Here is a 72,089-nt window from a genome sequence, read left to right as displayed (position 1 = left end):
ATGTTGTCTAAATTGCTTTTCATTACCTACAACTTCTGAATATTTCAAGCTATCATTTTTTATTCGTTGCTAAAAGCTGATGTTACTTTGGCAAAACCCTGCCTATTTTAAAACTTTGAAAATGAAAAGTTGATTCAATTCCCTACTTGTTCTTTAAATATAAACTTATCTATCATGATTTTAATTACTGAACCCGAGATTTCGTTAAATTTTATCCAATTTCTGTTAACTTTGAGCTATTTATGATGTTTTTGTCAAAATTTGATGTTATCTTTTCACAACTTGACTCCTTTTTTAGTTTAAAAGTGAAACTTTTATTCCTATTTTGGCTTTTGGCAAAAGAAAAATTGAGTAAATTACCTTTCTCTTTTGATTTTAACGTTGATCGGATGTTAGAACTCGTTATTAGAGACGTTTAATAACTTGTTCTACGCTTGTCGGCGAATCAATTTTGTTTTAAATCTGTCTTTGACTTGGATAGTTAGCGTTCTTGTGTGCACGACAAGAGCAATTTCGTTCCATGAATGAGACTTACACTTTTGAAAACTCTCCGTTAACGTTTTTGAAAGTGTTTTGATTTTGATTTATACCAATGATTTGCCTTTCGGCTTAGTTCTGTCGGAAAATTTTAGTTGAAACTTTTGAAAGAATTTTAATTCTTACGATAAGTAACCTTTAAAATGTTTTGGTTACCGATTCCAATTCCAGTTTTATTTTAAATAACCTTTCATTTCTACTTTCAAGTTTCGAGGACGAAACTTTTTAAAAGATGGGGTGATTGTAACACCCGCGAATTTCCCATTTTGACATTTAAAATTTATTTAGCCGTTCAATTACCTTATTTTATATTTTTAAATTATTTAATTTAATTAATTCCTTTCAAGCACGATTTTAATGAAAAGAATATTTTTAAAGTACGTATTATTAAATTATATTTCGAGACATAATTTATATGAGAATAAATGTATACGTATTTTTGGTCGGATAATAATAGTGACGGTAATAATAATAATTTCCATCTCAATTTCCGTCTAGCTATAGACCGTCACATTTCACTTTGTATATGCTTTAATCCGGACCAACCAGAATTCGACAACACATCACACCCACCTAACATCCTACACTCTACTTTTAAAATATCTCTATTATTATTAATACTATTATATATTATTACTATTATTGTTACTATATATATATATATATATATATATATATATATATATATATATATATATATATATATATATATATATATATATATATTTATTATTATTAATAGTGTGTGGTTATTCTTGTGGTCTTACGCACAAACCCCACCTCCCCTTATCTCTTCTTCCTCTCTTTCACGCAACAACAACAGTATGTAGCAGCAGCAACAACAAACCCGTACTACTCCATTTCCGACCATTCAAACCAAGATCCCAACCCCATTTCTCAACCAAACTTTACCATTTTTATACCATTAGCTTCCCCTCCTCATTCTCCTCCTTCCTATATAAAAAAGAGCCAAGCTTTCACCCGGTTTCATTTCGGCCGTCTCTCAAGGATGCGGTTTTTGGAGCTAATCTCTTCCATTTTGGGTTTAGGGTCATCCTTGAGCGGTTCCTTGGACGTTTAAGAGCTCATAAACAGGTAACGGTGATAGGTTACTCGACAATGAGTCGATGTTTTCGTCCTTTTACTCGGTTTTCATCCTTTTGGTCGTAAAGATTGAGCCTTTATGTTCTTTTGCCTGTGTATAGTGGATTACATGAGTTTAGGAAGCAATTTACATGTTAATTTGTTGTTTTACACGGTAAATTCGAGTGTTGTTGGGGTAATTGCAATGACTGTTAACCATGTATTTAACGTGCTCCACTTCCGTCTCAACCCTGTTTTTATTTTCGTATAAATTTGAGTTGAAAGGACCGTTTTGGGACTCTGTTTTGTGGTCGCGAAAGCGCTGTTTTGGCACAGTGACTCGCACTGTCATTCCTCCGCTTTTGGAGACGGGTTTGTACAACTTTCAGGACTGCATTTGAGGTAATTTTGTAGGTTCGTGGGAACCATTTTGGTGCCCCGGTAGTACGGTCTTGTATGGCCTTTTGGGACTGCTTTGGGACAGTGATGGTGGAGGTTGTAGGGACGGTCTTTGAACGGTATATGTTCTATTTTGGGGCTGAGTGCGGCTTTTTTAAATCGTATTGTCTTTATAAATTTCCATCTCGGTTATACTTGGAACTTCTAGTATCGCTTACTTGAATGAGTGCTTTTGGTGAGGAATCGTGTCGTGTGTGGGGCTACTTTTGGAGGATTGGTCACAGTGGGGCTAACCGAGGTGGCAGGCCGTGAGCGGCAGCAGGGCCACGGCCTGGCCGTGCTAGGGTGGGCACGGGTGAGTAGTGGGTAACTACCTTATTTCCCTTTCTTTCACTACTTAGTGAGTTATTGGTTTGGGAATTGGGCTCATTGTTATTTTACACTATTGGACCACTCTTATTGCAATTTGTTAGGTTGCATTATTTTAGTTTGGGCCACATTGGGTTATATTTGTGGTGTGGTGCTTGGGACTGGTTCACACTTTAGGTTATTGGGCCGGATTCATAGGATATGGTGGCCTTGTAAATGACCGTTTGCGTTTACTTATAATTTAGTTCGGGTTAGCCCGGCGCGATTATACACCATGTTGTTTGATCTTGTTACAAAGGAAAGGAGAGTTGATTCTAGTGGACCGAGTAGTGTTAGCCCGGCGCGATTATACACCATATTGTCGCGGTTAGACACGCAAGTCGACCATGCTCAAAAGGTGGCCGTGCGCACACACTCCGAATCTACTCGTATGAGGGAAGGAATGGATAGTTTGGTCAAGTATGGGGATGAGCTATTGCAATCAGGAAAGGAAATGAGGTCTGAGATGCATATAATATATGAAGCGGTCAAAGCTATGACTTTAAAGATTATTAATTTTGTGCTCGCTTAGCCGCTCAAGCCGCGGTCCTTGACCACTGTTACGCTCGACTTGAGGACTTGGAATATCGGACCCGTCTGATGCCTCGTCCACCGAGTCCACATAGCCCGTGATTACCTTGCCCTAAACCCGCCATAATTTCCAACCTAGCCTTAATTTTCTATTTCCTTTGCTCACAGTAAAAGTCCACACTTATGGACATTAGCTTTTTCAATTCCGCATTTTATTTCTTGTATGATTGCAGGTTTTGGATATTGTTATGCTAATTAAGAGCTAGATTGCGTTTAATATAATATGTTTTTCATGATTATCTCTTGTCTCGTGATATATTATTCTAGTTGTTTTATGTCTGTTCTCGTCTTTTCAATGATGCCAAGAGCGGGAATTGTTTTTAGTATTTGCGACCGTCTCAAGTTGATTCTCAAGGTGTTCAATAGTTATTAATTATTTATCATATATTTTGAAAAAGTAGGGTTAGATTTTTAATACTCAACTCACCCCCCCCTGTGGGGTAATATCCGTATAAAACCCATAATTTGAAGGATTATAACGCAAAATTAATACGTGATTTATAGTCATAAACGAAAACAACAATGAAACGATAAAGATAAGAATTAACCTTCGGTCCTAGTGCAAATTGGCAATGAGAGATCAAAGTAGATCTCCTCCTAAATGATGCACCCAAGATTGTCCGAGAAATGCCCTTGTGCTAGAATGAATCCTCTAATTGCCTTGCAATATTGAGAGGATTGTTTTGTGAGTTTTCGTTGGATGAGAGATCCGAATTTTGAGAGGCAATTTTCTCAAAACCCTAAAATTTTGTGAGAAATGAATTAGGTTACAAAAGAGAGGAGAACCTCTCTTTTGTTCTCTCTCAACCGGCCGGCCATGGGCTCTCTTGGGAAGTGGGCTTCCACTTCCTTTTAGTTTTAGCTCATGGTCTGGTTCGCAAATCGCTAAAATGTATATGACGCGGTTATGTTATAAATCGTCATCGGTTATCGGTTATTAAAGCATCAACTAATAATACGGATTAGTTGAAACATTAATACATGCCCGACAAAGACGATATTGTATAATTATATTCAATATACATTTAATTAAATATAAAACGCTTATATTCAATTTACGAATTAACTGCTTAATTCGCCTTAGCCATTATTATTTAATCCGTATTAAATAAAATATCTCAACATCACATTTTGACTAATTATTAGTCAAATAACTCGAACTAACTGGTTAGTCAAATTTGGCATCTACATGACTGTATTTTCATACCGTCACATCTCTCAAACGTATCCTATAGGTGTGACTTTTAGGGACCAGTTGATCACCGCCATCTGTATGACAATAACGTCAAACTTATCTAGCAAGCCAACCGTTATTGATAAACGTGGACCAACTGATTATGATACAAAAGTATACCCTTTGATCCTTTTAGAGATTTATAAGTCCTTGCACTAATCGTAAAGGACACCAAATTTAACAAGATCCCACTTGTCCGTACAAGTGTATGTGCAATGACGTTATCCGCACTAACTGGAGGACACAGCTCCAACAAACTCCCACTTGTCCGTACAAGTGTATGTGCGATAACCGATTCTCATATTCATTTAAAATTTCTCCCACTCAATGTAAAACAATTTGCATATTCGGATCCGCAAAGGTCGTATTTTACAATCGATCTGTATCTAGAGTGGTTTCCCCGACTAGAGAGTAACTTAACTGATAAAACGAATACGTATTCGAGCATGGCCATGCATTTCAGTTACAGCTCCTCGAGTGGCCCTGAGAAATATCGAGTACCTGATAAGGGCTGAATATTTCCTTCAACTCGAACTCCTTCCGATCTAAGCACAACATGAAATGACCCAGAAACAATCTACTTGGCCCCCTGTTACGGATGACCGTGAGAAAGAAACCAAAGTCACCCAAAATCTGCCTTAGTCTCAAGAGACAGTCGATAGTCAAAAGAATCGACTCTTAGGATCACCATGGAAGTCCTATCCACGACCGGGCACCGAATGTTATAAAACATTTAGGACTCCACGTCGATGTCACAATTGTGTCCTACGAGATATCCGTATAACTCGCCTCTGTGATTGGTTAGTCAACCGGTTGACTTATGGCTCGTTGAACCCACCATCAACCAACGTCACAAAATAATTACCTTGAGTTATCAGCTCACGTGGGCAACTAAGGACCAAAAATATAATGTTTGTTCAGTTTACTTTGTGGTGTTCAAAATTTGTCGTACAAATCCACATGAAAAACAAAATATATATAAATATCAAAACGATGATGTCGTATAGAGTACAAAAGAGAATGAATCTAATCCATAAAAGAGTACTACAACTTAGGAACACGTTTAATTCCCATGGAATTAACGTGCCCTTCATGCTTATCTTGTCGTAATGGTTTAGTGAGAGGATCTGCTATGTTGTCATCTGTAGCAATCTTTTCTATCACTACTTCCTTTTGCTCCACGTAATCCCGGATTAGATGAGCTTTCCGTTGTACATGTCTAGATTTGTTGCTAGACTTTGGCTCCTTAGCTTGGAAGATGGCACCACTATTGTCGCAATAGATGGTTATCGGGTCATTCGAACTAGGCACTACGGATAGTCCATGTAAGAATTGACGCATCCATATCGCTTCCTTTGTAGCTTCAGACGCGGCATAGTACTCGGACTCGGTCGTAGAATCTGCTTTGTAACAGTTTGTTTGGAACTCTTCCACTTATCGCAGCGCCATTAAGAGTAAAAACGAATCCAGACCGAGATTTCGAGTCATCACGATCCGTTTGGAAGCGGCATCTGCGAACCGGTTGCGCATAGCTTTTGAGGGCCTCCATAAGTCAATGCCCAATCTTTAGTCCTCCGTAGGTACTTAAGAATGTTCTTGACAAACAGCCCAATGTGATTCACCGGATGCTTTGTTGGAATCGACTTGTCATACTCAATGCATATGCCACGTCGGGACGTGTGCATATCATGGCATATATGATTGATCCTATAGCCGAGGCATAAGGAATCCGTGTCATGCGCTCTTTCTCTTCCGGTGTCTTTGGTGCCTGAGACTTGCTCAAATGCACCCCTGGAGCCATAGGAAGAAACCCCTTCTTGGAGTTAGTCATGCTGAATCTCTCTAGGACTTTGTCTATGTAAGACTCCTGACTGAGAGATAACATCCGTCGTGATCTATCTCGATAGATACGGATGCCCAGAATTCGTTGTGCCTCACCTAGATCTTTCATCTGGAAATGGTTTTTCAACCATACTTTCACCGAAGTTAAGAGAGGTATGTCATTCCCAATCAGGAGTATGTCGTCAACATACAATATTAGGAAGACAATCTTGCTCCCACTCGACTTGATATATAGACATGGTTCCTCGACCGATCGAGTGAATCCATTTTCTTTTATCACTTGGTCGAAGCGATGATTCCAACTCCTTGATGCTTGCTTAAGTCCATAAATGGAACGCTTAAGCTTGCACACTTTCTTAGGATGTTCTGGATCGATGAAACCTTCGGGTTGTACCATGTACAACTCTTCCTCCAAAAAGCCGTTTAAGAAGGCGGTTTTCACGTCCATTTGCCAAATTTCATAGTCATGAAAAGCGGCAATCGCTAAGATAATCCGAATGGAACGCAGCATGACTACGGGTGCAAAAATTTCATCGTAGTGCAAACCTGGCACTTGGGTGAAACCCTTAGCAACTAGTCGTGCTTTGTAGATATCTTGTTGACCTTCCACAGAATGCTTTATCTTGTAAAGCCATTTGCATTGAAGGGGACGAACCTTAGCAGGTAAGTCAACAAGATCCCATACGTTGTTCTCATACATAGAGTCCATCTCGGATTGCATGGCCTCAAGCCATAGCTTTGAGTCGGAACTAGTCATGGCACCTTTATAGGTTGCGGGTTCACTACTCGTTAAGAGTAGAACGTCATCTATGTCATGTTCCTCGACCATACCAATGTATCTGTCTGGTGGAATAGAGACTCTTCCCGACCTCCTAGGTTCCTCAGGAACATTAACCGCAGCCGGGATTGAAGGAATTGGTTCCTCCAATGGTTGCTCGGTATTTGGTTCTGGAATCTCCGACAGGTCGAAGGTTCTATCACTCTTTGCATTCTCGAGAAATTCCTTCTCTAAGAATGTCGCACTAGCCACAACAAAAACACGTTGTTCGGTTGGCGAGTAAAACTAATGACCAAGTGTTCCTTTAGGATAACCTATAAAGTATGTCTTGACCGATCGCGGGCCAAGCTTATCCTCGTGTCTCCACTTGACATAAGCTTCGCAGCCCCAAACCCGTATAAAGGACAAGTTAGGGACCGTTCCCTTCCATAGTTCATATGGAGTCTTGTCAACAGCTTTAGACGGACTTCGGTTAAGTATTAGAGCAGCTGACAGAAGAGCATAACCCCACAATGAGTCAGGCAACACGGTGTGACTCATCATGGATCGAACCATATCAAGTAGTGTTCGATTTCTCCGTTCGGACACACCATTCAACTGAGGTGTTCCAGGTGGAGTTAATTGTAAGGCAATCCCACAGTCTTTAAGGTGTTGATCAAACTCGTGAGAAAGATACTCGCCACCACGATCTGAACGTAGTGTTTTAATCTTTCTACCCAATAGGTTCTGTACCCTATTCTGGTATTCTTTGAATTTCTCAAAGGATTCACTTTTGTGCTTCATTAAGTAGACATAGCCATATCTACTTAAATCGTCTGTGAAAGTGATGAAATACCTATAGTCTTCTCGTGCGGTGATTGACATAAGTCCACATACATCCGTGTGTATGAGTCCTAATAGGTCAGCAGCGCGTATTCCAACACCTTTGAAGGAAATACGAGTCATCTTACCGATGAGACATGATTCACACGTGCCAAATGATTGAAAATCAAAGGCCGAGATAGCTCCATTCTTGATGAGCTGTTTTACGCGTTTCTCATTAATGTGTCCCATACGGCAGTGCCATAGATACGTTTGATCTTTGTCACCAACCTTTAACCTTTTATTCATTACGTGTAATATTTCAAGGTCCGATCTAAAACATAAATTCCGTTCATGGAGACTGCCTTGCCATAAATCATATCGTGTAATGAGAAAATGCAAGTATTATTCTCTATTACAAATGAAAATCCAAGTTTGTCAAGTGTAGAAACTGAAATAATGTTTTTGGAAAGACTGGGTACATAATAGCAGTTATATAAAAATAACTCAAATCCGCTAGGAAGCTGGATCACATATGTTCCCCTTGAGACGGCAGCCACTCGTGCTCCATTCCCAACACGCAGGTCCACCTCACCCTTTACGAGGGGTTCGATGTTTCGGAGCCCCTGCACATGATTACACAGATGAGAACCACAACCAGTATCTAGTACCCAAGTTCCGTAACTTGCGTGGTTAATCTCAATCATATGAATAAAAGTAGAAGAAGAAGACATACCAACAGGTTTAACGCGACCTGCCTTTAAGTCCTCATGATAAACAGGACATGTACGCCTCCAATGCCCATCTTTGTGGCAATGATGGCATTCCATGTTTTCATTCTTGCTCTTTGTCGCGCCTGATGAGGTGCTCGACTCACCAGGCCCACTCTTACCTGGACCCGACTTCTTGAACTTCGGTTTACCTCTTTTGCTAGGTTTGCCTGAGCTTTGCCCTTACCCTTTCCCTTGTTTGTCACAACGAGAACATCCTGTTTCAAGCTCCCACTGAACTTCATGTCCTTCTCGGTCTGTACGAGAAGGGAGTGCAGTTCATGGGGAGTTTTCTTCAAATCATTCATATAGTAATTCGCTCTAAAGAGCGCAAAACCATCGTGGAGTGAATGAAGCATGCGGTCGATCACAATGTTCTCGCTGATCTTACAATCAAAGGTCTCCAGCTTCTCGACATTCTCAATCATGCTGAGAATGTGTGGGCTAACTGGTTGGCCCTTCTGGAGTCTCGCATCAAAGAAGCGAGTGGTATGCTCATAGGTCACGATTCTCGGTGCTTTCGAGAATTCCTTAGTGAGCGTGGTGAAAATCTTGTTTGCACCATGGGCTATGAAGCGTTTCTGCAAATTGGGTTCCATTGCAAAAATGAGTACGTTTTTAATCGCACCCGCTTCCATACAGAAATCGTTAAACTTGGCGATTTCATTAGCTCTAGCCGTGGGACCTGGGTTTGCCGGGATGGGCTCTAATAGATATTTGAGCTTCCCGTCAGCAGCGGCAGCATTCCGTAATGCCGCCTCCCAATCCGCGAAGTTTGATCCATCATTCTTCAGTCGAGTAGACTGATTCATCTGATTCATGAAGATCCGAAGCCAGGACTCACGGTCCAATGTGGCACTTGGCATTGGGTCGTTAGTAGGACCAGCCATTTGTTATAGCAGTTAAATAGATCGTGTTCTACACTGAAAAAGAAAAAACAAAAACGAAATAAGCAACTCATCGAGGTGATTTAAGTCTATTTAAAATTCATTTTAACGTGTAGACTTATGGCACTTGCATAACTGATCTCCCTCAAGAATAATACAAGTGATCCCAAGACTCAATTTCTGTAAATTGATAAGCCAACTGTTTAGCTAATTTTTCCGTAAGAATTCTTGGTCGATAGATTTCCGTAAATTCTATCTATAGTCCACCATGATCACAGGATCGTACGAGTGACCATAGCGTTGAGATAAAATAGGTCAATCGGTTCCAACTTACCCGACGTAGAAGGGGTCATATTATGCCTACCGACGAAGAAGGGACTCATTGGAGTTTGACCTATAAAGACCGTTCTCAATTTTTGTTTATACGAGGAAGATCCCATCATCTCAGTTTTAATTCATTTTAAGTGAACGAATAACTAGCGTCTGCGTGAATGAATTAATTTGGGTGATGGCTTAAAATCATGTGACATAAGAATGTCAAAGAAAACTAACTCGTGACCTCTATATGTGTCAGTTTTCATGCAATAATTAGGTGGTTTGGTTTTTAGGCGGAATATGATGCATATTATCGTTACGAAAAATAAATAAAAGAATGCAATACGTAAATAAAAATCCTAGTGTGGCCTATCCTAATAAAAAGAACATAAAACAACTTTGGAATCCACCGTTGGACCCGAGAAGCTTGTCTTGATGTTCCCTCTTGATCCAAGTAGCGGGAGTGAGCATCCGGTCTCCATCTTTGGTCTTCTCAATAATTACAATTTAAAATTTACAAAATGTAAACCTATTTACATTCTAAATAAAAACTGTAATTAAAAGAAATAAAAAGAGAGATACGAGATCTCAAAATACAACCAAGACCGTGTTCCATCATTACGGTAACACGTTCTACTAAGGCCACACTAAGTTACAACCGTTTGCAAAAATAAATAAATACGTAATTAAAAGCATTCAAAATAATCAAAAACGATAAATAAAATGCATCAACTAAAATTAAATTTATTCATGACATAATTCCGTAATTATGTTAAATTATCCAAACCACCTTTTAACAATTAAAATTATGTGACAAAACCGCTTCATCAACTTAATTTTAATTCATGATAATCCGTTACTTTAAATCGTTTTAAAGCAACTAAATTGTTCGTGGGTGAACCGTTTCACTATCAAGCGAATGCATAATTCCGTATTATGCATAAAATTGGCCGAAAAAAAAATAAAACTCAAATTTTTTTTTTTTTTCTTCACGTCAGGCGTGAACAGTACCAGTAAATTTTTTTTTTTTTTTTTTTTTTAAAATTGCTGCTGTTTGCCGTGAGCAACAAAGGAATCAAAAAAAAAATTTCGGCTCAAAAACGTGAGCAACAAAGATCAAAACAAAACCGATTTGTTAAAACCCAATTGCAATTTAATCTAATCCGTATAGAAATGAAACTACAATTGACATGGTCTCAACATATTGTTATCATTATCGTTTATAATAACAATATGCAAAGAACAAAAACGAAAACAAAACAAAAGATCGTCACAAGGCACAATTTCCAATGCACACAAAAAAATTCAGCCGTGTTAAAAAAAAACTACCGTGACCAAAAAAAAAAAAATTTTTATGTGTCGCACGAAATTTTATGCAAACAAAAGATAGATCTTTAACATATTGTAATGAATATCGATTACAAAAACAATATGCAAAGATCAAATCGTAAACAAGACGAACAACAACCAATACCGTGTATACTTGACACAGTTCCCAAGGCAACAAAAAACGCAGCAAACGCAGCGAAAAAAAATGCCGAGAGGAAAAAATTGGCAGCCGAAATGAAAAATAGACAAAAATCCATCGATTCAAAATTCGTTTTATGAAAATCACATAGAAAAATTTACGTGGCCTCGCTCTGATACCACTTGTGGGGTAATATCCGTATAAAACCCATAATTTGAAGGATTATAACGCAAAATTAATACGTGATTTATAGTCATAAACGAAAACAACAATGAAACGATAAAGATAAGAATTAACCTTCGGTCCTAGTGCAAATTGGCAATGAGAGATCAAAGTAGATCTCCTCCTAAATGATGCACCCAAGATTGTCCGAGAAATGCCCTTGTGCTAGAATGAATCCTCTAATTGCCTTGCAATATTGAGAGGATTGTTTTGTGAGTTTTCGTTGGATGAGAGATCCGAATTTTGAGAGGCAATTTTCTCAAAACCCTAAAATTTTGTGAGAAATGAATTAGGTTACAAAAGAGAGGAGAACCTCTCTTTTGTTCTCTCTCAACCGGCCGGCCATGGGCTCTCTTGGGAAGTGGGCTTCCACTTCCTTTTAGTTTTAGCTCATGGTCTGGTTCGCAAATCGCTAAAATGTATATGACGCGGTTATGTTATAAATCATCATCGGTTATCGGTTATTAAAGCATCAACTAATAATACGGATTAGTTGAAACATTAATACATGCCCGACAAAGACGATATTGTATAATTATATTCAATATACATTTAATTAAATATAAAACGCTTATATTCAATTTACGAATTAACTGCTTAATTCGCCTTAGCCATTATTATTTAATCCGTATTAAATAAAATATCTCAACATCACATTTTGACTAATTATTAGTCAAATAACTCAGACTAACTGGTTAGTCAAATTTGGCATCTACATGACTGTATTTTCATACCGTCACATCTCTCAAACGTATCCTATAGGTGTGACTTTTAGGGACCAGTTGATCACCGCCATCTGTATGACAATAACGTCAAACTTATCTAGCAAGCCAACCGTTATTGATAAATGTGGACCAACTGATTATGATACAAAAGTATACCCTTTGATCCTTTTAGAGATTTATAAGTCCTTGCACTAACTGTAAAGGACACCAGCCCCAACACCCCCCCTCTTTCGTATTCGATCAATAGACTCCACAAAATGAGTTTACAATTATTAAAAAATTCAAAATCAAATTGAATGAGGACGAAATGTAATGGTCTCCACCAGCATGGATTGGTTTATTTATTAGAAAAGAAAAGTGTAAACTACTGACGGGGACAAAGAGAGTACTCAGAGTAGTATGATTTGGAATTCTAAGCTATAGAGGTCGCAATCATGTCATTCGGATCGGGTTCAGCCTGGTCAGGTCATGTTGGGTTTGGGGCATATCGGTCCAGCCTGATCTTTCGAGTCAGGGCATTCGGATTGGGTTGGGTCATTATTGGGTTCAATTACTTTATCGCATTAATTCAATTTTTCACTAATAGGAAACACGGGATTTGTGACGGCGGAAAAACCGACACGTTTTTCATAAATATGATAGGTTTTCCAACGGTTTGCGATGGGTTATCTGTCACAAATGAACTTTTAGTGGCCATTCACAGTGACAGAAAAATCTGACAGGTTACCCGTCACAATTCCGAATTTGTGACGGATTCAGCTGTTATAAATCTCGTTTTTCTTTGTAGTGTTTGACCGTTAATTTTAGTTTTCAACCATTATTTAATTTGGTTTAGTTATCCATTAAGTCAAATGTATCAAATTAAACACTAGTTCACATTCATTTTTTATTAATACTAAGCTTAATAAAAGCCGAGTCATCAATTTAATCAGGCAATATCAAGTCGACTTCATATCAGATCAGGTCGGGTTCTGTAACACCCCCTCATACCAAGGTACCTTACCAAGGACTACCCAAGTATGAAAGGATGTTACCATCTCGATTGCCCGAGGTAAATATATATCAAAAGTAACAATCCACAAACACATCTATTAAAGTATAAAGAGTTAGCGAATACATTATCTCAGACCAACTCAAACTAAAAGTGTAAGGACTTCAATACAACTGAAATCAAAGACGGCTAAACTCGTAATGGCGGAAACTAGACTCGAAGTGATGACTCCTCATGACTGTCCCATAACTAAACATCTGCATTACCTGTCATATCTGCTCACCTTCCCCGAATGGATCAACGCAGGTTTTACAAAACAACAACACGGGGTCAGTTACTGCATAATCAAGATAAGACAAACAATTAATGTAACCAGCTGATCATCCTCCATCCCCGGTCTCCCGATCTCACACAGTAACCGACTACACACCGAAGTGTGTAGCCCTGCCAGATTACCCATCGCAACAGGTAATCCTCGCCGCCAGTGGGTGACCGCAGCCCATCCCCACCTAGTCCAGCTCATCAACGAGCGACTAACAATCCCTGTCTTTCAATGTGCACATCCTCTCCCTTGACGGGTTCCACAGAGGGCGAACTAGGGTATGAAGTCACTCCCGCAAGTGACTCCACCACAATCACACACACACAACATCACAACTGTCACAACACCACAACCGTCATAACACAACCACATCAACACCGTCACCACAACACCCATCCTCCGATGATCAGCATATAACTGTTGGAATATGTGTCCTCCGACAATAATGCGATCACAACTGTTGATCATGATGATCACATGTTTAAGTCTCATTTTAAAAGAATACAATTGGGAAGTATATTTTACTGTCAACTGGTCCACACATATTTGTAATGATTGGCTGACTAGAGTTTGACATTATTGTCGCGCGACGGTGATGATCAGTTGATCCCCTAGGTCATACCTAAAGGATAGTACTCTTAATTGATCATTTAATTGATCATATAATGTTACGAATTAATTAAATTACTTGAAAATTGACGGACGATTTTGGAAGTAAAATTTACGTATCTCATTATAATCTGATTAAATAAGATACGGTCTAAGTGATCGAATTGTTTTATTACTTGAATCAAATTATTGTTTAAGGAAACAATTGAAATTGAATGAATTATTATAAATACAAGATGTTGTGATTTATAAATTGGTAAATTATTTTGGTACAAGTAATTGTGAATTACTAAGTTAATTTTGTATATGACGTATTTTTATTAATACGTTGATTTTTAATATGTTAAAAATACATAACATTTTTACATGACATGTAACATGTGACAAATTGACAAATTGACAAAGATAAAATGAAATCCATTTTATCCCAATTTGGACTGAAATATTCGGAGGAATTAACATATATATTATGTTGATTAAGTTAATGGAAAGCATAATGATGTTAGCCTAATACTAGCCATGCATACCTACACAATCTTGTAAAGAACACATTGTGCATGCATTGACCACTCTTTCCCACCCCACCCGGTTTTGGACAAAAGAGGAGCCAAGGATTTTCTCTTATTTCTCCAATATACACTACATGCAATATCTAGTGTAAAATCAATTCATTCTAACATCACAATAATATTTTTAGAGAGATAAAAATATTTTCTTCCTTCTTCATCCTCCTCTTGACCGAAATCCAAGAGGACCAAAAATATTTTGGGTCTTTTTATTTAAATTAATGTTATTCTAGTATTGATAATATTAATTTTATTAAGAGTATATCTTGGGTATCATTCCTTGGGAGGGATTCTACATTTGAGTCATTTGTTCATCCATTTAGGGAGAGCTCAAGAACAAGAGAGTAGGAGAACTATCTTGTGCCCTTAAGATCCGAAAATACCAATGTAAGATAAAGATTTCTTCTTTATTTTGATTTTAGTTTGCATGCATAAGATCACCAATTAATTTTATGATTAAATTAGCATAGAACATATATGAATATGTTAGTATATAGATCTACTTTTCTTACAATTGGTATCAGAGCCATGGTTGTTTGCATGCAAATCGGTTAAAAGTTTTTCCGAGTTATACGATTAACATATAAAACTTGTTTAATTTGTGTTATTATGATATATCACGAAAATCATTATGCATGTTAAAGTTTCTGGTCCTAAAATGTTTTAGGATATTTTGGTTAATTTATGGATTTTTATTGTTCATTTTATATAATAATGGCATTAAAATATGATTTTATGAATAAAATGTCATTTTCGGACTAAAATTAGCTAAACTTTGAATTATCCAGTGATTTTTGGATATGTTATCACATATATTATTTTGAGATGATCTGTAAATTTTCATAATTTTTGGACTTCTTATGCTCGAAATATGGATTTTTCATTATTAAAATCGGATTTAGATGAAAAATAGGTTAATATGAGATAAATTTCGAATCTGGTCATAGAAATTTAGTATGTTGTCACATGCAATTTTACAAGATGTGTGTAAAATAATAGGATATATTTAAGTTTTTATGCATGATTTATGATTTTTTGAAGAAAAATAGCATAAATAGTGACTTAATTAGTGAAATATTTATAAAACATACTCTATGATTATGGAAAAACGTCACATGTTGCATTTTATTATCTTTTTCAGATCTAAAATTGAAAAGTTGATGAATATAATTTTTCTCATGTTTTTATGACTATTTTATTAAAACCGATAAATCGCAACATTGTTTTTCCGGATAAATTTCGAAATTTTTAACCTATGTTTTTTGAACATTATGAGTGCCATGGTATTTTTTCAGAATGTTCATGAGTTTAAATTTCAAATTTTGAATTTATTTGAAATTTTGTGATTTATTTGAAGTTTATAGTTTTTTATTATAATTTTAAGTCCATTAATGAACAAATTTTAGAAATATGAGTTAATTATGGTCAAATTATTAGTGAATACTAAATTTTGAGTCCTAAGAGGTTAGGGTAATTAACTTATGCATAAATATGAATTTATGTAATTTTTGTGATTATAAAATGTTGAAATCACGCAAATCCGTAAAAACCGAGTAATATACGATATTGGCTACTTAAAGGCGATTTAGCATAAAATTGGGCATGTTCATACATATTATAATGCTGCATTTTATTTATGATTGTCATAATTTTATTTTATGTAATTTTTGAATTATGTAATTTTTACTTAGTCTGGCCTTAGTTTTTAATTGGTATTACCCGAAATGTATGGGAATATCGATTCGGTTGTAATTTATTGTGATCTCGTATCACCGTTTTGTAATTTAATAGATTTATTTTATTTTAGTTACAAATGTATAATAGGATATTATGTAATTTGTTATGTAATTCTATTTATTTCGGAGTTCCCAAAGACGGATTTCTTCAAGATGGCGATACATAAAGACGGTGTTACCTCGAGATGCGTGCCACAACCGATGTTCAAGGGACCAATGGAGCTGGTTTCCGAATATGTAATAGTTAATTAGATTTTCTATTTTTGGAAGGCCATACTAGGATTTACTTTTATGCTTTGCATTTTATTTATATGTCGCATGCATCGCTAAATCGCCATAACTAAAACATGCATCATCTTTCATCGAGTTTATCGACCGTGTCAATTACAATTATCGTAGTTCACCGCTTTAGTTCACTTAAAACGTGATAGATAATAAATTGACATGACCTCTCGCTAAAAATAAATAATTGAAACATAGCCTTACCAAATAGTAGAAACCATGAAAACCTATTTCGCGAGGGAGTGCACTCGGCCATCCCGGGGTACAAACCTTGTTACGTAGGGGAAGTGGGTGATAAATTTCTATCCGCTGAATTCGTGTTGATGAGGGTTTCATCGGTCATCCCGTGCCCAAATTAATGTGAATTTGGATCATGGACACATTTATTCGAAATTTGGATTGACCTCAACGGAAGTATTCGTGACCGTAGTCGCATGTGTTCCGGGCTATAGATAAACATTAGAGTAATTTTATCGACCAAGAATTCTAAAAGTAGAATCGATTAAATGTTAATCCACCGAGTTATATTAATAAGGGTTTCATCGGCTATCCCGTGCTTAAGTTGATATGAATTTGGGTCTTGGAATCATTTATAATAGTTGGGTAGAGGTCACTATGTAAATGCTCATATCTTGTTAATTTATTTACAAGTATGATTTAAAAGACAAATGTTAATATTTCCTTTCCTCCATACTTGTAGTTCATTACAATGAATCCATCAAACGCTACCGCACCGATAACTATTGAGTCATACCACAATGTTTTTGACGACGTTTGCTCCAACAATGATTTCGACACTACTAGAGAACTTCATTTTGGGATAGGTTCGGATGGAAACCTTAACTTCATCACCTCTTCTAAACCACCTACTACTACTAGATCTCGTGTGAGCCCGTCTTAGGAAGACTACCTCATACAATCTATAGGGTCTTTGTCTCTGGAAGATAAAGATGCCAAAACTAGTGGGAGCTCAAGCAATCAAGTTCTTGCTTCCAAGGGCAAAAGGTTCAAGAAGAAGGGAAAGAAAGTCAAAAACTTCAAGCAAGTTAATGATGAATGCCATTATTGCTATGGCATGGGACATTGGCTTAGGAATTGTCCCGTATATTTGCGAAATATAAGGGAAGGAATCATCACTCCAAAAGGTAAAATTCCTAAGGAAATTTATGTTATTGATATAAATTATACTTCCACTACGACATGGGTACTGGATACCGGTTGTGGTTCTCACCTTTGTAATCATTTACAGGGTTTAAGAGATGTGAAGAGGCTTAGCAAAGGAGATGTGGATCTACGCCTTGGAAATGGAGCTCGAGTAGCGACCGAATCCAAAGGAACTTATGTTTTAGCTTTGCCTAATGGATTTGAGTTGTATTTACATAATTGTTTTTATGTGCCTACACTCTCTAAAAACATTATTTCAATCGCCATGCTAGACATGGACGGTTTTTGTTTTGTCATTAAGAACAATCGTTGTACTATTTCTAAGAATGAATTGGTTATAGGCCAAGCTTCTTCCATAAATGGCATTTACATTTTAGAGACCTCAAATCCGACTAATGATATCTATAACATTCAATCAAAGAAACTCAAATTAAGTGACCCAAGTGAAGCGTTCATTTGGCATTGTCGATTAGGTCACATAAACGAGAATCGCATCAAAAGATTAATTTCGACTAATGTGATTACACCATTTGATTATCAGTCATATGGTACATGAGAATATTGCCTACTTGGCGAAATGACTCGTAATCCTTTTAGTGGTAAAGGGACACGAGCTAGTGAACTATTGGGACTCATACACACCGATGTATGTGGACCAATGAGTATCACCGCTCGTGGAAATTATGACTACTTTATAACCTTCACCGACAACTTGAGTAGACAAGGGTATGTCTATTTAATGAAACATAAGAGTGAAGCGTTTGAGAAATTCAAGGAATTTCAAAACAAAGTAGAGAACCAATTAGACAAAAAGATAAAAGCACTACGTTCCGATCGTGGTGGAGAATATCTTAGCCTTGAATTCGATTCACACTTGAAAGGTTGTGGTATTATATCACAACTTTCTCCACCCGGAACACCACAACTCAATGGTGTTGCCGAAAGGAGAAATCGAACCCTACTTGATATGGTTCGATCAATGATGAGTCAAACCGAGTTACCAAACTCGTTTTGGGGATTTGCAATCCAAACTACAATTATATCTTTGAATAATAGTCCCACTAAGGCCACCGGAAAAACTCCATTTGAGATATGGAAAGGAAGGGTTCCTAATCTATCCTACATGAAAATTTGGGGATGTGATGCTTACGTCAAGACTAAGAATGACAATAAGCTTACCCCAAGATCCGAAAAATGCACCTTTGTAGGTTACCCCTCGAATTCTCGAGGATACTACTTCTACAAACCTCAAGATAACAAAGTGTTTGTGTCTTGCGAGGCTGTCTTCTTAGAAAGAGACTTTATTTCTAAGAGACGGAGTGGGAGAAATTTTGAACTTGACGAAGTTCAAGAGCCACAAACCGAGGTAGAGACGCAAGAAGATATTCCTTCGTCGTCTAACGCGGCTGTACCTCCTCCACTAAGAAGGACGGGTCGAGTAATTCGCCATCCCGATCAATATGTGGGACTTATCGAGGAAGATGGAACACTCGATGTGTTGCTTATAAAAAGTGACGAGCCCGCCACCTACAAGGCCGCAATCTCTAGTCCAAATTCCTTCTTATGGCTTGAAGCCATGAAGTCCGAAATGAATTCTATGCATGAAAACCAAGTTTGGGACTTGGTAGATTTGCCTAAAGTGGCAAGACCTCTTCAATGCAAATAGATATTCAAAATAAAAAATGGCATAGAAGGACATGATGATGTCTACAAAGCTAGGCTAGTGGCAAAAAGGATTTGCCCAAGTCCAAGGTCTCCATTATGATGAGACCTTCGCACCCGTAGCCATGCTAAGATCCATGCGGATTTTGTTAGCGATCGCCGCATTTCATGATTATGAAATATGGCAAATGGATGTCAAAACCGCTTTTCTAAATGGGCATTTAGAAGAGGAGATGTACATGATACAACCCGAAGGTTTTGTTGATTCTAAAAATACTAACAAAGTGTGCAAGCTTAAGAGATCCATTTATGGTCTTAAGCAAGCATCTAGAAGTTGGAATCATCGATTTAATCATGTGATAAAAGAGAATGGTTTCACTCGAAGTGTTGAGGAACCATGTTTATACATGAAATTTAGTGGGAGCAATGTTATGTTCCTAATCTTGTATGTCGATGACATACTACTCATTGGAAATGATATTCCGATGTTCTCTTCTGTTAAGAAGTGGTTAGGTAACCACTTCCAAATGAAGGATTTAGGAGAAGCACAATGCATATTGGGTATCCGGATCCATAGAGATAGATCCAAGAGGATATTGGCACTAAGTCAAGAGTCTTATGTTGATAAGATTCTTCGACGGTTCAGCATGGACAAATCCAAAAGGGGATTGGTACCTATGGTAACCGGGACAATATTGAGCAAGACTCAATCTCTCTCTGAACCCCATGACGTTGAACGCATGAAGACGATCCCTTATGCTTCCGCTGTTGGATCAATCATGTACGCCATGATATGCACACGTCCTGATGTCTCGTATGCTTTAAGCATGACGAGTAGATATCAAGGAAATCCAGGTGAGAGTCACTGGATTGCCGTCAAGAACATCCTTAAGTACTTGAGAAGGACTAAGGATTCTATCTTAGTGTTTGGAAGAGACACCGAACTCCGTGTTAATGGTTACACGGACTCAAGTTTTCAAACAGATAGAGATGACATGAAATCACAAGCTGGTTTCGTTTTCATGCTCAATGGTGGTGCCGTAAGCTGGAAAAGCTTCAAGGAAGCTGTAACCGCAGATTCTACAACGGAGGCTGAGTACATTGCAACATCAGAAGCTGCTAAGGAAGCTGTTTGGATCAGGCAATTCACAGAAGGTCTAAGAGTAGTACCTACCGCCAATGATCCCATCACTCTCTATTGTGATAATAGTGGGACGATCTTCCAAGCTAAGGAGCCAAAGTCTAGTAATAGATCTAGACATGTACTTCGAAAATATCATGTAATAAGAGATTTCATTGAAAGAAAGGAAATTGCGATTTGTAAGGTTGAGACGGATGACAACATAGCCGATCCGCTCACCAAGCCTTTATCGCAGGCTAAACATGATGGACATATGGCGTCCATGGGACTTAAACGTGTACCAAGTCTATGTTAGATTTTGAAATGAAATGAAAGTGTTTTTTTTTGTTCATGTTCATAATCACATTTGTCTTTTATCCTTAATTTATACATTGTTACATCCAAACGGGTTGTAGTGACAATTGAACCCCGTTAAAGTGAACACGGATTAACATAGTATTTGCCCATAGTCACTTGTATGAGGTGACGTCTCGAAGTGACTAGAGTGTGATGCGATTGATGGCAAGTTCAAGTGCCATAGAGTCATGTGAGATGACTAGTCGATCACAAAGGCAGACTGTTAGGAACATTTTGTCGGGCCTAATGACCGCTTATAGAGTTCTGGCAAATTTATATAGCCTGGTCGTGGCGAGAGCTGCTATAGTATTCAAATGAGTCGATTCTTTTGACTAAAGACTATTCGCCTAAGATGGCACAGTTTCAGATTAACTTTGATCTGTGTTACTACGACCTTCGTAAATGGGGTTAAATGGGCATATTTTGGGTTATGATGGCTGTGGCTAGTCGAAGGGAATGAGTGCGATAGGAATTGTCCACCCCTAGTCAGGGTTATAAAAATATCTCAGGGCCACTTGAGGAGTAATGAACTGGAAATGCGTGGCCACGCTCGGACTGTATCCATGGTGGATTAATTCGGTCAATCAGTTATTCTCCAGAACAAGGAAACCACTCTCGATATGATCACTTGCAAGTACGACCTGAAAGACACCTTGCATTGAGTGGGAGATAGTAATAGGACAAGAGAATTGGTGACGCACACTTGTCGAGGACAAGTGGGAGATTGTTGGAATATGTATCCTCCGACAATAATGCGATCACAACTGTTGATCATGATGATCACATGTTTAAGTCTCATTTTAAAAGAATACAATTGGGAAGTATATTTTACTGTCAACTGGTCCACACATATCGGTAATGATTGGCTGACTTGAGTTTGACATTACTGTCGTGCGACGGTGGTGATCAGTTGATCCCCTAGGTCATACCTAAAGGATATTACTCTTAATTGATCATTTAATTGATCGTATAACGTTACGAATTAATTAAATTACTTGAAAATTGACGGACGATTTTGGAACTAAAATTTACGTATCTCATTATAATCTGATTAAATAAGATACGATCTAAGTGATCGAATTGTTTTATTACTTGGATGAAATTATTGTTTAAGGAAACAATTGAAATTGAATGAATTATTATAAATACAAGATGTTGTGATTTATAAATTGGTAAATTATTTTGGTACAAGTAATTGTGAATTACTAAGTCAATTTTGTATATGACGTATTTTTATTAATACGTTGATTTTTAATATGTTAAAAATACATAACATTTTTACATGACATGTAACATGTGACAAGTTGACAAATTGACAAAGATAAAATGGAATCCATTTTATCCCAATTTGGACCGAAATATTGGGAGGAATTAACATATATATTATGTTGATTAAGTTAATGGAAAGCATAATGATGTTAGCCTAATACTAGCCATGCATACCTACACAATCTTGTAAAGAACACATTGTGCATGCATTGGCCACTCTTCCCCACCCCACCCGGTTTTGGACAAAAGCGGAGCCAAGGGTTTTCTCTTATTTCTCCAATATACACTACATGCAATATCTAGTGTAAAATCAATTCATTCTAACATCACAATAATATTTTTAGAGAGATAAAAATATTTTCTTCCTTCTTCATCCTCCTCTTGACCGAAATCCAAGAGGACCAAAAATATCTTGGGTCTTTTTATTTAAATTAATGTTATTCTAGTATTGATAATATTAATTTTATTAAGAGTATATCTTGGGTATCATTCCTTGGGAGGGATTCTACATTTGAGTCCTTTGTTCATCCATTTAGGGAGAGCTCAAGAACAAGAGAGTAGGAGAACTCTCTTGTGCCCTTAAGATCCGAAAATACCAATGTAAGATAAAGATTTCTTCTTTATTTTGATTTTAGTTTGCATGCATAAGATCACCAATTAATTTTATGATTAAATTAACATAGAACATATATGAATATGTTAGTATATAGATCTACTTTTCTTACAATAACAACAATTATAAAACATATGCAATCTCAATCAATTAACAGTACTGAGTAGAGAAAAACCCTACCTTTTCGCAATCCGCTTACGCTGCAATCAACCATATAAATGCATAACAATTACCACATCATCACCTACAACAACAATCATATAATTCCAATCACTAACAACAAAACCCCATTTCCCCCAATTCATGAATAAAAACAAACCCTAGAATTAATCATCAACAACACAGGGATAAAGACTTACCGGCGAAAGAATGAAAGATTGAATGCGATAGCTACGATGTCCACACACACAGAGGAGAGATTTAGGAGTGATTAGAGTGTCGTAGGCTTGATTAGGTTTGCAAATGACGTTTTAGAAACTGATTATCGAATATATAATCCCTAATTACTCCCGAATCAAACCGCTGAAATATTATTCGCCAGACCGGATACTCGACCGAGTATAGAGTATACTCGGCCGAGTATCCTCTACTAGGTCGAGTATTTATCATACTCGGCCGAGTATTCCTCGGCAGTAGCCAACCAGGCTACACAACCTACACTACTCGGCCGAGTAGGCTCTACTCGGTCGAGTACAAGCCTAAGAAATCCGTAGTATTACAGTCTTCCCTCCTTAAAAAGAACTTCGTCCCCGAAGTTCCAACCAAACCTATAAAACATGGACCCCTAACACTAACTCCACCAACCACTCTTCTTTCCACAACATGACTCACGATATCGTTTCAACTATAGCATAGCCTCCCAATACTAACTCCTTAATACTATTGGATACCCACAACCTAAATGTTGCCAACTCTATCTTAGTTCATAACGCTCACTAACATCCTCAATTACCGAGACAATCCACCGGACAAGATCAACCATCAAAACGGAATGTTACATTCTACCACCCTTAAAACGAACTTCGTCCTCGAAGTTTACTCACACACATAAACATCCTCACACAATCCATTACTCTCACTCATAAACATCATACTACTACGAGCACTGCCATTACCTGTAATAAAATCGGCAATCACACAAATCCATCCTTATTCTGCACCAACATTCAAACTTCCAATTCAACCTGTATGACCATCAAACTCTCTTGTCGTATCCTACTCCTCTTAAGATAAATGTTACGTCCTCGTAACTCACTAATACTAGGTCCTTTGCTATACCTCCCATAATCCTCATTACTACTGCATGACAACGATAACCCACTATAACCTCAACACCTACAACCATTCCTATATCCAGGACTCTCTTTCTTTAACGGTTCTCGTGCCTCCAATTATTCTGCATTCCCATAACATATATCATAAAATCCTCAGTATAACCACTACTCCATCTCTTCTACATTACCACAACACGACATACTTCTATATACATATACACTCATCTCCACAATCTTATCTCACCATCCTCAAGTGTTACACATACTTACATTAGCTTCTCAAGTTCATCTTCTTTATTACCACTACTCCCTTAAATTGACATGATACTAAGTCCCAAAACTCTGTACTCACTGTCCCAATAAAAGGTGCTAAACCACATGTAGTTCCAGTTCAATACCACACATGCTCCACAACTCTTGCTACAACTATGTCCACCAATGCCTCATCTAAAATAATATCAAAAGTACTCCAACAACCTCTTACTACTGAGTTCCATTAACATAATATTACTATATCATGACAACAACAAAACCATACCCAACTCTCTTTCATATCCTACTTTACCTCCAATCCGAAGCCGAAACTGATAAGAAACATTAACAAACAAAACAACACTCGATATGCCAACACCGACACTAACAACAAACAACAGTAAACAAACAACATTATGTGACAACATGAAAATACCCGTATCACAACACGGATTACCGTGCACAGTACACAAAACCACATAGATAGCCATCACAACTTTTACAATCTCATAACATTGACTCAACACAACTTCCTTGACCACAAGACTTTATTAAAACTGCTCTACCAGATCACGACGCAGCATATTAGACGGGATCACAAATACCAACCTTATGAATGTTATCCATACCATGACTCTTGAGGCTGGAACCTCACACCATTACTCACAGATATCATGCATACACATATGAGTATAACATATGATGCGGAACACACATATAACGTCTCGTAACTATCACGCCACACCATTACTCGTGAGGCTAGGACCTCACACAAAGTTTTACACACCTCATGGACCCATAATCGAATCTAGCTAGCCAATCCTAAGCACGTAAGTTACCACTTGACAATGAATACCTCTCATCCGGACTTAACACAAGTGCCTTCCATAACATATCCTCTCATACACACAATTATCACCCCTCCGGCAAATGTAGCCATAACATCAGTACCCAACTTTGAGCGAAGACCTCATATATCCACATCTTATACTCCCTCACAACCAAACATACTAATCACCTCCACAAAATCAACTTCATTAGAACAACTAACTTCCCTAAAGTAACATCATCTTCAACCACTAGTGACAATACTATGACACCAACATCCTTCATGTGACCACTCTCTTACTATCAGCTCTTAATATAACACTCTGTTTCCTCTCTTTGGTTATCATCCCAAATAACGAACATCCAATCCATCAACAAAATCTACCTCAACATTATTCCCAATTCTATCCTTTATCATATCGTTACCTAACTCTCCATCAAAGTCTCGGATCGTGCAAACACTCTACAAGCTTCTCATTCCATTAATACCTCGAAACTCACGGCTAACATGTCGTCTTACTCTCCTATATAACCATTAACTCACACCCTCTAGTGAGACTATCGTACATTTCCATAATTTCCTACCTTCATGCTCCTTAACTCCGGTCAACATTCTCTCAACTTACTTCCATCCTTATTTCCCCCTTTTTACTCAATAATAATACCAATTAATAATTCATCTCCTTTCTCTTTCTACCTAACTCTTTAGTAATTTGTTTATTTTTCCATAGCTCCACAACTCTAATTCCCTTAATTCATATCAATATCAATATCTTATCATTCTTCTTATCATTTATCCTCTCTTATCTTTCTTCTCACTTCCCTTGTCACCATCAAGTCCACACACTAACAGTTACCCTTCAATTAGTCGTACCTCTCTTTCGTATCTCTAGAAGACCAAAAATTACCTCATACCGTTAATTTCCCAAAGAATTACACACTAGGCTCACCCCTTAATATTCCAAATTCCCAAATCAACCATTGTCTACTCATCGCGGCATAACTTGACCTCACTATACACTATTCGTTTCCATCTCTCTATAGCGACCTTTTATCACATATATCCTTAAGCAACTCAATCCAAACCGCCTCCCTCCATAAATCCTTACACATCCCAATACGCCACTATTCGTATCCCTCATCTCAATCTATCATTCTCACGTTTTTTTACACTTACATCACCCTTGCCCATATGCACTTACTTTTATATTACTCAACCACGACTATATCACTCATCATATCTCACAAAATATGCTCTTTGTCTTGATTAGGTCATCAATCTACTATTTTCTTGTTTCACTATCCCTCACAACCACATATAACTCGTGTCCTTTATATCCAACACCTATCCCTCATACGCCGGCATCCTCCCTATCATAGCATTTGGTAACTTACGTATCAAGACCGTCACATATATAAAAGAATGCTTTAAGACTCAAAACATACGTGTGCACATACCCCACGACTCAAAACAAATGTAAGAACATAGCCACCGACTTAAAAATTAAGGTGAAAATATAGCCACCGACTCAAAATAGCCGCCCACTGAGGTACTCGGTCGAGTACATAACATACTAGGTCGAGTACAGGATACTCGGTCGAGTATGAGACTACTCGGCCAAGTTCACGACTCCAGAAGCTAATAAGTATTATCATAGAGATATTACTCGGCCGAATACGGAATATTCGGTCGAGTATAAAAGATACTCGGCCGAGTAGGGACTACTCGGTCGAGTATCGGCGCAGTTCTCAGCACCGTCCAGTTTTCTTAAAACAGTAATATCTCACTCGTTACTTGGTCATTTTGGTCGTGTGACCTATCGTTAGAATCGTAAGAAGATAAGCTATTACCTCCAATTGGAATTACAACAATATCATTTCTAGAACTCACTTATGACAGTTTTAAGACAACCCTTCCATAATCGATCATCATACAAATCAAATTTCCTAAACCAAAACAATTTGAACATGCATAAGGCAACAACAACAACTCAATACTTCAAAAGACCAGTACACAAGTGAACTCTTATCATACGTTCATGTATATAGACACCTGCCCGTAACCATATGCTACTACCAACAATCAAGCATTAACATCATCATGTTCATATGTACATGTACCACTACCATACTTCATGCTCAAGATTGTATTAAACAGGTAACATGATCACATTCTTCATGCTCAATATCAATCAGATACAAATTCACAATTCACCTTTCATATTTTACCATGTTCCAACACTTAACATGCCAACATATTCATGCTCAAAGTTTAACATCAACAATCCTCGATGCATCTTTCAACAACTATCACATTCCACTTCTTTCATCATTTCATCCAACCATGCACAAGATTCAAACTATAGAAATCAAACTCACATGACTCAAGCATACAACAATTTCCCCCCATGTGACCAGCTTGAGATCGTAAGGGCCTTAATGCGACTTCGGGACGTCTCCCAAGTCTTTGCGGTAGCTCCAAACAACTCTCCCCGGGTTCATTTTATTTAGACTCCCTAAGCTCATTGGGTTCATTTGTTTTAGGTGCCGGAATCGTCTGCTTTGATACCACTTTGTAACACCCTCTCATACCAAGGTACCTTACCAAGGACTACCCTAGCATGAAAGGCTGTTACCATCTCGGTTGCCCGAGGTAAGTATATATCAAAAGTAACAATCCACAAACACATCTATTAAAGTATAAAGAGTTAGCGAATACATTATCTCAGACCAACTCAAACTAAAAGTGTAAGGACTTCAATACAACTGAAATCAAAGACGGCTAAACTCGTAATGGCGGAAACTAGACTCGAAGTGATGACTCCTCATGACTGTCCCATAGCTAAACATCTGCATTACCTGTCATATCTGCTCACCTTCCCCGAATGGATCACCGCAGGTTTTACAAAACAACAACACGGGGTCAGTTACTGCATAATCAAGATAAGACAAACAATTAATGTAACCAGCTGATCATCCTCCATCCCCGGTCTCCCGATCTCACACAGTAACCGACTACACACCGAAGTGTGTAGCCCTGCCAGATTACCCGTCGCAACAGGTAATCCTCGCCGCCAGTGGGTGACCGCAGCCCATCCCCACCTAGTCCAGCTCATCAACGAGCGACTAATAATCCCTGTCCCTTAATGTGCACATCCCCTCCCGTGACGGGTTCCACGGAGGGCGAACTAGGGTATGAAGCCACTCCCGCAAGTGACTCCACCATAATCACACACACAGCATCACAACTGTCACAACACCACAACCGTCATAACACAACCACATAAACACCGTACAACACCCATCCTCCGATGATCAGCATATAACAACAATTATAAAACATATGCAATCTCAATCAATTAGCAGTACTGAGTAGAGAAAAATCCTACCTTTTCGCAATCCGCTTACGCTGCAATCAACCATATAAATGCATAACAATTACCACATCGTCACCTACAACAACAATCATATAATTCCAATCACTAACTGCAAAACCCCATTTCCCCCAATTCATGAATAAAGACAAACCCTAGAATTAATCATCAACAACATAGGGATAAAGACTTACCGGCGAAAGAATGAAAGATTGAATGCGATAGCTACGATGTCCACACACACAGAGGAGAGATTTAGGAGTGATTAGAGTATCGTAGGTTTGATTAGGTTTGCAAATGACGTTTTAGAAACTGATTATCGAATATATAATCCCTAATTACTCCCGAATCAAACCGCTGAAATATTATTCGCCAGACCGGATACTCGACCGAGTATAGAGTATACTCGACCGAGTATCCTCTACTCGGTCGAGTGTTTATCATACTCGACCGAGTATTCCTCGGCAGTAGCCAACCAGACTACACAACCTACACTACTCGGCCGAGTAGGCTCTACTCGGTCGAGTACAATCCTAAGAAATCCGTAGTATTATAGGTTCGGTCACTGATCATCGTTCGTGTCAGGTTACTGGACGTCATCGGGTCGAGTCGGTTTTAGTTTGCAACATTCTCGGATTCTGTCAAGTCGGGTCAAGCTTGCCAGCTCCAAATTTATAGCGTGTGTTCAGTCATCTTGATTTTAACACACGATGTGGAGTTTGATTTATACGGAATACAATACTCCATGTCTGATATTACAGGAATTGCCAACTTCACAACCATGTGCCTGAGTGGAGATCATCTCCATTACTTAAGAAGACATGAACTTCCATTACTTTCGAACGGTCCGGATTAAATATTGGGACGATCTAATAGTTGTAGTTATTGCATAAAAGTAATGTTTTAATGAATAGAGACAGAAAAAAATATATATTAGAATAAGAGAACAAATGTAGAGAAAGTAATTCTGTAAATATTTAATTTCGACTGAAGAGAACTTGGCCTAATGATTATCCTACACCGCACTCACCCAGCCTCATAAACCAGGTTACCCTAAACTGCACCCGCGTGACCCGCCCAGCCTCAATAACATCCCTTATGGGCCCAAGGCTCAATTTAACATCAAGATACCCAATATTCAGCTCTACTTATCAATGTTCAATACTCTCAAACAATTAAATCAAGCAAACCAACAAGGTTTAAGAAAATCAAGAAGAAAAGTAATGAGTTTGTCACTAATCCAAGGCTACTCTTCTGCTGAGGAAGATGAACAACATAATCCGCAACATACACTTCATCACCATGACAGCTTCTCAGATGAAGACGACGACGACGACGACAATTCTAACAAAAACGACGCCGTTTCACGCTTTCCTACCACTTATACTCCTGTAGTTCCTCCTCAATCTTCTAATGGATCTCTTCTTCCTTCTGCTCTCGACGTTTTCTCCGAAGTAACTATTTCATCTTCTTTGAATCTTTGCCCCCCTTTTTATTGTCCAAAATTGAATTTTAGTCATTTATTTCGATTAATTTGAGCTGTGGGTTTTGCTTGTTTATGAATAATTTTGGTCACCCACTTGTTATTTTAGCTTGATTTCGTCTAATTATTTGGAAATTAACTTTTTTTTAGCATTGTAATTGTTGATATTGAACTGGGTTATCTTTGTTTTTGAGTTAATTTTTGGAGTTCTAATCACTAAATTTGATATGGGTATGTTTGATTTGTGTGAATTTGATGAAAACATGGTAATTTGACTCGATCTCTTGATTTCTTTCGCTTTTTTTTTTTTTTTTTTTTTTTTTTTTTTTTTTGTAATGTGTGTGATTGACATGGGATAGCTCAAATTTGAGTGACTTTACTAACTAAATTGTATTTGTGGTGTTGGGTTATTGGAGGTATCAGGGCCGCCTCAGTTCCTGAACAACTGTGTAGAAGATCAAAGCTTAGGGAGAGATGGTGTGGTTCATCATCGAGGGCGCAATAGAAGTCGAGGCAAAAAAGACTTGCCTTCTGGTATAATTCCCTCTTTCTAATATTGTTAATGTTATATGTGTAGACCTCTCTTAACCTCCCCATGGCAGTTTCAATAATAAGTTCCTCTGGAAACAAATGGACGTGTTCTTGTGGGGTTACTTACATTAGCAATTCCGGTAGATTTGAAGTATGTAGCTAGGAAGCTATAACTTTTTTTGGATCGGGAAATTTGGAGGGAAAGGGAGGGGTGGGATTTGGATAACAAAATGGTAGTAGAGGGATTTAGCGGGGAGGGAAAATGGATCTCTCCATTTCCCTCCCACAAGGCAAATTAGTTTCCCTCTCACAATGGAAATATTTGGAGGAAAAACTCCATTCCTCCATCCCCTCTCCCCTTCCCTTCCCTCTCTCTTTCCCCATCCCCTCCCTTTCCCTTCAGTTTTTGTAGGAGGGACAAGGAGGGATCCATTTTCCCTCCCCTTTGAATCCCTCGAAATCCACCTATCCGAACATGGCCCATTAGGTTAACTTATGCCTTATATTGATTATCAGTATGTCATGGTTTTTATAGACAATCAATATGTCATGGTTCAGTCAGAGACCTCTTTGTACATTCAACATAGAATAAGCCTTTGCACATCGGATTCCCTTTACCTCATCATAGGCGAGAGCCATTGGGGCATTGAGTTGGTATTTAGTAATGATTATGAGAATAGTATGTGTCTGGGCATTTTTTGTTCTGTACTACCTTATACTGGCTTCTACCATTGTTTCTTTGTCCTCTGTGATTGTGTTTTAAGCTCCCAGCACTTAACTATGCAGTTAGATATTCCAGCTCTCATATGCCTTAAGATGTAGCTGTATAAATGGAAAAAAAAGTGTAGTGGTGTTTAGGGTTCTTACACAATCTGATAAAAATGCGTAGTGGTGTTTACTGCATTCTGCCGTAGGTTGCTGTTGTTCCCCGGAATTTAATCTAGTTTTTGAATCACTTCTTGGGGATAATTATTGTCTTCCCTGTGCTTTAGAGTCACTATCCAGGGATAGTTTTTGAACCACTTCTCGGGCGTAGTCATTCATAACCACAAGGGCTTTCTAAATGGCTTTGGGAAATAGGAAGGGCATGTCATTAGAAGTTAAGCTATTTGGAGTTTGTTAAGTTATCACTGAGGCAGGTTGATTTTGTAATCAAGATATTTCTGATTTATGTTTAAAAAAAATGTAAGTTTGATGATTTAGGATGAGAAAAGCGCAATGCTACTGATATTTGTCATTTTTCAAAGTTGTCCAGGAATACTTTTCATATTCCAGCAACTTATAAGGCGATTCTCCTTTGTTATCTATTTTCTTTTTGCGTAGAGTATAATAAAAGTTACTGTCTTGTAGGCGTTGTGGTGGAGGCCAAGGCCCAATTAGTTGGGATACATGAGCGAGTCAGGAGCGATGTTGGGGGTAATGCTCCTTCAACAGCTTCGAGTCTTCCACCGAAAGCTACTGCATCCAACAGTGCTCAGCCAAGGTACGACTTTTCTTATTCCTTCACGTACCAGAGATAAAGCATCGCTATTTGACTATCCACAATGGAGAGGAATGACTCTCTCTCTCTCTCTCTCTCACACACACACACACACATATCATGAATTCCACAATTCAGTGACTTCATTAGCGTAAGCTATATAACATCGGCATGCGTAATTTGTATGTCAGCATTCTTTTTTTTTTTTTTTGGGCTATTGTAGGTTTGAAATTGGGTGTATATTTGCACAAATTTTCCCTCGAAAACTTCTGGACCTTATTTTCCATCAGATTCCACAATTATTCTGGCCCTCATTGTTAACAGTCACTTTGGGGTTCTTGTTTCAGCATGTGCTTGCAATGCGGAATACCCAAGATGTACTCAAGTGCCCTCGGGATGGTATGCCCAACATGCCCTTCTGGAGATGCAAAGAAGAAGGGTTCAACCGTCAAAGATAAAGAGAAATCTAAGAGAATGAAAGGTCAATCTTCACACGCGTCTTGGAAAAGCGAGACCGAGATGCAGCTCAGGCAGACCTTTGATTAGTAGCGTCATACAACATCGTCATACAACCAAAGGGTTTGCTCATGAATGGCCTTTAGAAAAAACTCCCATTGTCGAACTAGTTTAGCCCACTTGGTTCTGGAAGAATTGTTAGGTGTTCCGTTTAAAGGTGCATCTTTCAATAGAAAGAGTCAGAAAACAGGGTTGCTTCTGGAGTTGTGTTGTGTTTAATCTTGTATGAGTGAGAATTTTTTATATCTTCTTTGCAATTTGTTGGGATTAGATTTGGGTTAGAGTACACAGAATTGAACCTGGACATTTGTCACGGACTTCAGCGGAAAGTCTTACTGGGTTAAATTAAACGAACCTTAGCCTAAGATTGCATCCTAACGTTAATGATGTTTTGTACATTTATAAAGGTCTTGGGTTCTCTTGTGTGGGAAGAGAGAAAGAAGTAGCTTCGCCGGGGCAGGGGACGTACTTGCCGTCGGTGAGGGGAAGGGGGAGACTGGTGTCGCGGGTGAAGGGTAGGAGAGGGCGTGAAGGCTGGTGAATGGGAGGGTGCAACAGTGTCAGGGGCGGTGGAGTTGCAAGAGAACGAAGGATGGGAGGGTGCAACATTGTCGGTCATAAACTCATAACCGACGAGGGCCGTCGTTGTCCGGCACTCTGGCAGTGGCAAAGGGAAGGGGGCGAGTAGCAGAGGGCCAGTGGAGGAAGGTTGGCTGCTGAGGGGAGGGTGGTGGATTGGTGGTGAAGGCCGAAGGATGATGGAACTTTTCTTCTTTTTTTAGAGGTCAGTATAATGAGGAGTGCAAATGCAAAGGGTAGAATTGGAAAAAGAGTATTGTGAGTACAATACTTACTACAAAAATAAACATCCTAAAATTGTTTCCTTATATTAGAGCTTATTATCGAGAGACTATTCGGGGAAAAAAAAAAACTATTATCGAGATAAATTACCTAAGAAAATTTGTTAGTGAACAAAGCATTTTTGTATTCACACTGAGACAGTTTTCAACGTCACTTGTGATAAATATTGACAAACTAAAACTCGAGACAGATATCTAACAACCTTCGGAACTGGATACATATCTTCCACTGTACAGCTTAATGGCGGATGTCCAGTGTTGGATATGAATTTCCGACAAAGTAACACTGGACTCGACCGTTCAGAATAATGCCAAATAATTTGCTAAAACGATTGATCAACGTTTGTCCCTGTATTGGCTTGCACCATCTTCCTCCGATAAAACAGCAGCCATCTTGTCAGTCAGGAAGCAGCCAGGCTGGGGAGATCCCTATAAAAAAGAGCACATATCACATGCACTGAGATCTCACAACCTGCATTAATTGTTACAATCTCACCATTCAATACACATGTTTCAGTGAACAAGTCTCCAACATTATAATTCAGCTCACAACCAAATCAAGTATTGAACAACAGATACTCGACATTCATTGAAGCACAGAATACCGGAGAAACAGGAAATTTACAGAGTTAATCCTTATAAACTGGAAATAGATAGAAGATGCGCAAAGTCTAAAAAGGGAGAATCAGAAAATAAGCAAGATGGAGGAGACATATCCTACGGTTGATTTAGAATACAGACGTGGTATATTTCACATTTATTGGATACGTAGCTAATTACAGACATCAGCAAAACTGGCGAAAGAGAAAAAATACAGGGGGTGTGAACTGACCATGAGAAACACAATGTAGCTGTACACCAGACTGAAGCCCCCTGCATCGAAAACGAGACTAGGCGTACAGTACATTGATAAGGCGTTTCAAAGTTCTATATGGCGCACTCACAGTTCAGGTTCTGTGTTCAGTGCCATTTTCATTAACTAAAGTAGTCTCTTCTCGGCTCGCTGATTTGTCAGCTTTGGATGGATTAGGTGCCTCGACCTGTTAAACATAAACAAGCAATAATTCTATGAGAAGGATGTTACAGGGTTGGGGTGTATATGGCAAGTAAAAGGAAATCCTGAGGATGTCTTATGGACTCCCAAGTCTCCAACTACAGGTGAAATCAGGTAGGCAGATACAATTAATGTGACACTATACCATTCCATCTGAGGCAGGTAGATGCCAAATATTGTGTCCTTAGAATTTGAGAGAAAGGGAAAAGGGAATGGAGTATTGTGTCAGAGGTTGCCTAGTTTGTTATAAATACGTCCGTCGCATACAATATGTGATCAGCTAGTCTTGCTTGTGACGGGCTAATCCCGTCACAAGCTTGTGGCCTCTCACAAAAAGGGAGAGGAGACAAGGTGGAGCACCCCCCATATGCTTCCCCACTCACCTCTCATGGGCATTTTGTGAGAGGAAACGGTATCAGTCACAAGTTTGTGACGGATACCGCCGTCACAAATGAGAATTTGTGATATGTGATATGCTCTTATAGAGTAAGGGTTCAATAAATTTTAAGTCAGTGTTGTGATAAATATTAAATACACTCAAACAAATGCTCGAGGCTCCGGCCTCCGGGGTTCAATGAATCCCGTAACCATTGTGTGGGATCTAAATGGAGCTTCGATCTAATCTCACCGTTAACTGTGGTGCTACATCCATTTAACAGGATCAGATCAGGAGTCATTTAAGAAAAATAGTCCCAGTTATAACTAACGCTTAGGATTTATAATGGAATTAAGTACACTTCAGAATATCATACAGTATATTTAATTGCGATGGAAAGCTGGAGCATTGAGGGCGCGCATCGCCCTAAGCTTGACAGATTATAAAATGAGGCCAGGTTTCACCCCTCAGTAAGGCTAGTAAAGAAGATGAGCAAACATGAGAGGCTCCTTTTTAATTGAACAAGCCTATTGGCGAAAGAGAGCAAGGGACATCCATTTCTTTCATTTCTAGCAAATATACAATAGTGAGATACATAGATAAAGATATACATATACAGGGGCGGATTTATCCCAAGGGCTATCTGGGCTCAAGCCCAACCAGCCAAAAAAATAAATTTTCACAAGTTTTTGAAAAGTCAAAAGGCAACTCCATAAACAAATAAGAAAACCCCAAAGTGACGTATGCCTTTTCACTCCAACGCTACAACGCACCAAATTTCGTCGATCAGTTCATCGGTCACCAGGCTCACCACGGAGGATCCACTGCCACTTACAGTTGTCTCTCCGTCGTTCACCCCCTCCAATTTCTACTTTCATACTTTAATTAAGGTATCTCTCTTATTAATCTTATTATTCATCAATTATATCTTCCCTTTTAGTAATATTGATTATGCTACTAGGCAAATAGGGCTCTTTTGAAAGTCTAATTCTAGATAAATCTTTTGATTTTGAACTTTTGATGATAATAAGAATGTCAAATTCGGTGTAGCCGTAGACCTAGTCCGTAGGCAAACGGAGTTTTTATACTGTTAAAGTTTAGGGAAAAGGAAGACGGACAGACGGTGTAGCTGTAGTCCGTAGGCGAACGGAATTTTTGTACCAGAGTTCTACGATAACTCATAACTCTGAAACATATACTCAGTATTTTTATGGTAATTTTCATTTAAGTAATTAATTTGTGATTAAAGTGTTGTTGTACAGGTCCAGTTTAGTTTGGTCCTGTAAAGATTTTAGTTTAGTTTGTATTTTTTTTTTTGTAAGACTTTTTTACATTTTATTTTCTAGCCCACTGTACTTTGAATTCCTGGATCCGCCCATGCATATACTATACTCGTATTATATTTTAGAATGCCTTTAGTATCCAGATGAAACTAAGTTCGTGAATTATGGACGACTGTTTCCAAAATGATGAAGCGCGCCTTAGTATTTTGAGAAAATAAATCAGGAAGATTAATAAGCAGTCTACATAAAAGCAAACATGCATACCATGATGTGAGATTTCATGGCCACGGCATCAACAGGAGTAGCAGATGCTGAAGGATCAGACGGCCTGTGGAACAATAAATGTGCTATGGATCGATCAATGGGATTTGTGTCTGTCTCCATATCGATAAACCCAGTGCTCCTACAAAAACCGACGACTATAGATAAGAACATAACAAAGTAAAGCAGTCAGAGAAGACTGAGTTATGTTTTAATGTATTGCACCGAATTCAAGCTGCTTGGATAAAATTAAGAACAAATGCAATAAATTGCCTGAAGGATTCTGCTGGTACTGCTTGACTTACATGCTTCTGATTAGACCTATGGGTCATTAGGGTAGGGCCATTGCGAGGTTTGGGTTGTTTTCGGGTGCGCTATTATCGGGTCATTTGGATACAGGGTAGTCACGTATGAATTTTTTCTGGATCACTAGTAGGGTTTTTGCTACAATCAGTCACTTGGGGTCATTCTGGATCTGATTAAATTTGGGTTTGGATTGGTCTCGCATTGTACAGTTATTTCGAATACTACTTTCAAAAGAATTTCCCCTATCAACCCTAACGTCTACTCAGCCATTTAGATTATTATTTGGTATCACTAATTAAGTATAAGTCAGACATTCTACTTACTTTGATATTTACCTCACCAATAATCCTTTCTGGACCTTGAGTCACCAACAACATATAACAAACTAAAACTACAAGATTCTGAAGCCCTGGATAATTGCTCCCTCAATCTGACCAGAAATTATGAAAGTAACAGCCAATAATCCAATATGGATGCTGCTAGGGTAGGAAAACAAGAGGTTATTCATATTTTAGGAATATAAAATAAGCTCCAAACAGAAGAAAAATGAAACATTATACAACTACTGACAAACATAGGAGTCATCTAAACATGTGACATGTTTCTTAAGCAACCAAGGATTCACCCTCTTTACGTTACACTCATATACAGATGTACCATGTCACCAGGAAAGTCCTACTTATCACAAAAAGTAATTAAAAAAAAAAAAAAAAAAAAAGCGACGTTCAAAACGGTCAAAACAATTTTGGGACATAAAGAACAGCCGTACTTGTAAATATATTTGCAAGGAATGTGGAATACTAGGGGGCGTCTATTAAAAATATGGATGTATAAGGTATCAGCTAGGACTGTAGTTATGCCTGCAGAAATTAAGGCTAAGGGGAAATATAGGCATACTTTGAATATGAGAGTACAGAAATAAAAAGACCAATTGTAGTACTATTTTTGTAGGCACAGGTCTGCCTGATAATTTAATTTGTTTTTCCTCTTTTAACTATCTGTTATCTTCATTTTATTTGTTTCTTTGCTCCATTTGTAAATCCTTTCACTTCCCAGAATTCAGTCCTCTGTATTGTTCATTTTAGCTAATCCCAAATATTACTCAGGACCAAGGCATCGTTGTTATATCCTGAAACTTTTAGCCTGTCATTAAATGCGAGAAAAATCCCGAGACCAAATCAGAACTTCCTTGAGAATAGGCGCTCCTAGCCCAGAAAAAAGTAATGCCACAGTCCCGTAATGTGTAATTAGCAGTTGATTCAAAAATAGTGGAAAGCAGCAGAAAAATTGAGATCAACAAGTGCGTACTTATTTGTTCCCGATAAGAAAGCACCATTAGCATCTCTTTCATCTCCTCCGCCATTACTCTGGTTGTCACACTTATGCCTCTGCGCTGCACTCCTTGCTAGCCGATAAAGACTGTCTCTTATGCACAACTTGGTCCTTATGTCCAGCTGAAACACAATTTTTTTTCAAAAATTAACTCCTCTTTACAGAAGTTCAATACAACAACAAAGAAACTCAATAATGAGAACGAATTAGGTAATTGCTATTTTGGCAAATTCGCCTCATTTAAGCTTCTTTTTTCAGCCTTTCTAAATCTAATATTTTAGCTGCAGAGTGTATAAACGAAGGAACGAAGGATAGCTATTTTTAATTGTAATCTTGTATGACAAACCCAAAAAGCCAAAAAGAATTTGGAAAGCAGAATAGTTCCACATTCAGCTAATCAGGATTGGTCGACTCGTGACCATGTAATAGAGATTTCAGGGAAATAAAAATAAAACCGTCTACAATCAAACAGAACAAGTGAGCCAGACAGTACACTAGAGCATGTTAGAGAAGCACTAAGCAAGGTCGAAAGCCGCGATACCTGCCCCATGACATGTTGAAGCTGCTTTAAACTGCTTGCATCAAACGCAGGTTCATCCATCACAGAGCTCAAGCAAGAGCTTTCTTGAATAGTAGAAGAATTCAGCTCCCCCGAAAAGCCAATATCACAACCATCAATTTTTCTTTGACCTTCAGCTTCATTTTCATCTTTAGTGATTGGTTTTTTATCACAAGACTGATCAGAATCAAATCTTTGTGTCCTTAAATTGGATTTTTCAGTATGCCTAGACAATCTACGTTGATGTAATTTGCCTTTCTTCTTGCTTTCTGTAATATTTTTGAAAGAAATGTCACGAGAACTTTCAACAGAATGCATATTGATGGATGCGTGTGATGAATCCCTTGGGGACATTTTTGGAAGAACACCAGCCTCAGACTTAGTTGTAGAAGGTGTTGAGCTTGGCAAAACACAATCTGAAGTTTGATGGTTGGATTTTATCACGGGCTTTGGTGTTTGTAACCACGGTCGACTAGTATCTTGTAGTTGTTGATTTTCTGGTGAGAAATTATGTTGCGAGTTCAACAGATGGTTTTCCTCCCCCGCTTCATTTAGCTTGTCAAACTGAATAAAAGAGATGCCATTCCCCGAAGACCAGTTTTTTCTTTTGCCTCCTGGTGACTTCTGATGCTTTGATGGGCTGACATGACCGTGGATCTGACACTCAAGGACATGAGAAGAAATTCATAATCACAAAAAAAAAAAAAAAAAAAAAAAAAAAAAAAAAAGCCAGGCGTAACATTCGCACTAATGTACAATTAGCCTTACTGTATATGCTTGGGAAAAGCGATTCATTCAAACTTAAAAAAACAAATTCCAGTAACTTCTACTTGTCTTTTGAGTGGCCATTATGCTGGTCTGTAATAGATACAGCGTTCGCTTTTAGTTGAAAAAGAAAGAGAGAAGGTAGCACAAGAGGGAAGCCTAACCTGCGATTGAGTGTCAATGTGATGAACAGCCCTAGATTCATTACCATATGACTCCGTGATTGTAGAACGGGCATCAGGAACAAACTTGTGCAAGTCTCTCTCACAGCTGCCTAAAGTAAGATTCTTGTTACTTTCATTGCTCCGTCCATAGACGTCTTGTTGTTCAGTTACAGAATTTAGGCCACACGGATCGCAACCAGGAAAGGCAAAACCAGATTTTAGAGCATCATTGGAACCTTCAATCGTATGCGAAGATGACAACCAGCTCAAATCACCGCAGTTATCAATATCTAGCGCAAATGTCGGATCACAGTTTCTGCAACATGAGAACCAATATGAATTTAAAAATAATTTTCAAGACATCGATTGTATGCAGGGTAAAACAAGGGGAAAAAACTAGAGGATGCACAATCTTATTACCTAAGCATGTTGTCAACATCCTCAAAATTTTCTAACTCGGGCCAACCATAAAATAGCAGATCGTCGCTACCCTTGTCTTCAAGGCCATTTCTTAGAAAGGCAAGATCATTTTCAGTGCAGCTTGCATCAGTCAACTGATACTGTTTTAGGTTATTGTCCGAAGTAAATGCTTGATCATTAACGACGGGTTCATCAGCGCAAAACTTACTATCAACAGATTTCCCTTTACTACTACTAAAACATGGTGTGGGCATTCTCTCTTCATTTGATGAGTGACCCCAAGTACTTTTTCCCAACATCGCTTTCTGGTCTTCTTTCACAGCATCAAGGCTTGCTTCCTCCTTCATTCCAGTAGTGTTACCTGGTGCAACTCCGCTGTCTACATTACTTTCAGCATATTTCAGCTCAACTCTCGGTTGGCTTAATTTGTCGCCCCTCTCAACTGCATATCCCTTTTTATCTCCAGTAAATGGCACTATATGGTCATCATTATCACTCAATTCCCACACAATATCTTCTAGCTGTAATTTAGAAACAAAAATCAATTTATTCCTCAAATACGAAGATCCATATGTAGCTTAACACGAAAAAGGCCTTAGCTCAACATACGAAACAGAACCAATTACTCGCTAACTACCTCATAATTCCCCATGTCCGACATCCCTCAAAGAAAACAACCCGGTTTCAGAATCTAGACTTTTGAAACCGAAAAGTTAGTAAAGACAGCATTATTTCCGCGGGTTCAGCCAAATATTCACAGCAATCGTAAGTCGAAACACCGTCCTGCACAAGCAAATCCTTCACTAACTCAATCCCAAATAATTCTTGAGCAATAATACCATAAACAAGAATCAATCAAAAGTCAATTAAACTAAAATACAGATTTCACCTATCATCAACAATAACAACCAACCATTTTTACACCTGATTGCTAGTAATCAATCAAAACTTCAAATAATCAAATAAAAGCCATACAATTCAGCATTAAATTCAAATAAAGTAGATCTGATACCCAAACAAAAAAATAAAACATAAATTCAATCATTTTCAAGAATTCCTGCTTTGTAGCAATCATAATCATAACAAAACCCTAATTTAAACCACAAATAATTCCACTATCAATCAAATTACTTCAAACTATGAACTATTTCCAGATTTCCTCAATAAATTACCAAAAAACTAAGCAAAACATATCATATCAGTAAATTCAACCATTCAATTAACTTCAAACACATAAATTACATAATATTATTCCAATAACTACTGAATCAAACAGATTTAACATCAAACTTACCTCAATTAATACACCAGCAGTAATAAACTATAATTAATCTTGACTAAATTAGCATCACAAGTAAAAACAAGAACCCTAATTTGTATGATTATAATCAAATTAAAAAAAATCCCCAATTTTTACAGAAGAAAGTTGAAGAAGTTCTGGAGGCTACTAATGTAAACGAAGTCTTTAGTAGTTCTTGTTGATTAAAATAATGTATTTTTAATAATAAAATAATGAGAGTATATTATTTTTTACGGGGTGTGAAAAATAAAATAAAATGGGTGATATTAAAGGAGGACACGTGGATTTGAGATCAAAACGACGACGCAGAATTAAAGTTGTAAAATCGGAATTAGTGGCGGAGAGATGGTTGTTTAGATACGATAATTTTCTGGGTTTTTATTGGTCCACGTGTTATTATATTTTGTGAAGACTGACACTTGTCTTGACTCTTGAGAGGACTGAAAATACAAAAGCCACGGCCTTGTATCATTGTATGGATTGCCCGGTTGAGCTGTGATTCATGATTGTAATGGTAATGCGCTTTGTATCGGGTTTGCCTCTCTTAAAAGCTTTATTAATTATTAATTGGGTAGTTTTTTTTCGGATACGCTTGTCATTTTTTATCTTTCTCCCTCGATCAATTTTTTCCAACTCCCTCAATTAATTTTTTTAAACTCCCTCCCCTTCACCTCTTTCCTTCATCTCCCTCTGACAACTTCCTCCGTCCAACCTTACTACAACGATCCATGATCCGGCCGACGAATGATGTTGTAGTAGAAACCTCTCACTTTGTATGGTAAGAATGCAATGGCTAAAATCAAGCTTTTATTGTGCGTGCTTCAATACTTTTGTCCTAACATTATGCAACTCAAAATGTTTATGTGGTTATCAAAGTTGGCTGGTGTGAGTGGTAAGGGTTCCCATCTTTCAAACAAGTGGTCAGGGTTCGATTCCTGACTCTTGCGAATGAAAAAGCCAAATTTGGGAGGGGTCAACCCATTAAATTACTTTTAGTACCCCGAAGGAGATTGCCCCAAATATCGGTAGATGATACTCCTGATCAACACCAAAAGAAATGTACGATTGATTTTGGATGTTCACTTTGCAACCGGCGTTCATCTTCTTTTGCCCTTTATGGGTTTAATGACCTGTGCTTTTTTAATCCCCTAATCATCGCACCTTCCACCAACAATTTTTACCATGACGACAACGTAACCAAACAAATCAAAACGACCAATTAACGCAAATAACTAATTGGCTCAATCTTTTACTCGCTGCTTTGAACGACTATCACGAATGACCATTCAAGGTAAACGAGCATTAGAACAAAGGTTTAGAAGCAAAAACACCAATAATATAAATCCCACCCCCAAACAACAAGTTTGGATACAATAAGGGTTAACTTTAAACAATCATAACTTGAGTTATAGACCTGATAATGAAGTAATTCCAACTAAAGGTGACGGTTTGTCCTCTTACGGTTATAACAGTTGGTCACACGCCCGAAACAGACAAGAAACGTGAGAGATATGGCCGTTTTACGAAAATGCGACAGTGTAGGAAAAGTTTAGACGTAGAACATCCACTTCCAGACCTATGTTTGGACGTGGACCATCCACGTCCAGACCTAGGGTTGGACGTGTATGATCTGGGCCTTTTTTTTTCTTAAAAAAATATATTGATTCGTTTTACGTCGATTAGTTACATTATCAATATTAGCAATTCTTCGTTTTGATTTTCTAAAAAAATCAACCAATTTTACGTTGATTAGTTTAATGTTGTTTCACTTAGTAATTTGTTGTTTTCATTCTAGAAAAAACGATTTATTTTATGTCGATTAGTATAACTTTTATCGATTCATGGATCTTATCTTAAAATTTTCAATTGTTTGTTATTCGATATTAGTTTTTAGTTTTGATTTGTCGACTCCATTGTTTTTCGATAGTTTGATTGAAATGTTTGGTTTGGAGGGGCAATTTGAGAAGTTTATGAAATGTTGTCAACAATTTTTAGTAATTTGTCGATGCTAAATGGCAATTGGGAACTTTAAGTTACTTTAAGAGAAGTTGGACCTAACATGTGGTTAATTATATGCTTGTTGGAAATATTTTACCTAAAAAAATATCTACAGAAATATTCTACCATGCGTCTACATGTGATATATCATTGAAGCACGAAAATTTCTCACCTTAAACCAAACAATATTATTGTAAGATTTGTTAGATTACCTCATGTTTTACTCATATTATTGTAAAATTCTTCTCATATATATCTTAAATACATTTCTTTAAAAAAAAAGATTTTACTTAATTATGCACGGTATATATAGTTTTTACTTAAAGTTAATATTTATTTCTTTCCATATTATGTAATCTGTAAATCAGTTTAATTTTTGGATCTAAGCATTTAACATTGGCATTACATAAAGATGTTTATTATAACACAACTCTTATTTGATTGTATTATAAATTTCATTAGTTAAGACTTATGCATTTAGTGAACGTAATGATATAATAACACTATCTTTTTAAAAACAAAGTCTTAGACAAAAAGTTATAAAAATCTTATAATAGTATTCATGGTAAAAGTATTGAACCTTTTCTTTTCTATCTCTTATAACGAAATATTAACTACGGAGTATAGTAGAATTTTTATTCAAAATAGAGTTAAATACCATTAGTTTAATTGCAAAATTTTCTAACAACCATATCTAAACCGTGCAGTTGCACGCGTTCTAAACCAGTACATTATATTAGCTACGCAATATGAGGCATGTTATTTATTACTTACATACCTTGACAGTATGCGGTAAGTATTTTGCCTTCCTAATGCTATGAAACTTTTTTATGCAATACGTTCTAAAAAATAACGTACACAACACAATAGCCAAAAAAAAATTCATAGTGGCGATGGCTGGTGCTTGGTGGTGGGTAGCTAGGAAAGGTGGTGGGTAGGTGGAGGAGGTGGTGGGGAATAAGAAATCGGAGCTTGGTGGGAGATGGTGATGGTCTGATGGAGGCCACATAGGAAAAAGCGTATTGCGTAAGTAGATAAACACTAAAGTGAATATATTACAAATATGAAGTGTTTAACAAGAGTTGTAAGTGAAAATCTGTAATACTATGGTTTTATGTGTCTTGAGGTACTCTATCGAGTGGGGCTTACTGTAATACTCCGTATTTATATGTCTTGGGGTACTCTATCGAGTAGCCCTTACTCTGTCGAGTAAGGGCAAGTTGCGAAATAAAATAGTTTCTGACCTGTTGGGTACTCGATCGAGTAGCTGGGGTACTCGATCGAGTAGGGGGGTACTCGATCGAGTACCTTGGGTACTCGATCGAGTGTCCGGTTTTACGGGGGAGTTTTCTCGGGTTTTGTTAATTACGCGATTAAGGTATTTAAACACTTTCGTCCTTGTTCTAAATCACTTTTCACAAAACCTAAAACCTGTTTAAGAGAGAAAGCAACTAGTCTTCTTCCTAATCGCGTTCTTGACAATTCCCGGAGTTCAGACGGTCGGTTTGCATCGTAGTTTGTGTCGTTGGATTCCTTGCGTCGAGGGTAAGCTTTTAATATAATTTATATACTGTTTTGTTAAGATTGATGAAACCCTAATTTGGGATTTGGGGGTTGTTATGAGCAGTATTTGAATGGTAGTCTCTATGTGTTATATGTTAGGAGGAGAATTCATAGAAGAGGCGTTTTGAGACAGCTGTAGATACCGTCTGCGTGTTGTGCTTTCCAGGTAGGATTTCCTACTCAGTATTAGTCCCATAATGGGATATTGGTGATGTGCTGTAGTTTGTTGATTGATATGATGATTGTAATTGTAATTGTGATTGTGATTGTGGTTGTGTTTGTGATGGTTCTCGAGATGCGTTCTCGGCTGAGTGGGGTCACTTGCGGGAGTGATCTCACGCCCTAGTTTCGCCCTTCGTGGAACCCGCCACGAAAGGGGATGTGCACATTAATGGACAGGGTTATCGCTCGTACGATGAGCGGGGCTTAGGTGGGAACGGCTGCGGTCCCCCATCGCGGCGGTCGGTCCAAAGGTGGACGGTCGATATTGAGATGATGGGAGTTGGTGTGTGTGTGTGTGTGTGTGATTCAAATTCTCTGTGTGTCTTGTTATGGTTATCTATATTGATTGTGTGATTAGTAATCGACCCGTTTAAATGTTTTAAAAACTGTGGTGATCCATTCGGGGTGGTGAGCGATTATTGAGCGGTATGAGATGATGCGTATGGGATAATCGGGAGGAGTCACCACGATGCGATTTTAGAAGTCTTCCATTTGATTGATAGTTTTATAGTCTGTTGATAGTAGATAGTTTTGGAGAACTTGTATCTCTTTATCAGTTTTGGTTTTTGGCATGTAACCACTTTAAACGTTAATTATTATTTAAATATGTTGTTTCTGTTTTGTCTATTTGATTATCATACCTCGGGCGACCGAGATGGTGGCGTCTTCATACCTGAGTGGTCCTGGTAAGGCACTCGGAGTATGGGGTGTTACAAATGGTATCGAGCGACGATCCCGAAACTCGTAACCAATGAACGTAATGAACATAGGGAGTCAATTAAAATGAATCCGGGGTAAAAGTTGTAGGAGCTAGTGCAAAGGCTTGGGAGACGTCCTAAAGTCGCGGGGTCGCCCTACAACTTTGAACCGGTCACAGGGGAAAGTGTTTGTCGAGTATATGTGTGCTTGGTTAACTTGTTAACAATGTGATGAAGTGTGTATTGTTGGATGTTGAAGGAGAAGCTAAGAATGTGAAAGAAAAGTAATATATGCGTAGATTTGATGTTGAAATAACATGTTGGATGTTTACAATGTGGCTTTAATATGATGAATTGATTGGAAAAGATGGGGTAGCAATTGCATGAGAATATGAATTTTGTGATTATGAATATGTTTAAGTGACGAAGTGTATTTGTAATGTATGAGAATATTTTGTGTTGCGAAAAGTTATAAAATTAAAACATGTGGGTAATATGTGATTGGTAAGTTGAATGATATATGTGCATCGAGTTATTTGTTGCTTAACTTTTGAAAATAGTAACATGTGGTTAGGGATACTGGTTTTGTGAGTATTGAGTTGTTTTGTTTACCATTGTTATCGTTTAAGTGTTTGAAAGAGAAAATCGAATAGTTATGTCGTCTAATTACAGCAAAGTTGTCTTTAAACTGTTATAACTTGAGATGCATAAATTATTTTAACGTGATTCCAATTGGAGGTGATAGCTTGTCCTTTTACGATTCTAACGATAGGTCACACGCCCAAATTGACCAAGAAATGAGTGAGTTATGACTGTTTTACGAAAACTGGACAGTGCTGAGAAATGCGTAGGTACTCGATCGAGTAGCCTTGGTACTCGATCGAGTAGTGGGGTACTCGATCGAGTACGTCAGTTACTCGATCGAGTGTCCCTGGCAATTTGTTTTACGTGCTTCTGATCTTCACCTACTCGATCGAGTAAGTCCCTTACTCGATCGAGTGTCCGGTACTCGATCTAGTGACCCCTATTTTGGGTCATATGCTTATCTTTTGACTTCGTTGCATATTATGTTTAATTCAAAGGCGTTGTTTTGCTTCTTTATGCATTGTTCTACATATATGTTGGTCTTGACGCGTAAGTTACCCAACTTTGTGGTGTAAAGAGTGACACCTATGATGAGTATGAGTTCGGTGGGGAGGACATGATTTATATGTGTTGGGATTGTTATGGCTTAATTAAGACATAGAGCATGTTTTCTGAGATGAAATGAGATGAGTGACATGATTGTATGTTGAGTAATGAAAATGTAAGTGAATGTGGGCAAGGCATGATGTAAGTTTAAGGAACGTGAGAATGAAAAGATTGAAAGAAAGGATGTGGATAATAGCAACCTGAGATGTATAATGAATTATGGAGGGAGATGGTTAGAAATAGTGTTGAGTAAGAATATATGTAATGAAAGGTCGTTTGGAAATAGTGGTATATAGCGAACTTAATGGAGGCATGTCGCGACGTAGATTTGCGGATAGTGAGTGAGATTGGGAGATTTGGTTCATTAAGAGGTGAAACTAATGTGTGACTTCCTTGGGCAATTAATGGTATGAAATAAATTTGGATTTCTAGAGAGGTACAAAGGAAATGCAATTGTTTGAACAGTGAACGTCGATTTTATGGATAAATTAGTGGCAAGGGTGAGTGATAGCATAATAAGAGGATACCTATGGTAAGGAAGAGGGAGATGATATCGATATAAAATAATGAGATGTGAGTTCTTGAACAATGAGAAGGTAACCGGAGCACTAGAGAGTTAGATAGAAATAATGAAGAGTTGAGTTAATAAGGGATTTTGTCAAGGGCAAAAGAAAAGAATGAGGGGAAATAAAACTAAGGAAATGTCCACCAAGGTCATGTGATATAAAAGTAAGGAATCGTCGAGATGTATGATACTATCATGAGGATTTGAGTTTACAGTTATATAGAAGTTCCAGAACAACATGATTAGTTTTGAGTTTTGAGGAATTAAGGAAAGCAAGAAGTTGGTAGAATACCTGCATGATATGAGATTTTGGTGGAGAGTTAGATGACAATACAAATAAGACAGTATTGGGAATAATGTTGAGGTAATTTTGTTGATGGGTTTGTTGTTCGTTGTTTGGGATGTTAACCAAAGATAGGAAAGAAATCGTGATGTTTAGAGATGAGTGAAAAGGGTTCAATGTCCGGATAGTGGTAGTTTTATGGTTTTTGACTAATGGTTAAGAATGACGGTATGTTAGAGAGATGGTAATTCTAAAGAGGCTGATTTTGTAGAGACTGAATTGATAAGTATGGTTGTGAGGAGGTATAAGACATAGTCTTGGGAGGCGGTTTCTCATAGTGAGTGTTAGCTATATGGTTATGTATGGCAGAAGGTGTTGGGCATGCGAATGGAAGAATGTGATGAGGGGCATGCGAGTTAAGCTCGGGTGACAGGTAACCTTGGTTGAGTGGTAACTTACGTGATCAGGATTGATTGGTTGGATGTGATTATGGGTCTATGTTATATATAAATGTTTGTGTGAGGTTCTGACCTCACAAGAAGTGGTATGGTGTGATAATTATAAAGTTGTTATATGATTGTTTTGTAATTTATGTTGGGTACGGTATACTAATTGAATGATATCCAAAAGGGTAATAATTTGATTAATTTAACATGGCTAGTTATAATTTTGTGTGTATTAATAACACGCGTGTATTCCGTGAAATGGTAGAGATGATGTTCATGAGATGCTTATCTGTTTATCCATATCATATGTTGCGTGGTGAATTAATAAGTGGATTTGAGTAAGTTTTTCTTGTCTGAAAAGTTATGCTGAGTCAGTGTTTATGGGAATTGTATGCAGTTGTGATGTCTATCGGTGTATGTGGTTGTGATGCCTCGGGTGGTGATCCGGGCACAGTACATAGTGTTGTGATGCGGGTATTTTCGCACTATGGTGTGGTCATTGGTGGCGATGTTGTGATGCCGTCACCGGTTGTGGTGGAGTAGGCGGGATGATTATGATTCGAGTTTCAAAAGTACATACCAGTTATACATAGATTGTTGCTTTGTTTGATGTTGCCCCTGCGAGTTTCGGTTTGTGCGAGATAGACAGTTGTCTTGCTTATTGATGTTTTCTTTACCGGGTTAAGTTAAGAATGAGGTAGAGTATGATATGAAATAGAGTTGAAAATGTTTTCGTTGTTGTCATGGTATAGTGATGTTCTATTGATGGGACACGGTTGTGAGAGGTTGTTCTGATAATTTTGATCCTGTTCTAGTTAAGGTTTCAGAGAGACATGGTAATGGCAAGTGAGTCGTAGAACATGTGTGGTAATGATCCGAAAGATGCGGGTGGTTCATAATCCTTTATTGAAGACAAAGAGTGCGGATGTTGGGGAATTAGTGCCATGTTGAGTTATGTATGAGTTTTGCGGTAATGGAAGAAAGAACTTGAGGATCCAGTGTGAGTGTACGTAACAAGTGTGGATCGTGAGTTATACTTTTGGCAATGAGAGTTTTATATAGTTTATATAGAGAGGTATGTCGTGTTGCGGTAATGTGGAAGAGTTGAAGTTTTGGGTTAAGCTAAAGATTTTGAGGTATAAGTTAGGTGGTTTGATGAGTGAATTAAAGTATGAGAATTGTTTAAGTAAGAGAGCCTTAGATATATGCATGGTGAGTGTTTGGTTTATAAACGGTTGTCTTGCACATGTGGTGGTAAAGAGGGTAATGAGATGTATCTAGGATTTAGTATTAGTGAGTTACGAGGACGTAACATTTATCTTAAGAGGAGTAGGATGTGATAAAAGAGATTTTAATGGGTGTGCATATGGTAATATATTTGGAAGTTTGAGTCTTGATGTCGAATAAAAGGTTGATTCGTGTTGTGGTTAATTTTGTTAAAGGTCATGACCGGACTGGTAGTAGTTCGATGTTTAGGAGTGTGAGAATATTTGGATAGTGTTGACAGTTGGATGATGATGGTTATGAGTTCGATAGTCTTGGCAGTTGAACGAGGATGTTTATGAGTGTGAGTAAACTTCGAGGACGAAGTTCCTTTTAAGGGTGGTAGAATGTAACATTCCGTTTGATGTCTAGGAGTGTCTTGATTTTGGATTTGATAGTGGATGATATTATGGAGCTAGTAGTGTTAGTGGATGGTGGTTGGTTATGTATGAAGTTGGTGTCGTGAGGGATATATATGTGGTGGATACGATATCGTGAGCCATGTTAAGGAAGTAAACATAGTTGGTGGAGTGGGTGTTAAGAGTTCATGTTTTATGTTTGGTCGAGTTTTTGAGTTCTTAGCTAAGTTGTTGTGTCTTGGTCGAGTCAGTATGGTTGTTTTTATGTATGGGTTGAACTTCGGGGACGAAGTTCCTTTTAAGGAGGGAAGACTGTAATACTCCGTATTTATATGTCTTGGGGTACTCTATCGAGTAGCCCTTACTCTGTCGAGTAAGGGCAAGTTGCGAAATAAAATAGTTTCTGACCTGTTGGGTACTCGATCGAGTAGGGGGGTACTCGATCGAGTACTCGATCGAGTACCTTGGGTACTCGATCGAGTGTCCTATTTACGGGGAGTTTTCTCGGGTTTTGTTAATTACGCGATTAAGGTATTTAAACACTTTCGTCCTTGTTCTAAATCACTTTTCACAAAACCTAAAACCTGTTTAAGAGAGAAAGCAACTAGTCTTCTTCCTAATCGCGTTCTTGACAATTCCCGGAGTTCAGACGGTCGGTTTGCATCGTAGTTTGTGTCGTTGGATTCCTTGCGTCGAGGGTAAGCTTTTAATATAATTTATATACTGTTTTGTTAAGATTGATGAAACCCTAATTTGGGATTTGGGGGTTGTTATGAGCAGTATTTGAATGGTAGTCTCTATGTGTTATATGTTAGGAGGAGAATTCATAGAAGAGGCGTTTTGAGACAGCTGTAGATACCGTCTGCGTGTTGTGCTTTCCGGGTAGGATTTCCTACTCGCATTAGTCCCATAATGGGATATTGGTGATGTCTTTGTAGTTTGTTGATTGATATGATGATTGTAATTGTAATTGTGATTGTGATTGTGGTTGTGTTTGTGATGGTTCTCGAGATGCGTTCTCGGCTGAGTGGGGTCACTTGCGGGAGTGATCTCACGCCCTAGTTTCGCCCTTCGTGGAACCCGCCACGAAAGGGGATGTGCACATTAATGGACGGGGTTATCGCTCGTACGATGAGCGGGGCTTAGGTGGGAACGGCTGCGGTCCCCACATCGGCGGGCTGGTCCAAAGTGGACGGTCGATATTGAGATGATGGGAGTTGGTGTGTGTGTGTGTGTGTGTGATTCAAATTGTCTGTGTGTCTTGTTATGGTTATCTATATTGATTGTGTGATTAGTACTGACCCCGTTTAAATGTTTTAAAAACTGTGGTGATCCATTCGGGGGTGGTGAGCAGTTATTGAGCAGGTATGAGATGATGCGTATGGGATAATCGGGAGGAGTCACCACGATGCGATTTAGAAGTCTTCCGCCGTGATTGATAGTTTTATAGTCTGTTGATAGTAGATAGTTTTGGAGAACTTGTATCTCTTTATCAGTTTTGGTTTTTGGCATGTAACCACTTTAAACGTTAATTATTATTTAAATATGTTGTTTCTGTTTTGTCTATTTGATTATCATACCTCGGGCGACCGAGATGGTGGCGTCTTCATACCTGAGTGGTCCTGGTAAGGCACTCGGAGTATGGGGGTGTTACACTTACTCTGTCGAGTAAGTTTGATTTTATACAAAACAGTAGTCTGCCTGTAGGGCACTCGATCGAGTAAGTTTGGCACTCAATCGAGTAAAGGTCACTCGATCGAGTAAGTGACTTACTCGATCGAGTAAGTCGGGTTACGGGTGATTTGCGACGGGTTTGTTAATAATGCGGATTAATATATATACTTCCGTCATATTTTCACAAAACACTTTTACAAAACCTAAATCATAGTCAAGAGAAGTTTACAAGTTACGTTGAATCATTCCTTCGCATTATTAGCAAATCTCGGAGCTAGAGGTGTCGGTTTTCATTGTTCTTTATACCGTTGTGATCCTTGCGTCGTGGGTAAGTTCTACATATGATTTTCTCATCGTTTTGTTGAGTATGGTTAAACCCTAATTTTGGGATTTGGGGGTTTTTGTGATTATGTGGTTGCGGTAGTGATAATATGTATGTATGTATAGGAGGAGAGTTCGTTGAGGAGAGATTTTGAAACAGCTGCTTGATCGTCTGATTTCGTGTTGCTTTCCAGGTAGGGTTTTACCTACTCAGTATTAGTTACAAGATATGTGTGGTGGTTGTGTTGCGATTATTGATTAAGTATATTGTTGGTTGATCTTGACGGTTGTTGGTTTATATTGTTGATTATTGTTGTATAACTGTCTGTGATATTCGGGGTGCGTCCCTGGCTGAGTGGAGTCACTTGCGGGAGTGACTTCACGCCCTTGGTTCGCCCTCTGTGGAACCCACCACAGGAGGGGAAGTGCACATTAAGGAAACTTGGTTTATCGCTCAGTGGTTGTTGAGCGGGGATTTGGTGAGGTATGGCTGCGGTCCCCCACTGGCGGTGTGGAGTACTTGTTGCGATGGGTACTCTGGCAGGACTACACACTCTAGTGTGTAGTCAGTTGTGTGGAGATTGGTTATGGAAACTGGAGGATTGTTGTGTTGATTGAGCTGCGTTGGTATTTGTTTCGTTGTGACTTGTATTGTGTAATTAGTACTGACCCCGTTGTTTGTTTTGAAAAATTGTGGTGATCCATTAGGAAATGGTGAGCAGTTAATGAGCAGGTTTGATAGGATGCATATGGGATAGCTGAGATGAGTCATCACGTGGCAGTTAGAAGAGTCTTCCGCTGTGTCAGACGATGTCTTATAGTTGTGACAGTTTCACTAGTAGACATTTTTGGGAATGTTATATTCCAGTTTGACAGTTTTGGTTTTAACATGTAATCACTTTAAACCGTATTTGCTTTTAAGTTTGTTTCGTTATTGTCTTATGATTATCATTGCCTCAGGTAACCGAGATGGTGACGTTTCCATACCTTAAGTGGTCCTGATAAGACATTTGGAATATGGGGCGTCACAAAATCAAATATGTAGTATTGTAGTGAAGTTTTAACTATGTGACCATATATGTTATTTATATTTGGAATAAATATATATTTATTTGAGTTAAGTAATTATCGACTCAGATATAAATGTGTATAACTATTGCATTGCCACGTAATTGGTTTGTTTGGCAAGACATTTAGATAACTTATTTGACCAAAATTTCAAACCAATTTATTTTTATATTACGTGTTTGGTAAATAAGTTACAGTATTTAAGTAGATAAAATAGCTGAAATAAAATGCTACTTTGAAATATTATAAGTTTATTTGGCCAAAACGTCTTATTTTACATAATAATGTACAATTACTTATTTCCTAAGACCATCCCCAAGCAAAGGTCGCGCTAACTAGGTCGCGACCCGATTTTACTTTTAATCACACCTTATTAACCTTGACTCATTTTCACCCTCCCAAGCAGAAGGTCGCAACCTAGGTCATCAACCCAATCATTATCCACTTTACAACATTCTCAATCATTTTTTTTTTATTTTTTAATTGTTCTACCAATCAAATTTGGACATATAGGAGGTCACAAAAGTGGTCAATTTGTTCAAGTATGGTCACAAATTGACCTTTGGTCACAAATTAACAACTTTGGTCACCAATTAAGTACCATAATTAGCTCATTAACCATGACCAAACAAGGTCATGACCAAGCAATTAACCTTGCTTGGGGATGGTCTAAGAGCTTTCCTTTTCTTCTACTCCATGTCGTTTTCATGTTATCGGATAGCGTGATGGAATGTTGGTGAGATCGGGTATTTGAAAGAACAATATAAACACCACTCCATAAATTTCTATAGTTTGTTCGTATAATATCTAATGATGTGGGATTGTGTTTGTGGGTACTAAAGTAGTAAAGTGGGTAGCGATGCCAAAATTAGGGTGAGGGATACACACATTACAAGTAATAGTTTTTAAATTACTTAGTCTTGTTTCAGATGGATTATTTTATTTTAAAATAATAAGACGTAATTTTATAATCATTTTACAGCAAATATGACTATTATTATAGTTATATTTAACTATAAAATGATTACATATATAATAGAAAAATATTTGTCTTTCAGATCATGCAGACTCTTCACTCAAAAGAATTCACAAAATAGAATATTTTAATAAATTGCAAGCAGTGTAAGACTGCATCTCTGAAAGACACAAGAATTTTTCTATATAATATACCCATTTGAAACTTCAGACAAAAACTGTCCATCTAAAAGAAGAATTTGCGTTTCTTAATAGAGTAATATTTCCTCCATTCAACTTCACCCTACCTATTTTCATTTTCTACACTATTCACAAGTGCACATTAAATCTCGATTTTCTCTCAATACATATGTGAAAATATATTTATGTGGGATCTTGTTTGATTCGTTTTTGCGAGTACATTAAAAATATCTAATTTTTATAATTTTTACAAATACGTAGTTAATGATATTTACCGTGTAAAACACGTGTTCGCAAATTTTGGTTGAATGATGACTACGATTCTTGGGCGCCAACTTGTTTGGTACCTGGGTTGGCCTCTTGACAATTGACATACACTAATATCTGTGGGGCCCACGGCTGTTATGTGTCCATATGTGGCTTGCGCAATACTCCGTATTAAACTTAATAAAAATCTTTTTTAATCCCCTACTACTAAGAGAATAAAAATTCTCTTAGTTTTTCCGCCTAAAGAAACTTCTTAATTTGGCCTATTTTTCTGGATACTACTAACACAACAAGATTTGATGGATTGTAAATTGTGGACCTTATACGTAACCCACTTTTTCTATCAAAGCAAAAGTTATTAATAGCCCATAATTTTGGACTCTACATATTATATTAGGAAAAATTACAAATAACCACCTTGTATTTGCGTATTTTTACAAATTACCACCACGTATTTGCGTTTTGACAAATAACCCCCAAACTTCAATGTATATTCTCCAATCACCACCATATTTTTATCCCGAACATCGTTTTTCTTATTTCCCGTCTTGTTAAGTGACGACTTAGATGAAATACCCAAATTACCCTCCAATACTCAATACAACCACACTAATTACCCCATACACATTTCATTTTCACCAATTCAATTCAATAACCCTAAATCCCCAAATTCATATCATTAATCCCCATTTTCTTTCATCGTCATTTCCTCACGTTGTTAATGTTGCACTCACTTCCAGTCTTTCACACTCCAAACCTTTTCTTTGAACATTCTCCATGTCCTTTCTTTGAGTGAAGGAAGTAAGGAACCATAAAACTAACAAGAGGAGATCCTCTCCATTTCCTTTCTCTCCATTTCCTCTCACAATCTCCTTGAATAATAATTTCCTCTTTCACCCTCATTTTCCTTTATTTTTATGCGTAAATTTAGAACCGCTAGATGTTGTCAATATACGATCCGAGCCATTAATAGGTACTTGCCTCTCCATTTCTTTTGAGGAAATGGAGAGAAAATGGGCTCAAAACTAACATGTCATTTAAAAATCTCACCTTTAATAATCAGTTCAAACCCATTTCATAGTTTTTTTGTTTTTCTCCCTTTAATTCTCATATAAAAATTTCATTTTTATAATTAATTTAAACCTATTTCATAGTTTTGTATGTCCTCCCTTCAAATTTTATTCAAAAATTTCACCTTTATAATTAATTGAAACCCATTTTACAATTTATGTTTTGAAGAACAGCCAATTTCTTAAAATGTTCACAAATTCTTGGATCTAAGTATCCAAACTCAATTTAACAAACTTTGTTGAAAGTTCGAAACTTTTAGAACAAAATAAAATGAGGGTATTGAGTGAATCATGGTGTTTTTGCAATGGTGGTGGAAAAATCAGAAGGACCGAAAGCTTTAATATTTTCCAAAAAAAAGTAGTGGAACTAAGAGAGCTTTCATCTTCATTACCCTATTATCTTCAACATCGATATTGAAAGGATTGCATTCATTTGATGGATTGCGGACTGGTGGTTGAAGGAGGAATTTGGGAATTTAGTGTTTTTAAATTGGGAAAAATGAAATGTATATGGGGTAATTAGTGTGGTTGTAACTGGTAATTTGTATTGAGTATTGGAGGGTAATTTGGGTATTTCACCTAAATCGTCATTTAACGAGACGGGAAATAAGAAAAACGATGTTCGGGATAAAAATACGGTGGTGATTGGGGAATATACATTGAAGTTTGGGGGTTATTTGTAAAAACGCAAATACGTGGTGGTAATTTGTAAAAATACGCAAATACGTGGTGGTTATTTGTAATTTTTCCATTATATTATAAGTTAGATGAGTGAACTTGATTTCGTATAAATTTAAATTTATATTATATTTATATGTTACCTCTTTTGTAAGAAATCATCATTATTTATTATGTAAATTTTTGTCTTAGTAATATGGATTATTTTTTGAAGGATGTAAAAACACTTATGTATTTTCTATTAGAAATTAAAAAGTAAAAACATTATTTTAATAATTCGTAAATTGTCTTTTTCGACGCGAGAAATAGTTTTTACTGCTTTTCGTTTAAAGGTCAATACGCTTTTTAATAAAATTATACAACTAACTTAATAATTGTACTATTAATGTCATAAATTAGTTGCATGTAACGGTATAAAATTATTGTGTTATTTTTAATAGTAAAAAAATAACTTAACTTAAAATGTCTTTTTATGGTAGTAAACTTTTTTTTCAACCTCTTATTAATATTATATTTAGTAGATTATAACATTAAATTAAAAGTATACTTCATTTATGCAAATAATTTAATTGATAATATCTCTTTATAAAATAAATCTAAAAAGTACCGTGCTATAGCACGGGAACTACACTAGTTCTTATTTAAAACGGTATTATCGGTTTTAAGCTAAAAACGTATCAAGTAACATACTCCGTACTATTTATGCATATATAAGACGGTATTATCCGTCTTAATATTGTAGAGGTACAATGGTTTGAGGCTATATCTTATAGACTTCGAGTCTGTCACCCTCTGAAAATGGTGGTTAACCTGGTCTCCGTGGTTTGCAGACTATCACGTATACTCAGAGGTTACTCAATGCGCACCAAAAATAGCGGCCGCGTGTTCCCTCGTCATCCAAAAAAAATAGATATATATTGATTTTCCCTATATATTTTTATATACACAAGTGGTATGTACTTGATACGTCTTAAGATTAAAACGGATATGACTCTTTTAAGAAAGACTTACTAATTAAACTTGTATTAGCTTCTTATCGTGATCAGTTTCAAATTTAAGATAAATACTAGGTTTGGTGCCCGGCTTCGCCCGCGCTACCTCTATTACCGTTAAACTTTATTTTCAATGAAATGAACTATGTTGGAGTTTGTCTAACTCACACGTTTACTATTTGTAATATATTTTCCTACGACATATCTTGTAATTATGATGAAATGTAAAATTTATTTTCAAATTATGAGACACGTTCACTACCACGCTATTAATATTATTACTTTCACGACATTTTTTCTTAATATCATTGTGTTCACTACTCCCGTGGTTACTATTGTTTCTTTTACTAATTTCTCTATTTTTTTTCTGTTAAATTCATTATTCCAATAATTTTATCCAGCCTATATTTAAATAAATAAAATATTTCCTTGAGTCGATTGGTAATTTAATTGTTCATACTTTTTCTCATTGATACCACTGTTCCTTTCATTACATTCGTAGTTACTTCCACTACTCCCACTATCATTATTATAACTGTCACTACTCCCACATTAATACTGTTAATTTTATTAATCTCGTTGCTGCTACTATTACTTTTACTACATTTAATTTAATGTATAATTCTATGATGATACTAATTAATTCCATAAGCGGGGCATGTTAATTTTAAGGAAAATCACTATATTCTTGTATTTTCTGAATTTAATTACTTTAATTTAATGTAATTTCCATAAATATTCTTCGTCAAGGTATCTTTATATTATACTTTTAACCAAAACTATATACTCCCTCCAATCCTCTATTTTCTTCCTCTTCTTTGTTTGCACAAGGATTAAGGAGGGAGTATAATATTGTATAAAGTACTTCTTGTGGGCCTTGGTGAGTGGAGAAAGGGTAGTATAATTAGGAGTTGTAAAGCAAATCAATAAAGGTGATTAAGCATAATTGTTCCCTCCAAAAATTTGTACACCATTAATAATAGTCAAACTTTGGACTTCCCTCCAAAATTCAGTTCACTGACTTCCGTCCAAAATACAGCAGCGTTAACATTATTTTTACAGACCCGGGTTATTGAATAACCAATAAACATAGAGACATGCCTCTATTTAAAATAAAAATACATTCGATAATTAATTAAAGTACATAATTAAGTCTAAAGTTACAGATTTTAAGCAGTTACTTGTACATTAAAGAAGGAAATTTGAAGATTAGTGTGGATAAGAGGACTTCAGAATTTTGGTTGGGCACCTCCTTTATTTTCAGCCAAGTTGGTGTCCTTCAACTAAACCAAAGTGTCAAAGTCAAGTTACATCAATGCAAATGGAGCCAAATTTTCAGACATTTCATTTTGGAGCCAAATTTTCACACATTTCATTTTGGAGCCAAAATAATTTCAAACATTCTGCAAAGTTCATTGTCGTATAAATGCAAAGTTCATTTACTAACATAGAGACAAACAAACACTTTCTTACCTTTTCCAAAACAAAAAATAAATTTCATAAATGAAGACAAAAAATCTAAACAACAATGAAAGATCAAGAATAACTCAGCTTTTATTAGAACAAAGTAATGAAGGAAAACCCAAGTATGGTGCAATGTCAGCTGTGGCTAAACAATTTGGGGTATGTAGGAAGACCATAACCGACATTTGGAATACAACAAAGAAGCAACACACATCAGGGCAAGCTATTAATGTGAAGAGCAAACTGAAAGGAAGATCAATGGTAACAAGGCACAAGTTTGACAATGATAAGCTAGAGAGTATTGACTTGAGTAAGAGGACAACACAACAAGAACTTTCTGAAGGTTTGGGTGTAAGTCAATCAACTGTTTGTAGATGGGTGGCAACAGATCTCATAGACTCACATACTAATGCAGTCAAGCCAGGTTTGACAGAAAACAATAAACTTGCTAGATTAATGTATTGTCTTTCACATTTACAATATGATAAAAACACCAAACGCTTTGTTTTTAAAGATCAGAGTAATGTCATTCATATGGATGAAAAATGGTTTTTTATTACCAAACCTAGTCAAAGATTTTATGTAGGGAAAAAAGAAAAAAGACCACATAGAACTGTCCAATCAAAAAGATTCATTCAAAAAGTTATGTTCATGTGTGCTGTTGCTAGACCCAAATATGGTCCCAACAAAGAAGTAATTTCTGATGGAAAGATGGGTATATGGCCATTTGTGATGGAAGTGCCAGCCAAAAGAAAATCAAAAAATAGATGTGTGGGAACTATAGAAACAAAGAGCATAGACTCAATCACAAAGGCAGTTACAAGAGATATGTTAATCAACAAAGTGTTGCCATCAATAAAAGCAAACCGGCCATCAAATTACAAAGAAACACATTCTCGATACAACAAGATAATGCTAGACCCCATATAACCAATAAGGATGCAGATTTCAGAAGGGCTGCAACAGAAGATGGGTGGAAGATTGAATTAACTCATCAACCACCAAATTCACCAGATTTAAATGTACTAGACCTGGGGTTTTTTAGAGCCATTCAATCTCTTCAACAAAAGAAAAAGTCCAGAATATTGAAGGACCTTGTTGACAATACCATGAAAGCATATGAAGAATTAGAAGTCATTAAGCTTAACTATGTTTTCATCACTTTGCAGGCATGCATGTTAGACATAATGAAACGTAAAGGTTGTAATGATTATCCTGTGCCTCATATGCACAAGTCAAAACTAGCAGCAGCTGGTTTACTACCTGAGTATCTAAACGCTGACATAGAACTGGTGAAGGAGTGTGTAAGATATGTCCAAAATGTTGGTGATGCTAGTTCTATAAGTGAATTAGTAGAGGCACTTAGTACTATGGATAACAATTCAGAAGTAACAGAGCAAGGTAGTTGCAGTAATAACCCAACAACTGACAGTGAAACTGTTGGTAACATTACGCAATCGATGTCTTTATTGTCCGATCCTGACGAATGCGGAAGATCTTTTTATTGACATGTGTGCAGGTACTTCAAACCAAGAATAAAGAAGTAGATGCAGCAGAGATGCAGCAGAGAACAACATTTTGGTAACATGTATGCTGACAGTGTAACTTTTTGAAGCTAAATGAAATGTACAGAAGTAGATGCAGCAGAGAACAACATTTTGGTAACGTGTGTGCTGACAGTGTAACTTTTTGAAGCTAAATGAAATGTACAGAAGTAGATGCAGCAGAGATGCAGCAGAGAACAACATTTTGAAAAAGACAGAAGCAAATGATGCAGCAACAAATCAATCCAGAGAACAACATTTTGAAGAAGACAGAATCAAATGATGCAGCATAAACTCAATCCAGATAACAATATTTTGAACAAGACAATTGTTTTCATTTTGAACTTTGCACAATTGTTTTAAGTTATTTGGAACAACTAGGTGAATGAAATGTAACTCAGCATCATTGCATTTGTAGTAAGACTTCGACTTCTTAGTGTTTAATTGAAGACTCTCAAATAACACAGTCCATGCATAGCCTCATTATTCATCACAATTACTTGTGGTGGCGTAATGCAAGGAGTGTATTGGCAGTGTAATGCCCTCAAACCAGATCATTGGGCATTACTTTTAAGTAAAGGAGAAAAAAAACCCATTTGCAGGCAACATATTCATCACTAGTCCATAAACAAAAAAAAAAAATGAATAGAGTAACAGGGTAAAAAAGATAGACCTCCCTATCCTTCTCGTCCTTTATCTGCTCAGACATGCAAGTTTCTGGGACCCATTCATCAAGTTCACCCAACGAATCAGGGATAATATCAACTGAATCAGGGACAGGTACAGAGTAATCAGACCCAACATCACAAGAGTCACGCCTCATCTCTTCATCACCATTATTTCTCTTCACCCCGTCGCCATCTTCAAGTAGCAGGCCAAACATAGGGAAATAGGTTGCAAGTTCAGTCAAAAACCATCGTTCATGCTCTGGTGTTTCACGCCTAGCAACCATCCTCTTCGCCCTTTTCTCGGAATCCACCCTTATAAACTCCGCCATCTCCTCCCTAGCCTTCTCTTCATCAACTCTCTTCTCCCCTTCACCATCACGAACAACATCATCGTAGTTTTCACTACAATCACCCGCAACAACCACACCATCATCATCTCTTTTCCCCCCTTCACAATCACGCATATCATTTATCTGCCCCTCTTCAGAATCTTCAAGAACACCATCAAAATCAACAATAGAGTTGTTGAACAGACAAGGCCCATCTTCAAGATCTGATTAATAACAACCCAGATCTGGAGTAAAATTGTGAGAATATTCAAATTTATCGCGATTTAGGAAAAACGACATCGACATGCAAATTGATTGGTAGATTTGAGACAAGGAAAGCTTAGATCAGAGGTGAGTATTGTTTAGAATAGAGAAAAAGGGAGAAGTTTAGAGTAAATGAGAGAGGTTTAGTGAGAGAATGAGGATATGAAAATGGCGGAAGAGAGAGAACATTCTAGGGTTTTCTAGGTGAGACGGGTAAATAAGGCGGGAGGGATTAGGGTTAAGTAAGGGTTAATTGGGTTGGGCTGGAATGTTAATAAGGGTTAGTGTTAATTGAGTGGGTTTAGTTGTTGGGTTAGTATTTGGGTTAGTAGTATAAGTAGTGGCATAAAATGTAAATCTGAAAATATAACAAGGACAATATGGTAATTGTATAGGTGGAAAAAGTTGCCAAATAAGGAAATAGGGAAGAAAACCTGAATAACCGAATAAGGAAATAGGGAAGAGAATGACGAATTGGAGGGAGTAATATTTACATTGAGGTCCCTTTATCAGGTCCATCACACAGTGCTATCGATTTAAAACTATATAGTATAATTAATTTGTATAGATTTCTTTAATTTCATTGGAGACCCTTGGTTTCTGGAATTAATATATAGTATTGATTGATTGATTGATTGATGATCATGGGAGATTAATTTTAGCATTATTGATATTGCCCTCTTTGTTATTAGTCCATTTATTTGGATACCTCTACTTACCATTAAATTTTTTTTTTCAGTAAATAAAATTACATAAAGCTGCATAACCCATAAATTTATCATTAATATATTTTTTTAGGACATATCCTAAAATTACGATGAAATAAATTTTGAGACAAATTCACTATTCCCGCTATTAATATTTTACTCTTATTAATGAAACAATAGTAATAACATTTCACTACTTGCCCGTAATCATTGTTACTTTCATTACTCCCGCCGTAATTATTGTTACTATCACTATTGCTGCATTAATATTGATAATTTCACTACTCCCGCCGTAATTATTGTTACTATCACTATTGCTGCATTAATATTGATAATTTCACTACTCCCGCCGTAATTATTGTTACTTTCACTATTGCCGCATTAATATTGATTATTTCACTACTCCCGTTGTTGTTTCTACCACTTTCACTAATCTCGCTGATAATATTATTACTTTTACTATTCCAATGAGTAATTACTATCATATAACTATATCCAATGTTACTACAATTCTTTTCTTTACTGACGAAATTACCTTTAATACTTTTTTTTTGGGGGGGGGGGGGGGGGGAAGGTTAAGTATATTAATCATCAAGAGGACAAAAGAATTATGCAGTTTTACAAGCTGACTTATAAGGATGTACAAAAGAATAGGCAAACAAAAGGATTATACAAACACACTAAAGAAGCTGATACCAAGCTCTATCCATGGCCAGTAAAGCACTATCATTCAGCTTCAGGAAACGAGCTTTGACATCAGCAAGTATGTGCTTGACAATCATCTTAGGACTTCTCACAACCTGCTCCTTCCAAGCCTCATTGCGAACTCTCCACAACCAGTAAAGTAAAGAAAAATGACAAGATCCAACATACTTCCTTTGCAATTTAGTAACTCTTCCAGAGGAATATCAAGTCACCAAATCACCTTTAATACTGAGGCATACAATTTTAAGAAGATTATATATTTATATAAATATATTACATATATGCATTAAATCAAATCGAAAGAATTATGCAATATTATATATTATGGAATCTAACTTGAATTATTTATAACCTACTTATTATATTTTTGTATGTTAAATAATTAACATGTCTATACATCTAATAAACTATAAATTTTAATAAAATTGCATAGATTTTAAATTTAATATATAATTTTATGATGATAATAATTAATACCATAAGTGTGCATATTTATACTAATTAATTATTTTATTTTAAGTAAATTGACCATCTTCTAGTCTTGTATAAATATTTAGGAAAATTACCAAGCATCTTCTTTCTTTTAGTCTCTTTTAAACTGACCATCTTAATTAATTATTTTATTTTAAGGAAATTGATCATCTTAATTAATTATTTTATTTTAAGGAAATTGACCATGTTTTAGTCTCTTGCAAATGTTTAGGAAAATTATCAAGCTTCTATATAACTTAATTTTATCCCAAACTGTGTAATATTTGCATTGAGATCCTTTAATCGGGTCCATCACAAAGTGCTATTGATTTAAAACTATATAATATAATTAATTTGTATAATTTTCTTTAATTATATTGAAGTCCCTTGATTTATGGATTTAATATATAGTATTGATTGATGATCATGGGAGATTAATTTTAGCATTATTGATATTGCCCTCTTTGTTTTTTTGGGAAAAGTATAAGTTTATCATTAAAGTCTAAATATTACAATATTAAGGCATAGTGATGACTAACTTCCTTAGTTACAACATATATCCTTCACCCAATTTCGAAATCTCACATTCTTACTCTTAAAATTGTAATATTGCAATCTGAGTTTTACATCTCGCTGAACCTGTACTATTAGAACTTCAGGCCTTAACACAATCTGATCAACACGGCTTTTGTTCCTGCAAATCCAGACATGATAAATCAAAGAAGCCAAAATGACACCAAGGACCTTCTTCTGACATAGTGAACGAACTCTCAGATCAATCCACCATTGAACGCAATCTCGTGTAGGAATAATGACCTTGCACCATTCAGACACCAGTGTATAACATCTTGCAGAATAAACACACTGAAAAAACAGATGAGAGTGATTCTCAGAATCCACCCCACACAAAAAACAAAGATTGGATTGAATAATCTGCATCCGCATTATCCTGTCTTGGGTAAGTAACCTGTGATGTGCCATTAACCAGCCAATGAAGCCATGCTTAGGCATAACCCATTTACTTGACACCCAAGGGAACCAACTGACATCATCAGAAGGTGGCAATAAGCACTGATATCCCATCATAATAGTGTAATGTTGATTCTGCTGTCTCCATACAGAATCATAAAACAAGCCTCTCATCTCTTTCTTAGTCTGACAAATCTTGCGCCATGCCCAACTGGAGGAAACTGATGGTATATAGTTTTTCCAGCATTGATCTTTTATATAGACAGCATGCACCCACTTGACCCATAAATGGTCTTCTTTTTGCACAATCCACCAAACATATTGAGCTATAGCTGCCATGTTCCACAATATCAAGTTCTTGAATCCAAGTCCACCCTTCCTCTTAGGCTGGCATATTCTCTCCCAGGCCACAAGGAGGGAATTGGCTTTAGCCTCTCTACCATACCACAGAAAGTCTCTGCAAATGCTTTTAATTTTCCTCAGTACTGTTTTTGGAAGGATAAAGATCCGTGCCTAATAATTATGGAGGGTACTATAAACAGCCTTAATCAACACAGTTCTGCCAGCATAGGATAAATGTCTAGCCCCCATTCCTCTGATCCTGGTAACCACATTCTCCACCAAACAGTTACAGTCCATAACTGATAGCCTCTTAGGTGAGACATTCACACCCAAATATTTGAAAGAAACTCCCCCTCTCTTCATATCAGTGGCCCTCTCCACTTCACTAATCAAACCCTCAAACATACCATTGCAACAGAAGTTTGATTTATCCTTGTTCATGATGAGTCCAGAGGTTTTGGAAAAGAAATGGAAGGCATTCAACATTAACTCAATAGACTCTCTTTCACCTTTACAGAAAAGTATCAAATCATCAGCAAACCATAGATGTGAGATACCAATCCTCTTACACAAAGGGTGAAATTTAAAATGGCTATGCTTCTGGACTAACACCAACAGCCTACTCAAGTACTCTAAGCATAAAGTAAATAGGACAGAAGATAGAGGATATCCTTGTCTCAATCCCCTCTTACCCTTAAAAAACCCAAATACTTCACTATTAAGAGCGATAGAATAAGATGGGGTGGTCACTGTGGACATGGGCCACATGCCGGTCTACGGGCGCGATGCCGCCTACCGGTCCGTAGTCACGGGCCACCTGCACGCCAAGCCAATCTGTGGACATGCAGCGGTTTAGAAAGCCACGCTCGGCGGCGTAAGAATGCTTTCGACCAGATCACTTTAGATCGGTCGATTTCGTCTCGGTAAAGGTCTCGAAACGATGCAGAGATATTCGGAGTCGCCACCAAGCATTTATGGGATGCTTGGAACCCGTTCGAATCCTCTTTATACCTAGGTCAACCAAGGCAAAAAGCGGTGTTTGACATAGGTACTAAAGATAAGGACTCGTCCCCCTTTTAGCATTCTATGCCTAAAATGATTCTCGTGCGCCCTGGATAAGGCCATCCACTATCCAAAGGTTCTGAGTAAGGGGTAAGGGTACGTATTGGGAAGCCCTTTAATCGGACACCCAATTCCGCCCGCATTAGCGGCCTCTACTGATCGATCGTGGTTGTTTAAGTGCAGAAATTGATAAAACGGTGTAAATGCATGAATGCACATCCAAAAGTTTAACCTAACACGTGAGAGCTTTCTAAGTCGGTTTGTTAATCCAAATATCAAGTAATTGATGTCGAGTTGGATTTAGATTGATTTGCATGTGAAAACGGAAATTAAACATCCATTTACCAAATTCGGATTATGATGCTTAACACGACATCTGCTTTTGCGTAATCTCCCGATCCTTTATTGAAAAAGGGTGTCAAATGACAAAGTGTAAAAACATAAACTTGTCAATCTGATCCGTCATGTATTCGGGTTAACCGTAATCGGGATCGTCCTAGACAAGTGTTAAAAACGAGGCAGAACAGCGCCAGGCAGCCCCTTTAGGGCGCGAGCCTATTGGCGAGGGAAGGGGCTCTGCCCTGGTTTTGAAATGTAGAAAACAGACGGCCTCTTGGGGCGCGAGCCATGAGCCGACCCAAGGGGGTGTCTCCTGGTTTTTGAAAAGGTTGTTTAAAACCGTATTTGTGATTAAATAATTTGCAAGTATTGTTGCATGACTCGGAATAATTACTATTATGTTAGTAATATTCGTTGTCGGATTTGCATGTTTGAAAAGCATAATTTACAAATAAAAATGTAAAATGTGTAGAAGGAAAATGTTTGATTTGAACTAATTATGTTAAGTTCAATTATTTGTAATTAGTCAAGTTTGTCATCGTACTCGGATTAAACCAACATGGTATAAATAACCAATGATGATTATGAATTATGACTAATATGTTTGCAAATGTAAACAAATGAGAAAAATGGTAAATAAAAGAAAAGGGTGTTAAAATACCCATTAAAATGTAGTTAACCAATAATATCATCGAGTCACGGAATAAACCGTCATGGTATAAAGAACCAAGGATGATTTTTGTAATGGTCAAAATATGTTTAACATAAAAATGCATTAAAATGGTAAATAAAAGAAAAGAATTTCTTTTATAATGTAATTAACCAATTAATATCACCGAGTCACGGATTAAACCGTCATGGTATATGGAACCAAGGGTGATTATGATTTATAGTTAAAAAGGTTTGTCATAAAAATGATTTGAAACATTTGAAATGGTAAAAACCGCTTACAAATAAGAAATGAAATAAGAGGAAAGACGAGAACAAACACGCTTGAGTCTGACCCGAAAACCCACAAGAGGCGCGAGCCAATTTGTATAACAAAGGGCTTCTGTCTCGGGCCAAAACTCGGTTTTGGCTCGTCTAACCTATATTTGAATCGTGTTATGCATTCTTCATGCTTATAAACTCATAAAAACAGTAGAGACATGAAATAAATGAGTTATTTACACCCTCAAACTTACGTGTATTGATGTTTGCAAGGTAGACGACTTTAGAGACGGTTTTCTCGTTGTGACTACTCGCGATCAAAGAAGTTTAAAAGAGTGCCTTAAAAAAGGAGCTGTTTTGAAAATGAGTTGAAAATATGTTAATTAAAACATGTTGATTGATGAATTGAGTTGGTCAAATGGGTCGGTTGAATGAACGGCGGCGGTACCAAACAAAATGTGTAAGGCTTGTGTTTACGATCGGTAGGTCGTAAACACGTGTCGATTTTGTGACTTAGGAAGTCAGGTCTAGAAGTTTAAGGGAGAAGGAAGGGGCGGACTCTCGCGTGAAGATTGTAGTGTGTGATGGTGGGTATTTATAGAGAAATGTGGGGAGGTAGGTCGGTTGAGTTTGCTTAGAGGCTAAGAAGACACCCCATTGAGGCGCGAGCTACCTAGTGATGGAATGAGTTTGCTTAGAGGCTAGACGTGGCCAATTCTCCATCCATTGTTTGGTTGGTTTGATTTGTGGTAATCAAATAGGATATTGTGTAACAATATGGGCATCTAATAAAATGATTTTGTGTGTTACTTGAGGTAGGTGTTTTGTGTGCTTGACTCAGGTTTGACCCGTGTGAGTCGGGATTTGAATTTCGAGTCGGTTTTTGGCCCGGTGTCTGTTTTGACTCTAATTAGGGTCATTTTAATGGAAATGACATGATGAAGATATTCATGGCATTATTTTTGACATCCGAGATTTTGAATGACTCGGGTTGACTCGAGTTGCGGGTTTCTGAGTCGGTTTTGGGTCCGAAGACGGTTTTGACTCTAATTAGGGTCATTTTAATGGAAATGACATGATGAATACATTGTTGTATTGTCTAGTGTGTCGGTTGCTGTGTCGTTGTTGTATTGTTGTTGTGACCGTGTGGTTGATTATACATGGTAATCGGGTGATGTATGCTGTTTTGTTGGTTGATGTTGTATTGCGGCTGTCTGTGATTGTTTGTATCTGGTTATTGAGGTGCATCCTCGGCTGAGTAGAGTCACTTGCGGGAGTGGCTTCACGCCCTAATTTCGCCCTCCGTAGAACCCGCCACGGGAGGGGATGTGCACATTAATGGGACAGGGTTATCGCTCGGTATGATGAGCGGGGCTTAGGTGGGAACGGCTGCGGTCCCCCATTGACAGGGCTGGTCCAGTGGACATTCGGTGACGGAGATTGGTTGGAGTGGTTGTGACTGTGTGTGTTTGATTGTGTTTGTAATATGTTGATGGTCGATTATTTTGTCTTGTTTCAGTTACTGACCTTGTGTGGTTTGTCTTGTTTGTTTTGTTGTGTCGGCATTTCAGCTCACGTCCTCGCCTGAATGCCTCATAATGCGTGCCACGACGCTTCCAAATGCAGTCTCTCACTCTAGAACAATCCCGTCTGCTCTAAATGCATGCAAAAAGGACGAAAAAGGGTACGATTCCACTACTTTCGCGATCATTCCTACAAAAAGGACAAAATGCACCAAAGTAGCCAATTCGGGGCAAAATACCATAAAAACAGTATAACTATGCATAGAAATACGTGCTGAAATAGCCTAAAAAGACTATACATTAGGCACGTATCAAATCTCCCCAATCCGAACCTTTACTTGTCCTCGAGTAAACTCAAAACTATACACTAATGGAACGGAAAAATAACTCAGAGATAGCTTAACTTGTCTACTTGAACCAATTTAATGCAACAAAAATTAACAGTTAAAGCTAAGCAGTCAATACGCAAACGAATTATAAGCTGTTCAGAAATATAGCCAACCTATCGACCTTGCAAGACCAACAAAATCGGACTCTCTCGTGGTCACTCTTCTCTCATGAAGCAAAGAGTGAATGTTATATGTAGAAGAGAGAAGAAAAGACAGTCACTCACCTAACTGCGACCTACATAGCATGCATGGAACAAAAATGAAAGACAATTCAAGTACTAATGCATAAATTCCAACCAATAATGTCCGTCACAGCCGAGGGCTTACAAATAGTTTGGGAATAGTGAGGTTCAGGTGAGAAAAGGCAAAACATGTTATGGAAATGTGGAGGTAAAAGCGTCAAGCTAGTTCCTAACAGGACCATAATGAAACCATCCGAATCTCGACTGACTGAAAGAGTAAGAACAAGTGCCCTTCAATTGGCACAAAACTCACTAAACTCAAACACAATCTCCTCAAAAATATGGGATAGAACGGAGGAGTTAGACGGTCACAAACTTCCCTTGTTTAAACACCGTCTGAAATAGCTAACTGAAACAACAACTTTTTTCAAACTTTTCTTTCTTTTTCTTCTTCTGATTCACGTCATTCAACTTTTTCATTTTTTTTTTCTCTCTTTTTTTTTTCTTCACTTTCACGTTTTCTTCTTCTTTTTTTTTTCTTTTTTTTTTCAATTCTTTTTCTTTTTCATACTCCCTTCCTTTATTCTCCAACAACTCCATACAAAAGAGATACGGCCAAACTGCAGATGAAAACTCATACCACAAAAGAACATACTAACTAGCTTGACTAGGCAGGCTTAGTTTGGGATGTAGCTAATGGGTCAAAAAGGCAAGTTTTGGCTAATGTGGAGTTAAATGGGTGAAAAATATAAAGAAGGGGAAAATTGCAAGCACCTCCCTGCATGTGACACCAACCACAAACCCGAATATGTGCATTTGACTCGAAATATAATGTCATAAATGTGCAAAAAAGACGAACATGCTATGAAAGGAGTACTACTCAAAATTCCTAATGAACTGGTCATGAATGTCATCAGTTATGGGCTCTAATATCTCAGAATTTTTAAGTAGTTTGCCAATTTATCAGGTCAAGTCTAAACATTCAGCTATATTTGAACAGAAACTCGTAGACCATGCGTATGACAAAGCTAATAACTATCGATAAAGTGAAAGGCTCAAGCAAAAAGACAAGTTATAGTGCATTATCATCATGGAAATCTACCGTTCCGACTCAACCTATATCCAAAAATAAACGTGAAATTTTTTGAATTTTTTCGAAATTTTCTATATTTTTTTTTTTTGGATTTTTGATAGAAAATAAAGGACAATGCAAGCTGAAAAGTAAACGTGAGTGCAAAAACAGATGCAGATGCAGACTCAAAAGGATGCAATACCCTCCCCAAACCAAAACGAACAACGCCCTCGTTGTCCTCCAGCATACACCAGCAGATATATACAGGGGAACGGGAATATACAACCAGCAAAATAAAAACAATACAATAAAGGAGACAAAATAAAAGAGTAGAAGATACATACAAAATACGAACTTCCCCAAACCAGCCGAACCGGGAAGTGAGTAGACCAAAGACTACTCGTCGTCGTCGTCGTCACTGCTCTCACGGCCAACCTCGCCGCCCAGACTCTCGGTCCTCCTCCTCCTCTCTCCTCCTCCGCTCCTCGCGCGAGCTCTCTCCACTTTGCCACCTCGGGTCCTCGTCCTCCTCCTCCTCCTCGACGCCGGTACCCCTCGGGTACCCGAAGAAGGAAGGGTGTGGCCAACCCTCCGGATCGGTCCGTGTCGCCGCAAGTGGTACTCGTACGAGGGTGTAAGGTCGAGCTAAGTCCCTCTCCATACGAGCCCGACGCTTTGCAATCTCACGCAACAAATCAGAACGGCGCCCCTTGGTCCAGGACCGCGGGCGCCACAAAGGGAGGAGGTAGTCTAAAAGTAGCCGGTAAGACCGGCTCAGTCTGGTCAGTGGGAGGTGGAGTAGGAGTAGGAGTGGTAGTAGTAGTGGGAGTAGGGGTCGGATCGGGAAAAGCCGTGGAAGGCTGGGTACTCCCTGAAGGTGTGGACCCCTCTCCAGTCTCAAGTTGCCGCTTCTTGGCGACAGGTGCATCAGGAGTAGGTCTGGGTGGAAGGTGAAGCTGAGGTAGTGGTGGCAGACGGTGGCCCTTTACGACAGTAGGCAAGGGCTCAAGACGAGGGAGAGTCTGACAGGGTAAGTCAACAGACAAGGAGCCGTCTATCTTCCAAGTCTGGTAGTCTGGGGTGAGCCAATGCTGAGAGAGCATGGCGTCCAGACTCAGTAGCCTCTCTCCAGCGAGGTACTGCAAGTCACGAGGCCAAACGGGGAAAAGGCGACAGGCAAGAATGGTGGCTATGCCACCGTAGGCAATGGTCCCCGCCTCCTTCTTCCCTTGACTCAGAAGGTACTAGGCGGTCAAGTAGGCAATGTTGAGGGTGAAGGGACCCTCGTAGTCGAAGTTCAGGTAACCGCCCAGAATGGAGAGCTCGTTGTTGGTAATGTTGTTCGGCTCCTTTCGGCCGAAGATAGTGCTCCCCATCAGTCTAAGGAAAACACGGACAGAAGGTAGGTGGACCTGATGGAGCTTTCGCTCCTGAAAAGTGGTCTGGGCCAGACACCGCCAAAGCTGACGGTAGACCTTCCTTGGGGCAGCAGTCAAGCCCGTAGAGGAAAGGTCAAGTAACCTACCAAACTCCCCTAGTGTCATCGGAAAGGTCCGGTTAAACAACCGGAAGGACACGGAAAGGCTCTCGGGGTCAGCCTCGTAGGCCCCGGGGGAGAAGGTAAAAGAGCTGAGAAACTCGAGACTCAGATCTAAAAAGATACGACCTCTCATAGTGATGAGGCCAGGCATCCCTGTGACCCGTAATAACTCACAAACCGACTCGTAAATGCCGAGTCTCTCTAGTGCCATTTTCTCTAGAAAACGGAAAGGTACATGCACACACTTAAGCAGGTTATAAAACTTCGTACGGTGTAAAGCATTGACGAATAATACCTGCGGATGATCTGGGTGAGGGTCGAGGGAGGTGTCCCCTCGGACCGTAACAGTGTCAGAAGTAGAAGCAGAAGCAGCAGTTGTAGAAGTGCTAGGAGCGGAAGTAGAGGTAACAGGAGCTGGCGTAGCTCGAGACTGTCTACGACCCCGGCCTCTGGAACTCAAAGCGGAAGCTCATGAAGCAACGGTGTGAGGAACCAGGGCTTCTCTGAAGGCAGCTGCGACTGCTGGCGAGTCCGCCACATGTGTGAAAGTAGAGAGTGGTGCAGAGGTAGTGGCTACTGTGGTCACCGCTGAAGAAGAACTAGCAGC

At 37.8% G+C, this 72,089-nt stretch overlaps 3 protein-coding genes across 8 annotated transcripts; 2 read left to right on the top strand and 1 right to left on the bottom strand.

Annotated features, from left to right (window-relative positions):
• The first annotated feature begins 29,612 nt into the window (after nt 1–29,612).
• Nucleotides 29,613–32,873, top strand: LOC141599495 (uncharacterized). Its single transcript, XM_074419523.1, has 4 exons — nt 29,613–29,933; nt 30,379–30,496; nt 31,844–31,976; nt 32,321–32,873. The coding sequence occupies exons 1-4, from the start codon at nt 29,634–29,636 to the stop codon at nt 32,517–32,519; spliced, it is 750 nt and encodes a 249-aa protein (XP_074275624.1). The 5' UTR covers nt 29,613–29,633; the 3' UTR covers nt 32,520–32,873.
• Nucleotides 32,874–33,342: 469 nt separating this feature from the next.
• On the bottom strand, nt 33,343–41,496 carry LOC141599494 (protein LNK1). 6 transcript variants are annotated; one of them, XM_074419522.1, is made up of 10 exons: nt 41,164–41,496; nt 40,507–40,652; nt 39,870–40,390; nt 39,450–39,765; nt 38,503–39,177; nt 37,938–38,083; nt 36,327–36,465; nt 34,182–34,389; nt 33,441–33,778; nt 33,343–33,372 (listed from the first exon to the last, which is right to left on the bottom strand). In XM_074419522.1, the coding sequence occupies exons 2-8, from the start codon at nt 40,528–40,530 to the stop codon at nt 34,297–34,299; spliced, it is 1,914 nt and encodes a 637-aa protein (XP_074275623.1). In that variant the 5' UTR covers nt 40,531–40,652; nt 41,164–41,496; the 3' UTR covers nt 33,343–33,372; nt 33,441–33,778; nt 34,182–34,296. The 6 variants fall into 6 exon arrangements, with proteins under 6 accessions (XP_074275623.1, XP_074275619.1, XP_074275622.1 ...); XM_074419518.1 differs by having other exon boundaries at nt 33,441–33,821; nt 41,164–41,410; XM_074419521.1 differs by having other exon boundaries at nt 33,343–33,778.
• A 16,989-nt stretch (nt 41,497–58,485) lies between these two features.
• LOC141600811 (uncharacterized) lies at nt 58,486–59,954 on the top strand. Its single transcript, XM_074421065.1, has 2 exons — nt 58,486–59,161; nt 59,392–59,954. Exons 1-2 carry the CDS (start codon nt 58,486–58,488, stop codon nt 59,952–59,954), a joined length of 1,239 nt encoding a protein of 412 aa, XP_074277166.1.
• Nucleotides 59,955–72,089: the final 12,135 nt, after the last annotated feature.

Source organism: Silene latifolia, chromosome 9 (assembly GCF_048544455.1).
Source record: "Silene latifolia isolate original U9 population chromosome 9, ASM4854445v1, whole genome shotgun sequence".
Classification (NCBI taxonomy): domain Eukaryota; kingdom Viridiplantae; phylum Streptophyta; class Magnoliopsida; order Caryophyllales; family Caryophyllaceae; genus Silene; species Silene latifolia.
Note: the sequence above shows the minus strand (reverse complement) of the source record. Positions and strands in the feature narration are given on the sequence as shown.

Bases quoted from the DNA above. Each gene is read 5' to 3' on its own strand.
- LOC141599495 (XM_074419523.1), top strand. From the start codon at position 29,634: ATGTTCAATACTCTCAAACAATTAAATCAAGCAAACCAACAAGGTTTA. The intron at 29,934-30,378 runs GTAACTATTTCA...GGGTTATTGGAG, and splicing joins CTCTCGACGTTTTCTCCGAA to GTATCAGGGCCGCCTCAGTT. The intron at 30,497-31,843 runs GTATAATTCCCT...ACTGTCTTGTAG, and splicing joins CAAAAAAGACTTGCCTTCTG to GCGTTGTGGTGGAGGCCAAG.
- LOC141599494 (XM_074419521.1), bottom strand. From the start codon at position 40,530: ATGTCGGACATGGGGAATTATGAG. The intron at 39,178-39,449 runs GTTAGGCTTCCC...CTTGAGTGTCAG, and splicing joins ACATTGACACTCAATCGCAG to ATCCACGGTCATGTCAGCCC. The intron at 34,390-36,326 runs GTATGCATGTTT...TATGTTTAACAG, and splicing joins CCATGAAATCTCACATCATG to GTCGAGGCACCTAATCCATC.
- LOC141600811 (XM_074421065.1), top strand. From the start codon at position 58,486: ATGAAGACAAAAAATCTAAACAACAATGAAAGATCAAGAATAACTCAG. The intron at 59,162-59,391 runs GTATATGGCCAT...ATAAGGATGCAG, and splicing joins AATTTCTGATGGAAAGATGG to ATTTCAGAAGGGCTGCAACA.